Source organism: Peromyscus maniculatus, chromosome 1, assembly GCF_049852395.1.
Source record: "Peromyscus maniculatus bairdii isolate BWxNUB_F1_BW_parent chromosome 1, HU_Pman_BW_mat_3.1, whole genome shotgun sequence".
NCBI classification, from domain to species: Eukaryota; Metazoa; Chordata; class Mammalia; order Rodentia; family Cricetidae; genus Peromyscus; species Peromyscus maniculatus.
The window spans coordinates 80,041,812-80,113,900 of record NC_134852.1 but is presented as its reverse complement, the minus strand read 5'-3'; the positions used below and the strand labels follow the sequence as shown (position 1 = coordinate 80,113,900).

General features: G+C 41.3%; 1 protein-coding gene across 1 annotated transcript; it reads left to right on the top strand.

The window, feature by feature from the left end:
* Nucleotides 1–58,578: 58,578 nt before the first annotated feature.
* Nucleotides 58,579–71,297, top strand: Arrdc4 (arrestin domain containing 4). The gene is made up of 8 exons (XM_006984417.4): nt 58,579–59,023; nt 62,839–62,905; nt 63,132–63,279; nt 65,513–65,615; nt 66,333–66,589; nt 67,092–67,254; nt 68,199–68,353; nt 68,724–71,297. The coding sequence occupies exons 1-8, from the start codon at nt 58,726–58,728 to the stop codon at nt 68,787–68,789; spliced, it is 1,257 nt and encodes a 418-aa protein (XP_006984479.1). The 5' UTR covers nt 58,579–58,725; the 3' UTR covers nt 68,790–71,297.
* The last annotated feature ends 792 nt before the right edge of the window (nt 71,298–72,089 follow it).

Genomic DNA, 72,089 nt, shown 5'->3' with positions numbered 1-72,089 from the left:
CAGCGATGCCGCTGACGGTGTCACGTGCTTCTGCTTCTGGATTTTCAAACACTGACAAGATTTTTGTTCTTACTGGTTTCCCATCGGTATCAAACTCTAGCACTGACACAGCAGATAGACTTTATCTTTGGAGCCAATGCTGTCCATTTGACAATGGCCGCTTGGGGAGGAGGATCTAAAACAAACTGAGCCATCAGGGACAAAGGACTCTCTGGCCTATTAATGATGTAGGAGCATAGCAAGGGGGGACTAGTATGCCTCTTCTGATAGTCTCAGTCTGATCCAGCCTTGACTTGAAAAGGAAAGCACTGGTTCCACAAACCAGCAGCACGCTCACGATGCTGCATGCAGCTCTATCAGGAGTTAAAACACCTTCCGAGGATCCCTAATTTAGAGGGGACTAAGTTATTTTAAGAACAATAGATTCCCACTAAGATCACCTAGTGATGAACAGCAGACTCAAACTTGAAATAGAGTTCCTTCCATAGTAATAATATGTTCATTCACTTCTCTATGCAGCAATATTACTTGCCCAAAATATTAAAAAAAAAAAAAAGAATTAAATGGCTCTTGGGGCAGATTTTGTTGAATCTTTAATCTATTTTGGTTCCATATTTTGAAAACAGGAAGTACTTGGAGTGGTGATACACACCTGTAATCCCAACAGTCACAAACAGGAGGATCCTGAGCCTGGGGCCAAGCTAGGCTGTACAAGATCCAGCCTCAAAAACAGACCTCAAAACAATGAAGAGGGCAGGGCAATCATAAGGTGTCTGCCAGCAATTCTGCCGTACTGCACTAAGTCATATATGCTAATAAATTTCCCATGGTACACAGCAAGACCAGGGAAAGCACTACTTTCAAGAATCTAGAGTCCGCCGGGCGGTGGTGGCGCATGCCTTTAATCCTAGCACTTGGGAGGCAGAGCCAGGCTGATCTCTGTGAGTTCGAGGCCAGCCTGGGCTACCAAGTGAGCTCCAGGAAAGGCGCAAAGCTATGCAGAGAAACCCTGTCTCAAAAAACAAAAAACAAAAAAAAAAAAAAAAAGAAGAAGAATCTAGAGTCCAAATGACGACAGTAACTGGAAGGAAGCCCATTGAGAATTGGGCTGCAGATATAATGAAAACTTGCTTTTTAAGCTCACAAACATGTCCAAAACTAAATGAGTGGCCGTGTGCCAAGAGCTGTGATAGAAGCCACGAGAACCCACAGTGGCACAAAGGAGCCAGGCAATATCCTTTTCAGTGTGAGTGGGAAAGGAAAATACCAAAGACACTTCACAGGAGAGATAGACAGACAGACGTCAAAGGGAGGCTTTGTTATCCAGGCACAAACAAGGGAAAGCCAGCCAAGCAAAGGGCAACAGATAACCTGGACTAGGCACAGAGAAGAGACGATGAACTTAAAAGATGGTAGGCAGTGCATGCGTGCGTGCGTGCGTGCGTGCATGCGTGTCTGGAGCAGAGACTAATGGGGCCTCCCAAGGAAGTAGCCAGGAAGATGATGGGAGAGAAGAGTCTCACCTCTGAAGGGAGGAGCTGGAGGTTTTGGAATTCAGCCTGTAAATACTGTGGAGCCATTAAAAAACCATCAGGCAGACGTTTTGCCTCAGTGACAAAGCTTCTGAGGAAAACGGGGGAAGATTTATTTACTTTAACTTGAGGTGATAGAGGTTCTAGTCCAGCATGGGCCAGGGGTCAAGCAGATGAGTGAGCAGCTCACCTGGTAACAGTTGTGGAGAAGAAAGAATAGCAGAGAGGCATCTAGGACAAGATTCAGCCTCCCAAGATCCACCAGAGGTGACCTGCTTCCCCTGGTTAGGTCACACCACTGCAGCTTCTTAAATGAGTACCACAGGCTGAAGACAAGGATGTTTCTCCATGAGCCTTGGGACACTTCTTAACCCAGCAGGACCAAATCATCACACTGATTCTTTGAGTCTACTGTGGACTTTGGGCTGGAATTAGCAAGAAACAAGGAACACAGAAACTGCATTCTTCTCCTCCAAAGGCTCAGGGAACACGGAGAAGAATGAGGAGGAGGGGGAGGGGGAGGGGGAGCGGGAGGGGGGAGAGGGGGAGGGAGGGATGTAAGAGCCAAAAGATGGGGGTGTGACAATAAAGTGCTGTTCCCAGAACATGACATGGCTGCTGCACATGTGGTTACTTACACCTGACCCGCACAACGTCAAACCTGTTAAAATGTCCAGCATGGAGAGGAGAGGGGAGGGGAGGGGAGGCTCCATCAATAGCTGAAGAACTATTGACAGTTGTTGGCTGAGGAGGTACAGGCATATCACTTTTCCTTAGGAGTATGGCCACTGGGAAGTTCTTCATGCCCCGGTGGAGGGTTCTCACAGCCCAGTGGATGACCCCATGCCCATGCACATATGGACATCATTAACAGACTCAACAGACTCGGTGTGTTTAAAGTAATGGATTTATTTGAAAGGAAACACACGGAGTTCTTCCTCTGGGACCCACAAATGTTCGAGGATTTGTAGATGTGCTTGGGATTGGATGCCTCAAATATGGGAGTGAGCATATGTCTGCAGAAGAACGCTGTGGCTTTTCTAAGTTCTTACTGAAGCTCAAAACGTGTGTGTGTGTGTGTGTGTGTGTGTGTGTGTGTGTGTGTGTGTGTGTGTGTGTAATAAAGAGAGAAAGAGACCTAAGCCACTTGGGGAAAGAGAGGTGGAGAAATAAAGGTAGATGAAGAGGGAGAAGGAAGGGAGAAATTAGTTATTGTGTTGTATGTAAAAAATGCATATAATTGAAAATGGAGATATTTGTAGTTAATTAAAAATTAATGTATTAATAATAGGCCAACTATATTTGCCTCATGTTTCACACACAAAAAGTTAAGCAATCAGCTGGGCAGCAGGGGCATGCCTTTAATCCCAGCATTCGGGAGGCAGAGCCAGGCAGATCTCTCTGTGAGGTCAAGTCCAGCCTGGTCTACAGAGCAAGATCCAGAACAGGCACCAAAAACTACACGGAGATATCCTGGCTTGAACCCCCCCCCAAAAAAAAATGTTAAGAAATCTGTACGTATGCTAGTGCTTTGAACAGACATTCACATGTTGGGCTAAACTGCTCAGAGACTATGCCCCTGTATCATCCTGTTCTTTAAATGTGCTCTGATTTTCTGAACCAGTCATCTCAAAGTTTGCTTTGAAGAGTAGATTCCCTGTAACTTCAAGTCCCTGACCCAAGAGGACATTAATAGCTATTGAGAAGAGATCAGTCTCAAACTTCTAGCTATATAAAATCAAGCAGAAAGCAGAGCATTTTCCAGGTAGCAAGGCAAACTAAACATTTTAGATTCATTATGATTGAATGAGGGTGTGGAAGAAACCTTGAGAAGTTTCTGAGCCTAGAAACATCCTCAAAACCTAAATCCAATATCTGTACTTATGAAACTGTACAGAAAAATCTAATGTGTTCGTAGAACCATGGGAGACTAAGAACACTGACGCCCATCAATGCTAGTTTAAAAGTCCTCAATCTTGGGGATTGTTTCTCTCAATAAAAACTTTATCATATGCTTTCTAAGCTTTCTCCAGTAAGAGTGACAGCACCTTGCTTTCACTGGTCACATCGGTCTGCAACTGAGTTAGTCTTCCTGCAGGGATACTCCTCTATGGGCAGTAAAAAGGAAGAAGTTGAAAAGGAGGCATATCACAGTTGCCACTGAGTAGAACCACGGCCCAAAGGGCACACCAACTCCCAAGGATATTTACACACCTAGCCTAGGAAACATACCGTGTGGCTTCATCCCAAACAGCCCTCCCTCCGTGGTAGTACCTGGTCTGAAAACCAGCTATCTATGTGTATTATGTGGACAAACCCATATTCTTTAATGATTTTTCTACTACAGAGGTCAACCTATTCACTTAGAAATCACTTTAACTGTCTCTCCAAATAAGTCCAAACCCAGCAATGATCTTCTTTTCCTAATGCCTTAAGGAAAAGAAGAATGTGGGCAGAAACCGTAGCAGCACATTCTGCATGGCTCTGTCTCTCTCACATGCAGTTACTGCAAACCTTTGATTAGACCTCTAAAAATGACCACACATTCAGTAATCTGAAGCAAAAGGTTAATGGTGTTGTTACAACTATTATCCCTTTTAAAAATCATTATCTGCTTGTTTTTTATGGCAATATTACCTTCACCTTTCCGTGAACCCGCTCCACCAGCTGTTTCTCTCTCTCATAGTTTGCCGCACATCACCATAGGAATAGGATAAACGCCACGCTTTATCAATCAAGCCTAAGGGGACTGAAGGCTTCTTACAGCTACAACTGTAAAGGAGTTTATTGCAAGTTTCTGTTTTGATTTGTAAATTGTCCTTAAGTAAAAACACACCTGAAGCCAAAGTATTCAGAATGTTAAAATGCAAGACGGTGTCTCACAAAAATCCGAATCATAAAACGTGATAGCAAAAGAGAAAGCAAAGGATGATGGGAGAAAGTCTGCGGACCTGTTTCCTTGGTAAGCTACACCTTCGCATCTCCAGCCACACACCACCAAATCCCAAGACGCTCGGCTCGACACCACCTCACAACTCCTTGGTGCTTTAGAAAAAAATGTCAACACCATTCAAAAGTGGATAAAATAAAACCGTTACTGAATCACAATGCAATGAAATTAAAAGTTTACAATAAACGATCTCAAAACAGCTGCATACATCAGGCACTTAAAAATGCACTCCTACGCAGTGAGAGATTGTGAAACAGTTATATCTGAATGATAACAATTATTAAAGTGTCTAGGTTATAACCGAACTGGTACTTCCTAAAACTTTTGAAAGATTAAAAATAAATGAACCAAATGTTCAACCAAAGCAGACATATAAAAGTAAGAGAATAAATTCAAATAAGGATGTGGGGAAGAATAAGAATGAATTTTATTTTAGTGAAAAACTAGTGAACAACAAAACAAAAATCTGGATCCTTTAGAAGATGGGAGTTAAATATCAATCTCTAGAAAAACAGAGGAAGAAAAAAACCTAGGTGAGCCACAGCCAGCATAATTCAGAATGAAAAAGGAATGTGATCCTAAAGTAGTCACATATGATTATGCTAGATGCAATATCATCCCAATTTGTTTGAAAAGGAATGAAATGTAAATTTTTATTTATCATGGTGTGTGTGTGTGTGTGTGTGTGTGTGTGTGTGTGTGTGTGTGTACATATTTATATGAATGGAAATGCATGGATGTGTGTGGTGCCCGTAGAAGCCAGAGGACGTTAGCTATTCCCCAGACGTCGCTCACCTAGACTTGTGAGACAGTCTGTCAATTCCTGGGTGCTCACTACACACACTTGACTGGCTGGTGTGCAAGCCCAAGGATGCACCTTGTCTCTGCCTCCCCTGAGCTTGGATTTCAAGTATGTGGCACCACCATGCCCAGGTTTTCTACATGGGTTCTGGAGACTGAATTCAGATCATGCCATGCTTGCCCAAGGAGCATTTTACTGACTGAGTGACGGTCCTAGCCCTGAGATGTAAGTTTCTGAAAGAGCATTTTAATCACCAAACGTCTCAAAACAAGTCAGGAGTAGGTAGACAGTCACTAAAAAATTTCATCAGCTCTCAAAGTGACAAGCATTCACCAATCAAACGTGCACACGTGCGCAAACACACACACACACAAACACGCACAGAGGCCTTGTCACTCCAGGAGAGAGCAACAACTGCCCCCACTTGCACTGTTGTGCACTACCACACTAGACACCCTAGCCCATGCCATATGTAGAGAAAGGAAGGTGTTTAATGTACAGCTCCCAGAAGAGGATAATGAGTAACTTACATCAGATATTTGCAAAATGAGGCCTATAAATGAAATGGGACCAAATCCCCAAACACCCACTAATTTATATATTGTCTATTTCCTTCAATATCTGTGACAGAGGCTTTATAGACTTAAGTTTACTGTTTGTCTTCTCAAAAAAAAAGTTTGTGCATTTTTGTTCTACATAATGTCTAACAGAACTCACAAACAAGTAAAATATTCAGTACAATTTCCAAGCTTGAGATCAATGGACAGAAAATCAATACTAGTTTTATCTTAGCATAGACTATTAGAAAGCTATATTATGAAAGAGCTACTATTGAAGCCAATAGCAAGTATGCAAACAGTCTTTAAGGCACAACCAAAAATATTACATACCTTTACATGAAACTGTAATATAATTGAAGGACATGAAATTTAAAAAAAAATGAACAAATTGGATATACCATTTATCCAATGTGAAGTTACAATACTATGTAAAAATAGCAATAACAAAGGCCACACTTACTTGTGCTAGACTGACTTATTCTACAACAGAGGTAGATGATGGATAGATAGATAGATAGATAGATAGATAGATAGATAGATAGATAGATAGATAGATAGATAGATAGATGAGAGCAATTTAAAAAGGGTACTCTGGGTAAATGTTGCAGTATATTAAAAGGGTGCAGTGATTAAGACAATGTGGGCTTAGAATATCACAAAGAACTTGACAAAGGAAAGAGAATAGAGTACTCTCAGGCATACATACATGTACCATCTTCTATAAATATGATCAATATGACAGTAAAAATCAGTAAAAAAAAGCAAACTTTCAGGGGCAGTGACTATAGGGTAAATATTTTCATTTACAGTGATAGTATGTGTTATAACAAAATAGTGATAATTTATGTTTATCTGATGAGCTGGTTATCATGACTTAGCAAATACACCTATTCTTTTTGCCTGCATTGTGAGAAAGAATCTGGGCCTATTGAGTACTTTTCCTGTCACATGGCACAATGCTAAGCTTTCTCAATAAGCACACATAGCAGATTTTGCAAGAAGAAGGCAGTTTGCTTCGAGTTCCAGTGGGCCTTGGGTGGGAGGCTATGGCTCACCTTCTCCGAATCAGTGTTCCCACAGCTTCCTGATGCTCAGTCTCTTGAATTGTCTGGAAACAACTGCTTTTAAGCAAAGGAAATCAGTAATCAAACATTAACTCACACTTAAATGTTATAATATAGCAATGAAAATGTGATTAGACTGTCTGTAGGTGCGTCTACATGAATGACATAGTGTTTTAAAATAATATTGAAGAAATAAAATATAGAGATTATTTTATATATACTTCATGCAAATACATAGTTATAAGTATGATATGTGCACTTAAAGGACAGATAAAAATGTTTAATTGTCTCTCATTCATAACAACTAGAAGAAAATCCTCAGGCCTTACCTAAATTCCTGTACTCTCCACCAATGTGTGTAAAATTTTTGTGTGCACACGTCTACGTGCATGTACATATATGTGTGTCCATGTGTCTATGTGTTGTGTGTGTGTTTTCATGTGTGTCTGTATGTATGTGTAGTGCTGACAGCTTATCACATATGTCTACCATAATGTCAAAACATTGCACATGTCCATAGACACAATGATCCCTCATACTGCCCTTTAGAATGACACTAATTATATCCATCTCTCTCTTACATATCTCTTTCCATTTTCAACTTATACAATACTCAACTCCTCTGCATTTATAAAAATTTGCTATCTTCAAAAATGTTATATAAATGGCCGAGCAGTGGTGGCACATGCTTTTAATCTCAGTACTTGGGAAGCAGAGGCAGGTGGATCTCTGTGAGTTTGAGGCCAACCTGGTTTAAAAAGTGAGTTCCAGGGCAGCCAAGTCTACACAGATAAAACCCTGTCTTGAAAAACCAAATGAATAAATAAATAAAAATGTTATGTAAATGGAGCCATGCAATATGCAAACTTTGTGGTAGGCTTTTTGTTGTTACTTAAAATAATATCCCAATGATTCATCCAAGTTGTTATTAACATCAGTCATTTTGTTTTTAATAGGTAATGGTACTCCAAGTTACACAAGTACCAGGTTGTTAACTATTCACCTGCTTAAGGGCATTTCTAACTGTCCCCACATTTGTACTACTTACTATGATACAGCAACTGCTAAACAACATTCACACACAAGTTTTCATGTAGAAATAACTTGAACTTCTCTGGAATAAATATCCTTTATATGGTAATGCAAGATTTAATTTTTAAAAGCTGTTGTGGTTTGGATCTAAACATTCACCAAAGGACTGTATGCTCGGGGCTTGGCTTCTGGTCTCTGCTGCTGTTAGGAAACGTTGAAGAACTTAGGCCCCAGTGGGAAGAAGTTGTGTCTTGGAGAGAGACTAGGACTCCTGCCATGCACTCCCAACTATGACAAGCTTTGATACCACAGGCTCCAAAGACACAGAGTCAGCAGTTTGTGGACGGCAACTTCTCAGACCATGAAACAATAAGAAATCTGTCTTTGTAAGTTGGTTATCTTGGGAATCCAGCCACAATGGTGGAAATTAGCTTGCTAGCTGACATACTGTTTCCCAGAATTCATCTGCCCCTTTCCCTTCCAGCAGCAATGCAGGTAGCATTCCTGACCCCTCTTCCTTATAGACACTTGTTAATGACCTTAGGTCTGTAGTAATAGCTCATGGTGCTTGCTGAACTACTTTTCGTATGTGTAATGCCATCTCTCCGCTTCCTGCCAACACTTTTCTTCTCTTTGTTTATTTATTTATTTTGTTAGTTATTTGTTCACTTCATAACTGGACTTCTTCTGAGTTTAGGAACTCTTCATACATGAATACTCTAGGCTCTGATCCTTTCATAGGTGAAATGAACCACACACTTTTATCCCAATCTATTCCATGTTTAAGAGCATTCACAGTGCAATTGTTTTCCATTTTGGTGAAGTTCTATTGATCCACTTTTTTTCTCTTTCATAGGTCATAATTTTGATATCACATCTAAGATTTTTTTATCTAGTCTCAGATTTTGAATTCTTCATACTACTTTTTCTGAACATCCCATAGTTTTACATTTCATGTGAGTGTATATAATTCACTTTCAGTTAGCTTTTCAATAAAATATAAAATTTAAATGGCCATAAATATGGCTTAGCAGATCAAAGTGCTTGCTGCCAGGTCTGATGACCTCAGTTTCATCCCTGGGATTCACATGGTAGAAGGAAGGAATCGATTCCTGAAAGCTGTTCTCTGATCCCCACAAGAACACTGTGCCATGTGTACACACAAACACTCCATGAAAATAAATATAATTTTTTAAAATATTTAAGCCAAGATTTTTTGGACACCTGTGCATGTTCAATTGTTCCAGTACATTTTGTTTCAAGTTCTACACTTACTTCACTGAATTATTTATTTTTGCCAAAAAAGAAACTGACTGTATTGGTGTGGGTCTACTTCTAGATTCTCTAATATGTCCTAAGTATCCATCCATCTGCATAAAATATTTATGATAGCATTATCTCTAGCTTACCAGGAAAGGCTTGCCCTGTGGAGTCTAATAAAGGGACTTCAACTGTGTACATGATATTCTGTTTATTTTACAAATAAAACCATGTATCTCAGAGGAAAAAACATCACCAGTAGTTAGACCAATGCTGAGTACACCTTGGCTCTGCCATTGTTTTCTGCACTTGTTGAATGTTTCAGATGCACAGCAAAATTTAAAGGGATGAAAAGTAGTAAAACTAAAGAGAAGTTTATTTAGCAAGTATTGTCAGAGAGGCTGTTCTGAACTGGCACCATTATTGAAAGAAAGGAGACAAAAATCTCAAAATATGATATACATGTCCCCTTTTAAGTCTGTCGATTTCTGTGTTTGCTGAAGCTTAATTATTAAGTGCATTTAGGATTTTTATGTTCTTCCTAGGAAGTGACTCTTGTAATCCAGAATCGCCTCATTGTCTACAGAAAATCACTGCTTTGTGTCTTTATCAGAAGCCAATAAAGGCACCGTAGACTTCCTATTCTCCCTGGTCGTGTGGCACTGCTGCTATCTATGTACTTGGAGGTGTCAATGTCTTACATTTAAAGCATTCTTATTACAGAATATGTTACTGCTTCTCATTACTTTAATGAAATATGAAAAATGTCTTCCAATTTGAGTTTTTAGATCAGATAGATAGATAGATAGATAGATAGATAGATAGATAGATAGACAGACAGACAGACAGATAGATGATAGATGATAGATGATAGATAGATAGATAGATGATAGATAGATAGATAGATAGATAGATAGATAGATAGATAGATAGATAGATAGATAGATAGATAGATAGATAGATGATAGATAGAGACAGAGAGACAGAGAGACAGGTAGATGTTATTGTTGCTTGTTAGTCTTTGTTTTTAGTTATCAAGATAGAGTTTCTTTGCATATCTCTGGTTGTGGAACTCACTCTGTAGACCAGGCTTTCCACAAACTCTGAGATCCTCCTGCCTTTGTCTCCCCAAGTGAGTATTAAAGGCCAGCATCACCATGTCAGGCTTACGTCATATATTTAACAAGACCCTCAACATTTTAAAAATAAATGTTTCATTTTACTATCTTTTTCTTTAAGTTTTCTTTCTCCCCCCTGTGTTTTAAGACAGTGTTCCCAGTCCTTTAGTCACCATTGCTTTGGATGAAAAGTCATTTTTCAAGTTAATCTTTATTCTGTTCACAATATCATAGTCTCTGGATGCTAGACAGATCTTATGTTTGATTATAAGGGAGTTACCTTATGGATCTGTGATGAGTTGCTTCAGTTAAGTAGGTTTATAAGTTTTTTGTATTTTTTTTTACCAAATTGGGGTAGAATTGGATCATTATTTCTTCTAATTTTTCTACCTTTTCTCTCATATTCCTTCTCAAATTCCAAGGAGATGTCAGAACTCTGCACAGTTCCCTGTAAATCTCTGTAGATATTCTCTTGTCCCCTCTGAACTTTTCTTCCTTTGTTCTTTACGCTGAGCAACACTTGCTGACTTGTTTACAAGTCCACCAGCTGTCTCCTCTTGCCTTCTTCAAAATGCTTCTATTAACCCATTCAGTCAGTTTTGTGGACAGCGTATTTTCAATTCTAAACCTTCTGTGTTGCCTACTTTTATGTCAACTTGACAAAATGCCTCCATAAGACTGGCCTATAAACAAATGTGTTAGGTATGTTATTGACTGTTGTTGGATGTGGGAGGACCCAGCTCACTGTGTGTGGTCTCAACACTGGGCAAGTGGTGTTGAGTTGTATAAGAAATCAGGCTGAGCAAGTTGTGAGGAACAACCCAATAAGAAGCATCCCTCTATGGCCTGTGCTTCAGTTCCTGCCTCCAGGTCCTGCCTTGAGTTTCTGCCTTGGCATCCCCTAATGATGGACTATAACCTATAAAATAAACAAACCCTTTCTTCCATAGGTTGCTTTTGGTCATTGTGTTTCATCACAGCAATAGGAACTCAGACTAAGATAGCTTCTGTGGTTTATGCTATCTGCTGCTTTGCTTGTACTTACTATCTTTTCATTGACTATGAATAGTTATATATAATTATTCATTATATGCACATAATTGTAATACATGTCTTAAAATATCTATTAGTTTAAAGTATTTCACTGCTAATAGTGATAATGTGCATTATCTCCAGATCAGTAGCCATCTATTATCTTTTACTTGAATAGAACTCATATTTATTTGCATCTAGAAATACTATTAAGTAATTTTGTGAAATATCCAAGTATGAATGATGTAATCTAAAGAATGTGGGTTATAATGTTTATTTTCAAAGCACCATCACTGTTATTTTTGTTTCTCCATTTAGTCCTTACTCCTTTCTTACTAAATGAAGATGGTGTAGTAGGGAGCCTGACTCAGGTGTCCGTGTTTGGGAGCAACCTGGGCAACAAAGAAGACAGTCTCTAAGCAAACAAACACGTCATAGTCAAAGCTTTACATCTGATAAAGCAAACAACCAACTTAAAAATTACCCTTCCAAAAACAAAAGTAGGATGCCAAAGGAAAAAAGTAATAATAATAGTTAGTTGATAAAGGTATCAAAAAGCCATTTTTTTAAATGGCCATCCTACCAAAAAGCAACCTACAGATTCAATGTAATCTCCATCAGGGAAGACTTCTAACACAATTCTTCACAGAAATTGAAAAGACAATTTTCAGCTTCATGGGGAAACACAAAAATCCCATGATACTTAAAACAATCCTGACTAATAAAAAAATAATAGAGATATTAACATCCCAGATTTCAAATTGTACTACAGAGTTATAGTAATAAAAACAGCATGGTATTGGCACAAAAACAGACATGTTGATCAGTGGAATCAAATTGAACAAACAGATATAAGTTCACACACCTATGGATACCTTATTTTTGATAAAGAAACCAGAAATACACACTGGGAAAACAGCCATGTGGGAATCCCCTTCAGCCATGATCAGAGAAGCTTCCTTTTTAGTAGCTAGGAACAAATACAGAGGCCCACAACTGGAGAGTGTGCAGAGAATGAGAGAACATGGAATACTCTGTCCTTAATGGGATGTCTCTATCACATCCCTCCTCTCAGGGCTCAGGTAACAGCAGAAGAGGAGGCAGAAAGATTGTAAGGGCCAGAGAGGATAGAAGACATCAAAGAATCAAGGCCTTCTAGATGCCCCAGACTGATGCACATATGAGCTCAAAGAAACTGTGGACATGCATGGGACCTGCTCAGGTCTCAGCCTTGTGGAGTCTCAGCATTGAAAAGGGGAAATAAATCCAAGCCTTTGTTCATAACCCAGTTGTTGCTGGGGTTATCTCCTGGTCCTGCCTGGCCCACGGTCAAGACAAATCTCTCTCACCTGCCAATCCCACAGCTGCTCGGACCCAAATAAACACACAGATGCTTATGTTATTTATAAACTGTATGGCCATGTGGCTCAGAATTCTTGCTATCTAGTTCTTATATCTTAAATTAACCCATTTCTATAAATCTATACCTTGCCACGTGGCTCGTGGCTTATCAGTACTTTACATCCTGCTCTTCATGGCAGTGGCTGGCAGCGTCTCCTGACTCAGCCTTCCACTTCCCAGAATTCTCCTCTTTCTTTATCCCACCTACACTACACTTGCTGCCTGGCTACTGGCGACTCAGCATTTTATTTATCAATCAATCAGAGCAACACATTCACAGCATCCCCAGGACCCAGTAGCTATCTCCAATTGATAACCACTAGCAAAGGAAAAATTAATTTTCCTCAATGGAGTCTCACTGTGCATGCCCAGCAGTAGACAGCCAACACAAAATGAACTCATGGCAGTTTTGAAGTTTAGTTGTTGTTGTCACACAATGCTTTGTTTTGCATTTAAGTTTTTTTTAACCTTACATACCTTTGGCTTATATATTTCAGCTGTCAATTTTAGTTTTTTATGGTGTGTGTGTGTGTGTGTGTGTGTGTGTGTGTGTGTGTGTGTGTGAATGTATGTGTCTCAGCCTATGTGTTTCTTGTGCTTTTTCTTTGGATCTTGTTTTTCTGTCTGTTTTCTTTGTTCTATTCTGGTTTGTTCACTTTCATTCTTTACTATTATTATTAATTTATATTATTTTCTTAGATGCCTGTTTGTATTCTAATGGGAGAAAGAAAGGGAATGGATTTGGGTAGGTGGCATCTGGGAGAAGTTGGAGGAGGGGAAACCATAATCAGAGTATATTATATGAAAAGATATATTTTCGATAATAAATTAAAAGCCAAATCGTGCACTAGAAGATAAGAAACATCATAAACCATCTACAGGACAGAGAGCAGGTAGAACTAGACTAACGTTGAAAGCAAACCGAGCGGAACCAGACAAGCAAGACTGCAATTGAAGGAATGAGTAATCATTTTCTCAGGAAATCCTCTGAAGTCACCGAGTACAGAGTCAGCAGATTCAGGAAGCAGGGTAGGGTCACACTGTACTTCACACCAGTGCCAGCACCTGCAAAGGGACAGTACAGTCCCCAACAGCTTCAGGCCACCTCAGGGAGTGTGAGCTAATGCCGCTTAAGAGACAGAGGGCCATGATCTTCCACTCCATCTCCCACTAAGCCTCTAAAGACAGCCTTTCCCCTGACAATATGGGAGGGGTGGATGCAGCACCTGAGTAGCAGTGGTTCTCAACCTTCCTAATGCTGTGACCCTTTAATACAGTTCCTCATGTTGTGGTGACCCCCGACCATAAAATTATATTCATTGCTACTTCATAACTGTAAATTACTGTTATGAATCATAATGTAAATATCTGACTTGCAGACTATCTGACAGGAGACCCCTGTAAAAGGGTTGTTTGACCCACAAAGGGGTCAAGACCCACATTTCAGAATTGCTGCTCTTTATATATTTTGGAGATCAGCCCTCTGTTGGATGTGGGGTAAGTGAAGATCTTTTCCGATTCTGTAGGCTGCCATTTTGTCCTATTGACAATGTCCTTTGTCTCACAGAAGATTTTCAGCTTCAGGAGGTCTCAGTTATTAATTGTTGATATTAGTGTCTGTGCTACTGGTGTTCTACTCAGGAAGTCATTTCCTGTGCAAATGCATTCAAGACTATTCCCCACTTTCTCTTTTATCAGGTTCAGTGTCACTGGATTTATGTTGAGGTCTTTGATCCACTTGGACTTGAGTTTAGTGCAGAGCAATAGAAATGGATCTATTTGCATTTTTCTACATGCCAACATCCAGTTATTCCAGCACCATTTGTTGAAGATGCTTTGTTTTTCCATTGTATAATTTTGGTTTCTTTGTCAAAACTCAGGTGTCCATGAATATGTAGATTTACATCTTTGACTCTATTCATTGGTCTGCCTATCTGATTTTATGCCAATACCATGCTGCTGATCTCCAAATATATAAAGAACTCAAGAAATTGGACAACAAAAAACCAAATAATTCAATTTTTAAAATGAGTTACAGACCTAAGCAGAGAATTCTAAACAAAAGAATCTCAAATGGCCAAGAGACACTTAAATGTTCAGCATCCTTAGTCACCAGGGAAATGTAAATCAAAATGACTCTCAGATTCCATCTTACACCTCTCAGAATGGCTAATATTAAAAACACAAATGACAGCTTATGCTTGAGAGGATGTGGAGCAAGGGGAACTCTCCTCCATTGCTGGTAGGAGTACAACCTTGTATAGCCTCTTTGGATATCAGTACAACAGTGTCTCAGAAAATTGGGACTCAATCTACCTCAAGATTCAGCTACACTACTCTAGGGCATATACCTAAAGGATGTCAATCATACCACAAGGGCACTTGCTCAACTATATTCATAACAGCTTTACTTGTAATGGCCAGAACCTGGAAACAACTTAGATGCCCCTCAATGGAAGCATGGATAAAGAAATGTACATTTACACAATGCAGTATTACTCAGCTGTTAAAAATAATGACATCAGGAAATTTGAAGGCAAATGGATGGAACTAGAAAAAAAAATCATTCTGAATGAGGTAACCCAGACCCATAAAGACAAAACCTGGTAAATACTTACACATAAATGGTTATTAGCTGTAAAGTAAATGATAACCATCATACAATCCATGGACTCAGAGAGACTAGGCAACAAGAAGGGCCTAAGGGAGGACGCATGGAAATGCCCACGAATCTACAAGGATGACCCCAGCTAAGGCTGCTAACAAAAGTGGCTAGGTAGCCTGAACTGGCCATCTCCTGTGATCAGATTGGTGACTACTCCAATTGTCATCAAAAAGGCTTCATCCAGTAACTGATGGAAACAGATGCAAAGACCCACAGCCAAACATTAGGTAGAGGTCAGGGGATCCTGCTGAAGAGAGCAAGAAAGGATTGCAGGACAGGGATTGGGGGGCAAGTACATCACAAGAAAACCCACAGAAACAACTAACCTGGCTCTTAGGAACTCACAGAGTCTACACCAACAACCAGGGAACTGACCTAGGCCCTCTGCATCTATGGGACAGTTGTGTAACTTGGTCTTTTTGTGGGACTCCTAACAATGGGAGCAGGGGCTGTCCCTAAAGCTTTGACTGGCTCCTGGGAACCTATTCCTCCTACTGGATGGTCTTGTCCAGACTTAATACAAAGGGGCAGGTGGTGCTTAGTCCTACCACAACCTTTTATGCCATGCTTTGTTGATACCCCAAGGAGGCCTACCTACCTTTTTCTGAACAGAAAGAGAGAAAAAGTGGATGGATGAGGGGGTCGGGGGAGGTGGGGAGGAGAAATAGGAGGAGGAGAGGAGGGAGGGTAAATTGCTGTTGGTATGTCAAATAAACAAAAAGAACTGCTGCTCTGGACAGCAATGGCTATCTGATTGTGTAATATGTGCCATACATTATTAGTTTTGAAAGAGAGAACAGGGCTTGGCAAGATTGCTCAGTAGGCACAGCTCCTGCTGCAAAGTCTAGTGACTTGAGCTTAATCCCCAGGACCTCCACACCCCTATGTGGCACACAGCCCATGTTTACTGACATAGACACATGCACACACACATACACTAAATATAAACAAATAAATAAATAAATAGATAGATAAATAAATAAATAAATAAATATTCATTGATGAGAAATAACCTCAAATAAGCCAAACCCATGGTTCATCAAATAAATAACCATAATGTGAGGAAGACAAGAAAATATTGCCCCAAATCTGAGTATCACTTTGTAGTACTGAAGGTATGTGATTTCAAAGGTAAAACAAAAGGTTGATATGAGAATGGGAAGTTCTAGCTAAGAAGGGTCAGGGTTTGGGTAATCAGAAGTAACTAAACCCTAAAAAAAAAAAAACCACGAAGTTAATGACCACATATGTTACTATCATAGATGCTGCCTATCATCTCTGAATTCAAAGATTCATCATAAATAAAATAACAACTAAGCATTTTAAAATAACAGAGCAAGTTCATTAAGGAAGAAAGTCAAACACACCCATGCTGAGTTTGTTGCACAAAGACCCAAATGCTAGAAATCCAGCCTCAACTGTTCAGAGTAGATATATTTAGAAAGAAGAAAAATAACAAAAATCTTTTTTTAAAAAAAAGTATTCTAGAAACTCCAGAGCCAAAATGAAGAATATTATAAAATTATAGATATTGCCAAAACTTGAGTCTTAGAGAAGGATAAGTAAAAATGTTTCAAAAAGTTGGAAGATTTTTTTTTTCCTTTAGAGATTTCAGTTATTAATATGACAGAAAAGCACAGGGGGAAAGGCTTACCAAGCACGCATGGGGGTCCCTGCTTATGCCTACGGTGTGATGGGCCAGGAGGACTACTACAAGTTCAAGGCCAGCCCGGGCCACGTAGCTGGTCGATATCTGTGCGAAGGAAGGGACGAGAAAAGAGAACAGGGAAAACTGGTTACCAGAGTTCCGGTGTCCCACGCACTGAGAAGGGGTGCTGGAGAATGGCTGCCTTCTGGATTTCTGACAAGTCATGAGGCGAAACTCTTCACACCATATGTTTACTATGAGAGATTTCCATGAGAACTCTGTACTTCATGGATTTCTGGGGACCTCTCTATCACTCTGCTTCCTCCTATTCCCCTGGGGTCTTCATTCATCATGGTATCTCCTCCCCGTTCTCCCACTCTGCTCCTGATCCAGCTGGGACCACCTGCTCCCCTAAGCTATCTTTACCCTAGCCCTTGCCCTCCATTACCCACCCCGACCCCCAGTTTGCTCATGTAGATCTCATCCATTTCTCTGTTGTTGGGCGATCCCTGTATCTTTCTTAGAGTCCTCTTTATTAGATAGCCTCCCTGGAGTTGTGAGTTGCAGTCTGGTTATCCTTTGCTTTACATCTAGTATCCACTTATGAGTGAGTACATACCATGTTTGTCTTTCTGAGTCTGGGTTACCTCACTCAGGATGTTTGTTTGTTTGTTTTCTAGTTCCATCCATTTGCCTGCAAACCTCATGATGTCATTGTTTTTCTCTGCTGAGTAGTACTCACTTAAAAGATGTGAAAACTGAACTTAACGACCAAAAATAAAATTTGAAATACCAATTGTTGTAAGTAGAAGACAAAAGACAAACTGTTATGAACCCATCCAAACTGGAGTAAAAGACAGGACGCAACAGATAAGAGAAAGAACAACAGGTGTATACAATTGGAACATTATAGACTGGGATAACAGAAATGCAATCTCAATAAAGGCAAAGGGGTCAATTTTGACTTCCAAGAGAAAAAAAAGTCCTCTTTGGCTAAGAAAAAAAATATCAAAGCCCATCTATATTCTCTTTTAAAATAAACTATTTAAAACAAGGTGAGGCATAACTTTTGAAAATAAGAAATAAAGATAAGGATATGCGAATAAGTATTAACAAGAAAAATGTCAATATAGATACAGACTGGCAAAAAAAAGAATGTATTTTTCTCAGAGCCTCATGAGGAACACAGAAACCATTGCACATGGTTTGGGTAGAAGAGACTTAATGCCATCTACTCACAAGTTGGCAGGGAAAGTGAGACTATCCTCAGAAATGAGGAAAAGGAGGCTGCATGTGGTGCTCCGGGTTCCAGAGTTGCTGGGATGTCTGTAAGTGGTCAGTGATAGCAGGATTCATGAGGACACACAGCCCAGGCAGGCAGAGAAAGGGAAGAGGGATCAGCGTTGGGCCTTCTCCATTCCTTCTAGTCCATGATCTCTTTTCCAAACCTCTTACTGGCCCATCTGAAATCAGCTGACAAGGGAGCCTGAGGTCCTGACACTGTGCATGTCCATCCTCCTACAGTACTTGTGAAATCGTAGCTGGACTAGGAGAGTGTGGGGAACAACCAGGCCAAGGAAAATCAGTGAACAATGAAAATAAGTGCATTTTGGTATTTTAAAAATCAGAAACAAGCAAGATGAGACAGTAAGTATGAGTCTACATGAACTGAAGCATGGAGCTTGAAAATTATATACTGGGGGCTGGGATGTGTCATGATGGTAAAGTACTTGCTTACCATGAACAAGATAGGGTGGGGAGAGGGTGTGTTCAAAGACTGGGCCTGTGAGAAAGAACTTACCTTTGATACAAGCTTCCATTGTAAACTCTTTTTCTATCCCAACAAGGAAAGCTCAACAGTGTCCATCATACTTTTGTGTGACTCCTCTCTTTGAAGGGAAGTGCTAACCTTCACAGTGGGTTAAGACAGAAAGTATGTAGAAGCATACTATGAAACCACAGGACCCAAGAATAAAGGCATGTGGGTGAATCTGGGGAATCAAAATGCACCAAGAGAAATTGGGGGTTTCTCTAAACCATAGACTATGCAGACTACATCATGATGTGTGTGTGTGAGTGTGTGAGTACGTGCCTGTGTGTGTGTGTGTGTGTGTTTGCATGCATACATGATTGTAAAACCGTGGTATAAAATGTTGAAGGATTTAAAACAACCTGCTGACAGTGAAAAAACTGTATGAAGAATTAAGACAAATGGGTAATGCCATCTGATGCAGGAATGTAATAGTAATGCTCAAGAAGTCAAAATGAAAAACTGATGACTCTATATGAGATTGAAACTAGGTACCTGAAGTCAAAAAGAGGATTCTGAGTGATGAAAGAGGAACTTCAGGCAACAACTTAGAGAAGGGGCCTAGCGGGCTTCAGAGCTGAACATCTGAGGAGGTTCTCAACAGGAAGTGTGTTTGAGGGCATTCAAGTGGGTTCTGCTCTGTCTAGGAAAAAGCAGTCAACTATAGTCAGCATCACTGTGGAAGACTGAGGTCCAATAACCTCCCACCAGCCTTTTGTGCTGCCTCCAGCACTTAAAAAAGGCATGAGTCTAACATGAAAGCTCCAGGCAGAGGATCAGCATAGTTGATAGAGTCAGGGTTGACCTCACGGTAGCCCACTGGTTACAAATGGTAGACCCATGGGTACGTTACTCTTTGTTGAATGCAATGAGACTAAAACTAGTGTTGCCCAATATTATTACACAGATTCCCACTTGTTTCAGTCAGGAAAACCTTCTACGTTTTTGTGGATGCAATTGTTCTCTTGAGACAGCAGCATTATGACGTCAAGATACCCATTCCCTATGTAGCCCAGGCTGGCCTTGAACTTGTAACTTTAGCAGAATTTAACATGTAAAATATACACTGACTCTACACAGAGTGATTCAGATCAAATTAGTTTTAATTCTGCTTATTATTATAGAAATTAGTATACTTTTGGCATTTTGTCAGTCCTAATATAGAAATCACTAAAGTTTTCCTTTTTAATGTAATGTTACAGTTCAAAACAAAATTAATGATTAAAACAGTTTGAATTATAATTATATTCTAATATTACTGCTGGGAAGTTAAGTTTGCACTAATGAAGAATCTAACTTTGATTTTCAAAAGACACATGCTAATTATTTCAAAGGGAGACCTAAAAATAAGTCAATTTTGCACTTGTTGGTCACTGTAAATTTAATCTTTTCAATCAAGCATTTTAATTAGTTGCACATAAGGAAACTTTTTCAAATGACACAATCATTTTCAAGAAATAGAGGCCTCCAAGCAGCATCTTGGAACTTATTAGCATATAATACATTTGAATAAATTACAGTTTTCCAGAGAGTTCCTTGAGAAGGTGGTGTGAGATGAGCTATCACAGCACTGCTGCTCAGCCAGGCATGGTGACACATGCCTTAACTCCTAGCACTCGGGACACAGGGGCAGGTGGATCAGCAGACATCCCCAAGGTATCGTACCTACCACTTCCCTCTATACCCATTTCTCTCTACACGACCCAAGTAATCAGTCCTTTAAATTCAAGTTCATTATTCCTTTGTTTTCTGACATATCCTATGAATCCCCAACAAGAACTATTTGTGTTGTAAATGCCTTTGATATTGATATACACGTTATTGTGCTGTATGAGTCTGTCTGAGACCTCCACACTGAAGTATACATAGCTGTACTATCATCGCACAGGACTCTATTGTATGACTATATCACCGTCCACTCATTCTCCCACCAAAGGAGTTTTAGTTGTAAAACTCTACATCCAAAATGTGGCTACTGAGCCAGAGATGGTTCAGCAGGAAAAGCATTTGCCATGCAAGTGTGAAGATCAAAGGACTCTGCATACCCAGAACCCATATAAATGCCATAAAATAACAGCTGGAGGCAGAGACAGGCAATCCCCAGAGCGAGCTGGCTAGTGAGACTAGTCATTTCTGCCACTCTGATTTTGACAGACAGAGACCTGTCTCAATGACTAGAGTCGAGAGCCATCCAGGGAGATGCCAATGTCAGACCCAAGCCTCCACAAGCACATACACATGTGTGCTACACATATGAGAACACACACACACACACACACACACACACACGTATGTATGCACATCACTCATACACAGACACAAAAAAAGAGGAAATGTTGATCAGATCTCAGAGCACTGTGGGGTATGGGAATCTTTAATTTTAAAAATAATTACTCAAACAATGCAATGTGAGACAAAATATCTACAAAAACATCGTTCATAAAGTGTAGTCACTATATCCAGTGAGACTCCTTTGGAGAAAACTAATTTTTCTTTTGCAAGTACATCTCAACTGTTTTGTTTGGTCATTTTTTTTTGTCTTATGGGTCTTTAGTTTGTATATTTTGGTTTCAGTTGTGTGTGTGTGTGTGTGTGTGTGTGTGTGTGTGTGTGTGTGTGTGTGGTCTGCTTGCTGGGTTTTTTTGTTTGAGTTGGTAGTTTTCTGTTTGTTTGTTTTAAGTGAAAAAGAAAGGGTATGGAGTTGGGTGCATGGGGAGATGGAGAGCATCTGGAAGGAATTAGGGAAGGAAAAAGCATGATTGGAATATATTGTTTGAAAAAAATTGAATAAAATAATAAGAAAGGGAAGTTACCTTAGTAAGATCAGCTTTCCCCCAAATAATAAGATTAAAGAAATTCTAATAAAAAAAATTCCATGGTTGTTTGAGGTTTCTATAACATTCTGTCAAAAGTATTAATTTTCCATTTTCATATCATTTTTATTTTATTCACTGATTCTAGATGAATCTTCTAAAATATATTTTTAATATTGACCTATTGTAATATAAATGCTTTGAAATTACCTTCATTCATCCTTAAGCTCTATAATGGCTACGTGTGTGGCCCCAATGGCAAAGCACAGGCTCTGGATTTGAGCCCCAACACCATAAAATGAAATACATACATACATGCATGGATAAACCGTGTAATAAAAAGCATGATTTATTTTGATGTATTTGATTATATTCTACCTTATTTCCTGAGTTTTATTTAAGAAATCCTTTCCAGGAAGAAGATAATAGTATGCATGCTTATTTAAGTCTGTTTAAATATTTTCTGATCTTAAATTCATCCCTTATGGCTTAATAACATTAGCTTTGTAGAGTTCTATGTTTTTTATTTTATAGGACTTATATGAAATTATAACTCTTGGCTGCTTAAGAGAGCTCATCAGGAAATTTTAACTCTATATTTGATAGTTTAATTCCTGTGTTTTTACTTCTTGGTGCAGGTGATAGCTTTCTCATTCTTGCCGACTTAGCCCTATCTTCAATCCAAAGCTATCCAAAGGCTACATCGGCATAACACCCCCTCCCTGCAAACACTATCAGCCATTCTTATTTATAAATAGAGATTTTAAAATTATAAGAAACAGCAGAATAAAATGTAACAATTTCTTTAAAGTACACGTTGATTAATCAGGATGCATATAAAAATGCAACTTTAGTTCATCTTTAGGAAGTGTGTTAATGGAATCCTTTCTAGTAATGCACTTCGTGAAAAACAGCCCATGATACTCTGAACATATTCTTAAGGCATTTTTAAAGAGGTGTAGCACTTCCATTTTTTCCCAAAGGAAGACAAAACAAGGCATAGAAAAAATAATCTCCCCTTGATTGGGAATGGACAAGAAACAGGAAAAACTTCAGCTAATACCATAGTTGCTCATGAAACCTTAGGCACAATCCTACTGGAATCTTGAAAGAGACACACTGTGTTCTTTGGCCTCATACTCATCACTGGTCTTGTCCTAGTACTAAAATAACATAATGTGAGGGAGCTAAATATCAAATTCAGATTGGAAAATGCAAACATGTCTTTCCCTATAATTCTTTCTTTAGAAAATTCAAGACACACAAAAATTAAGTCACCAACAAAAGTCCCAAAGGATTTTTGAAAAAAAAAATACAGTGATTCATTTTCCAGAGAAGTTTTAGATCTATAAGAAACTGGACCTGTAGAATGTTCTTGCGTCTCTCCTCACTCTCCCACAGTGCCCCCTGAGTACTAGCACCTAGTATTAGAGTGGAACATCAACTAAGAGATTAATATGGCTATAATACTGTTAATTAAAGTCTACAGTTCTACTAGGGTTGACTCTGTGCTATACAGTGGTTTTATTTGTTTGCTTAGTTAGCTTGTAGAACTTTGGTCCTCACAAGTCTAAGTAGCCATGCACTCACCACTGTGGTGTTATGAAGAGTTGCTTCACTGCTCCGGCAACTAAGTGTGCCCAGCAAGAATTTTAAACACACTGGTTTTATTTCATATGTCTGAACGTTTACCTACAGGCATGCACCACATGGATGCCTGGTGCCCCCAGAGGCTGGAAGACTGTGTAGTATGCCTGGAACTAAAGTTACAGACATTTGTGAACTGCCACCTAGAACCAAGTACTTTTACCTCTGAGACAGATCTCCAGTCCTCAACAAATAATTTAAGATTAGAACTTGCAGTCTCAAGTTTTAACTCATTTGAAAGGGAAATGAAAGTCTGAAAACCAACGAAATATTTTGATAAGACAATAAGGGAAGTTTGCTTCATCAAATAACCCAAACATGGACTAATTAGAACAATTTGCACAACTGCATAAATAGGAGATTAGATTGATGGGCTATAAAACAAACTCTAAACCTAAGTGTGTATTTATGGAAGCAAAGGTAGGCACGTCATAGAATCAGACATGATGGTTCATACCTTTGACCCTAGGACATGAGAGGCGGTTACAAGATAATCAGGTGTCTGAGGCCAGCCTGAGGCATAAGATTCTTTCTAAAAAAAAAAAAGTAGTCATTTCAAATGTTATTGAGAATGTATCATGAATATAAAATTAGATTCCTACTTCATATTGTATTTAAAAATTTACCCACATACACTTAAATGTCTAAATTTAACAAAGTTATACATTTCATTATGAATATGATGAATATTCAATTAATATATACAACAGTATCTGTTATATCTGTTATTATTTTAATATATCTGTCAGAACTAATATATTGCAAACAGTTTCTTATACCGCCATGTTGAGAAGTGGAGCCTACTCCTGGGAGGTTTTTAGGAGTGACCCCTCAGGAACACACTTTGCTAAACATGCTCCAAGGGGTGGTTTTATTCTCCTGCTGTCTCATTTTCCTGCTTTCTACCATGCAGTAGCAAAATAATCAGTTCCTTGCTGGACTGGATGCCAGATGCCAGCACCTTGAACTCTTCAATCTCCAGAAATGTAAGCCAGTAAATTTCCACTCATTATAAGTTACCCAGGCTCAGGTATCTCAGTAAAGCAGCTGGAAATGAACTGAGACAAATACTTCCTAATTTTGTGGACAAGAAACCCAGTACATGTCTTTGAGGAGTTGATGAAAGTCAAAAGGAGATTAAATATGAGGTTTAAGATAAATTCCTCAGTATTATTTGAGTCATTACTAGAAGCACTACTTTTATAGTTAAATACTGAAAATATTAAAGACACAATGTGTTTTCTTTCATTATTGGTCTCTGATAAGGAAAACATACATGACTACTTTTTGTCATGTATGTTTTGTCATGTATGTAGCAAATTGTCAAATAGCTATAGTGTTGTTAAACTCTTAAATTTTACATTTAGTAAAGGAAATTTCCCATTTATTTGAAAGGTTATTGCATTTCAACATGAAGATATAAGAAAATGAAAACAAATATCCTGAGGAAAAGACCAAGGAAGCTTTTTATTTATTTACTAATTTTCAGTCTTTACTGGCCAAGAATCCACCAAAAGTCCTTTCCATGATTCTGCCTTTTTCCTCTGATTTGTTTGCAGTTCAACATTGATGACGTTTCTTTCATTGTTTTATTAGAGTGAAAGGCCAAGTCATTAACTAAAACAATATACTCCCCTTCTTTTCATCATAGCAGAGAACTAAAGTGACCATAAAATTCATTGTCTAAGCCAAGACTCCATGACTGTGAAAGGACTCCATGGACAATGCCAGAATAGCATGCTCAAACTAGACACTCCTGGAAACCAAGATGCATGATCCTCTGTACATAAAACATGGGCACCCTTTCTTGCCTTGTAGGATTATCCAACGTAAACTTGAAACCGTTCCTGCCCCTCAAAATTATGCATGTCTGAAACTGGTCCCTGATGTGGTGATGTAGAAGGGGAAGAAACCCTTAGGAGCTGGGAACTAATGGAGGATCCACAGGTCATCAGGTAACTGCCCTCAGAAGGGTGACAGTAGCTCTCTTAAGACCCCTAATGTCTCACAAATAAAAATGATCCTGAGTGCAAATCCAACCTCTCTGCTTTCTTGTTCTGTGATGTATTTACTCTTCCCAATGTTCATCATGAGGTGAAATAGCTGGAGGGGGCCTGTCTTGTGGCACAAATCCTAATTGGTGTTAATAATAAAAACCCAGAGCCAGATATCAGGGTAAATAAGTGTTGAAAGTACAGAGAGACAAAGGAACAAGCCACATCTACCTCTTACCTCACCAACTCCTCAATCTGAAAGGGCCAAGCTCCTGTCTCCTCCCACCTTACATTCTTCTCTCTGCCCAGCCATATCACTTCCTGTCTCCACCTCCCTAGTGCTGGGATTAAAGGCATGTGCCTCCCAAGTACTGGGATCAAAGGCATAAGATTCCAAGTCTGGGATTAAAGGTATGTGCCACCATGGCCTGGCCTCTGGTTAACTAGTGCCTAGCTCTAAACTCTGATCACCAAGCAAGCTTTATTTGTTAGAGCACAGACAAAATATCACCATGGTGTGTGCCAGCCTTTTTTGAACTTTGAGCCACTCAAACTGAGATATAAATAAACTACTTTTCAGTGTAAATATAGCTCAACTCAGATATTTCAGTACAGTAACAAAGTGGACTAACATTCAATGTCTCTTTTTTATGTATTTATAATCTATCAACAGCCCAGACCTTGAAGGCCTTTTGCTATTACAGTTATCTCCCTATTACAACTATTTATCATCTCCCTGATAGAACTACTAGTCCCTGGAAGAGAGGCATTTTGGTTGACCTTGCTTTGTGTAGGATAGCATCTTTACTGTCCTTTGGAGAGACATCCTTCCACTTCTGCAGTCTCAGGTCTGTCTATCAGTGTATAGCAAACAATGCTGAAATTTAATGGCTCAAACCTTAAATTAGCTGTGGAACAACAGAACTGGAAAATTCTGAGGATGCATGCTGGCTAGGCTGATCTTGATAGTGAGTCTATGCCTCTATAGTCAACTGGAGAATTAAGACTAGTTTTTGATGGAAAGGTTAAAATAAATCTGGAAATTCTTCTACATTATTTTAAAATTTACAGGGTGGACCATTATTGCCCTCTATCTTCTTAAATGTGGGCCAAGTGTATGACTGGTTTCTAAGAAGTGGAATGTGGTGGAATGCAAACCTGGGACTCTGAGGCACTTTCTACATGCTCCAGGTTGCTTTCTCAGTAGTGAAATGTCCTGACTTTAGAACACACACAGACAATGGAAGAGAGGTCCTCCTGGGAATAACTGAGAGCTATGGCCTATGAACAACTTGTTCCATGGAGGGAGCCATTTTGACATACTACAACTCCAGATACCTGCAGCACTGGCTAGTTCAATCAAATAACACTTTGGCTGAAGTTTAATGAGGCATCACAGCCAAAGCTTAGCCAGAGCTAAGACACAATTGCATTCTGGACCTTGAGGAACTGTGGAGTAAGAACTGTAGGTTATCCTTTCAAGCCACTAATTTGGGGGGGAGGATAATCTGAAACACTTTAATGGATAATGAGCACACTGACTTATTCATAGCTGGTGCTCTTCACTGCACATGTGACCTCTAGTCCTCTAGTCTGACATTGATGCCAAGACTTGTTTCTATGGGTTTATGTGTTGTGGAATATTTGTACTTTGTGTGAAAATGTGTTGCTGTGATAGTGAAATAAAATCTGAATGGCCAATAGCTAGGCAGGAGAGATAGGCGGGACTTCCTGGCAAAGAAAAGAAGAAGGCAGAGTCTCCAGCCATACATGGAAGAATCAGGATAGTACATGACAGGATACAGATTAATAGAAATAGGTTAATTTAAGTGATAAGAGATTGTTAAAAAAAAAGAAGCCTAAGCTAAGACCAAGCTTTCATAATTAATAACTCTCCATGTCATGATTCGGGAGCTGGCAGGCAGCCCAAGGAAAAATCCAACTATGTTTATGAGTATATTTGTCAGGTTCCTCCAGAGTCACAACCGACAGGATGTGTAAAGCTCCACCCAAAACCATATGTTAGAAATTCAGTCCCCTGTGCAACAGAGTTAGAAAGCAGAGTGGAGTGAGAGGCAATCAGACCATGAGAATAAACACACTCATGCTATAGTAACTAGAGGGGTTTTGTTATAAAAGGGGGAGTTTGGCATTCTCTCTCTCTCTCTCTCTCTCTCTCTCTCTCTCTCTCTCTCTCTCTCTCTCTCTCTCTCTCTCTCTCTCCCTCCCTCCTCTCTTCATATCTCTCTTCCTCTTTCCAACACAGGATGATACAAACATCCTTGCCAGGAGATCTGCCTCTTCCTAGCTTCCAGAACCACAAGCCAATTTCTGCCATTACAAGTTGCCTAGACACAGGCAATTCAGCTAGAGCATCACAAAATCTACTGAGACAGCCTATGAGAATGTGGGAAGAAAAAGACACATAGTTATAGAAATCACTTCATGAGTTTTGGAGGCCGAAACGTTCTACAATGTCTTGTCTGCAAGCTGAAAACTCGGGAGAACTGGTCATGGACATCAGTTTCAGTTCCAAGGCCTGAGAATCTGGGGAAATGGGTGGCAATATAATCCCACTGTTCGAAGACAACAGCTCAAAAAATTAACAAATAAACAAATAAGTAAAAGTGCGTTGACCCTTCTTCCACATTTTATTTTCTTTATTGGGACCTTCAATGGATCAGACAAGGTCCACTCTTACCAACTGAATTCAATCTTCTACACCCACTCTACCGACTCAAATACCCATCTCTCCCAAAACACCCTTGCAGACACACTCATAAAAATGTTTTCCAAGACAGTTAGGCATTCCTCAGCCCAGCCAAGTTACACACCACAACAAGGAAGAATGCGCTCGAGATGTCCCTTGAAACCTAAGTGTGTCAGTGGGATGCTGCCATTATAACTGGCTAAAGAATTACCCAGGCCAGCATAGGTTCAGTGCAAGGAAACAAATACCCAAATGCCATCTTCTCTGGAGGGAATAGCTACAAAGTTCCCTACTAAGGGATGCGGTTAACAGTGTAGCACCCGTGCTACCACCCATTTACCATGTCTGAGTGAGGGGCTGAGGATTAAAAACAGAGACAAGACAGCGAGTCATTCGCAAGACAACAAACAGCTACCAAAGGAATAGGTGGGGGGCAGGGCCCAATATAACAGGAAAGAAATATCGGTGAACATTTTTGTAATGCATCTACAATAGAATTGCCCTTCAAGGCGATGTTTCTCCTTTGGTCCTAATATTGAGCATGAAGCAAGGACAGTCAAATATTCCCCTCCATCCTGCCATTGATGTTAGGACTTTTGACCAGGGATGCCATGAAGGTAAAAATGCATGGTTTAGTCCTGATAATAAACAGTTTGAAAAACTGGTGTATATGTTCTTAAATTCTACATTTCCAGGCCTTTGCTATTTTAAATACTTCCTGGATTCTACTTTATGGTGGTGTTTCCTTATAAATCCATGATATCAGACAGTTCTAGGAGAAGGTATCAACTTCTTTTTCACATATTTAAGCTGTGAACAGTTATATCCACATAGAAAGAATGTCCATGAACTTTTGAGAACTCTGCTCATGCAGATTTGTTTGTTTGATGCTATATAATCAAGATATCCCAAAGACATTTAACCAATTAAATTCACCAGTCTATAAAATACTATCATTACAGCCTAGTATGGTGATATGTGCCTATAATCTCAGCACTTAGGAGGTGGGGGGTAACAGGATTAGGAGTTCAAGGATAGCCTCAGGTATACAGGGAGTTTGACACCATCCTGGACTATGTGAGACTATTTCAATTCCCCCAACCCCAAACACAAACACACACACACACACAAACACACACACACACACACACACACACACACACACACACACACATACACATCATTAGTGATTCTTTCTAGCATTATAGAAACAGCAAGGCATAGTTGTAGTTACTGTTTTGTTTTTTTTTTTAAAAAAAAAAAAAACTCTTTTTGGGGCCTGCCACCCAGCTCTTAAATAAATATATGGAGACTTGATTCTTACTTATGAATGCCTGGCCTTAGCTTGGCTTGTTTCTAGCCAGCCTTTCCTAACTTATCCCATCTACCGTTTGCCTCTGGGTTTTTATCTTTCTTTATTCTATATGTCTTTCTTTACTTCTTACTCCATGGCTTGCTGTGTAGCTGGGTAGCTGGCCCCTGATGACCTCCTTTTCTCACTCCTCTCTTCTTATTCTCTCTGCCTAGCAGCCCCACCATCCTTTCTCCTGCCTGGCTACTGCCCATTCAGCTCTTTATTAGACCATCATGTGTTTTAGGCAGACAAAGTAACACAGTTTCACAGAGTTAAACAAATGCAACATAAAAGAGAACAAGTATTTGCATCATTAAACAAATGTTCCACAGCATAAATGAATGTAACACATCTTAAAATAATATTCCACAACACATAGTGATTAAGGGCACATACTTTTAGCTCCAAAGCCATGAGTTCAAATCTTATTTCCATCTATTACTATTACTATCTCAGTCTTGGGCAAGTTTTCAAGCCTTTTCCAACTCATTTTCTCCACTGGAAAAAAATATAAGAAGCCCCTAATGGAAACTCTCTTGTGAGGTTTTTTTAAGAACTAAACATAAAATGTATCTATACAATCTAGTTAGTCCAGAACTCCAAACATAAGAATTGACCATATTTACTACTTTTATTGTTAAGGTCATTGGAGCTAATAGTGATGTTCCTTCCCAATGACAATTTAAGTTGTTAACACTCAGGACTTGACAATTGACTCACCAAATCTGGTCCATGTAGGACTGGCATCATCCTCTAAGTACAACAGTGCAAGAAGTCAGGACACAATGCAACTCAGAGAGGAAGCTAGCACTAGATGATGTGAACATCACTTCTCCATAATCCATCTGGGCTAGGCTAGGAGTGTCAGAAGCCAAGTCAGATTAAAGCTGGATTTCAACAAGAGAAACAACAGAAAACCTACAAACTCATGGAAACTGAACAACTCTTCACTGAATGACTACTGTGTCAAGGCAGAAATAAAGAAATTAAAGACTTACTAGAGTTCAGTGAAAATGAATGCACAATATACCCTAACTTCAGGAAAACTATGAAAGCAGTGCTGGGAGGAAAGTTCATTGCATTAAGTGCCTTCATAAATAAATTTCAAAGATCTCATACTAGCAATTCAACAGCACGCTTGAAAGCTCTACAACAAACAGAAACAAACACACCCAAGAGGAGTAGATGGCAAGAAATAATCAAACTGGGGGCTGATATCAATAAAATAGAAACAAAGAGAACAATACAAGGAATCAATGAATCAAAGAGTTGGTTCTTTGAGAAAATCAACAAGATAGACAAAACTTGATCTAAACTAACCAAAAAAAGCAGAGAGAGAATATCCAAATGAACAAAATCATAAAGGAAAAGGGGTTATAACACAGACACCAGGGAAACCCAGAAAATCATAAGGGCATATTTAAAAACCTGTACTCCACCAAATTGGAAAGTATAAAAGAAATGGATCATTTTCTCAATAGATACCACTTACCAAAGTTAAACAAAGAACAGATAAGCAATTTAAAAGGACCCAAAGACCCTAACTGAAATAGAAACAGTCATTAAAGGTTTCCCAACCAAAAACAACCCATGGCCAGATGGTTTTAGTGCAGAATTCTACCGGATTTTCAAAAAAGAGCTAACACCAATAATCGTCAAATTATTCCACAAAATATAAATAAAAGGAAAAATGTCCAATTCACTTTAAGAGGCCACAGTTACTCTGATATCCAAACCATAAAAAGATCCAAAAAAGGAAGAGAACTGCTGACCAATTTCCCTTATTAACATAGATGCAAAAATACTCACTAACTGAATCCAAGAACAAACCAAAAAGATCATCTACCATGATCAAGTAGACTTCCTCCCAGCAATGCAGGGATGATTGAGTATACAAAAATCAGTAAATATAATCCAATACATAAACAAACTGAAAGAAAAAATCCACATGATCTTCTCATTAGATGCAGAAAAGGCCTTTGAAAAATTTAACACCACTTCATAATAAAAGTCCTGGAGAGATTTGGGATACAAGGGACATATCTAAATATAATAAAGACAATTTACAGCAGACTTATCACCAACATCAAGTTAGAGAGAAACTCAAAGCAATTCCACTAAAATCAGGAACAAGGCAAAGTTGTCTACTCTCTACATATCTATTAAACATAGTACTTGAAGTTTAAGCTAAAACAATAAGACAACTAAAGGAAATAAAGGGGATACAAATTAGAAAGGAGGAAGTCAAAGCATTGTTATTTGAAGATGATATGATATACATAAATAACCCCCAAAATTCTACCAGGAAACTCCTTACAGCTGACAAACACCTTCAGCAAAGTGGCTGGATACAAGATTAACTTAAAAAAATCAGTAGCCCTCTTGAATACAAATGACTAACAGACTTTGAAAGAAACAGGGAAACAACACCTTTAACAATAATCTCAAACAATATAAAAACAACTTGGAGTAACTCTAACCAAGCAAGTGAAAGACTTGTATGATTGAAAACTTCAAGTCTTTGAAGAAAGAAATTGAAGAAGATATCAGAAGATGGAAAGATCTCCCATGCTCATGGACCAGTAGGTTAACATAGTAAAGGTGGCCATCTTACCAAAAACAATCTACAGATTCAATGCAATCCCCACCAAAATTCCAACACAAGTCTTTACAGACCTTGAAAGGACAATTCTCAACTTCATATGGGAAAACAAAACCTAGGATAGCTAAAACAATCCTGAACAATAAAAGAACTTCTGGATGTCTCATCACTCCTGACTTCAAGTTGTACTATGGCACTATAGTAATAAAAACTGCATGGCATTGGCATAAAAATAGACTTGTTGTTCAATGGAATCAAGCTGAAAACACATATATAAGTCCACACACATATAGAAAACTGATTTTTTTATAAAGAAGCCAAAAAATACACAGCAAAATGAAGACAGCATCTTCAACAAATGGTGCTGGTCTAACTGGATGTCTGCATGTAGAAGAATGTGAATAGATCAATATATTTCACCCTGCAGAAAACTCAAGTTAAAATGGATCAAAGATCTCAACACAAAACTAAATATACTGAACAGGATAGAAGGGGAAATGAGAATAGCCCATTGGCACAAGAGACAATTTTCTGAACAGAACACTAACAGCATAGGCACTAAGATCAACAATGAATAATTTGGACCTCATAAAACTGAAAAGCTTCTGTAAGCCAAAGGACACAGTCCATTAATCGAAATAGCAGCCTACAGAATGGGAAAAGATTTTTACCAAAACCACATGCAATTGAGGACTAATATCCAAAATATATAAAGAAGTCAAGAAACCAGGTATCAAAAAATCAATTGAAAATTGGGGTAGAGACCTAAACAGAGAATTCCCAGTAGAGGAAACATATATGGCTGCTAAATACTTAAATGTTCAACATCCTTAGCCATCAGGGAAATACAAATTAAAAATGCTTTGAGATTCCATCTTACATTGCACCTGTCAGAATGGCTAAGATCAATAATACAAGTGACAACTCATGCTGACAAGGATAAGGGGAACATTCCTCCACTGCTAGTGGAAGTGCAAGCTTGTACAGACACTATGGAAATCAATATCAATATGTCCATTCCTCAGAAAATGAGGAATCAATCTACCTCAAGATCCAGCTATACCATTCTTAGGTATATACCCAATGGAAACTCCATCCTACCACAAGGACACTTGCTCAACCATGTTCATTATAGTTTTATTCATAATAGCCAGAATTGGAACCAACCTTGATGTCCCTCAACTGAAAACTGGATAAAGAAAATGTGGTGCATTTACATAATGGAGTATTACTCTGCTGTAAAAAAAAAAATGACATCATGAACTTTGCAGACAAATGGATGGAACTAGAAAAAAAATCATCCTGAGTGAGGCAACCCAAACCCAGACAAATAGTTATGGCATGTATTCAATTATAAGTAGTTATTAGCCATTAAGTAAGTAATATAAATAATAACCAAGCTAAAATCTACAGACCTAGAAAGATTAGATAAAGACAAGGTATCTAGGGAGCAATGCATGGATTTCTCTGGGAGGAAGAAATAGAATGGATTTTATTTTAGTGGACTGGGAGTGCTTGGGGACAGGAGCAGTGATGGGGTGATCACGTGGGAGAAAATAAGGAGGAGGGACAGAGTATTGGTAGAGATGCTGGAACTGGGGGGCTTTTAGGGGATTGTGTGGAAACCTAGTGCAGTGGAAACTACCTGGAATCTATTAAGGTGATCCTAATGAGGGCTCCTAGAAATGAGGCATACAGTCTCTCAACTGGCCATCTCCTATTGCCAGGTAAGGATTCCAGTGGCAGGACCAGGTTGCAGTCAATTGAGTTGTTGGCCAGGAAGGCCCCATGGAAATCCCTGAACAACCCAGACTGTTGCTAAGATAAAATATTGCTCTCCACAGACTCACAGTAGGGCCCTATTGCCAAGGACAACACATAGTCCTCAACTCATTGAACATGGAGACTTGAAGCTGGGGCCTAAACAGAGCCTTCACCCCTATGTTTTAGTCTCTTTGGTGTGAGAAAATATTCTGCAGGCTGCTGAAAGAGAAGTATGGACACCAACCCAGTCACACAAACCTTTGACCTACAATCTGTCCTGCCTGAAAAACATTTTGGAATCATGGGAGAAGCTGACAAATGTCTGATTTGGCCTAAGATCTACTCTGTAAGAAGAATACTGCTAGGGTAACTAAGAACCAGAGACTAGGTAGCCCAGAGACTTAGGGTAAAACCAAACATTACTAATGATATTCTGCTATACTCACAGATCAGTGTCTTATCCAGTCATCACCAGAAAAGGTTCTTCCGGCAGCAGATGGAAACAGAAGAAACCCACAGCCAGGTATTATGCAGAGAAAGAGTCTAAATTGGAGGTCTCCATCAAATCCCTCCCCTCAGAGCCCAGGGAATCCTGTAGAGATTGTAAGAGCCAGAGGGAATGGAGGATACAAGGAGAAAAAAAACACTTGAATCAACTATGCAAGGTTCATACGGGCTCGCAGAGACTGATGTAACAAGTACAGGTCCTACATTGGTCTGCACCAGGTCCTCTGTGTATATATTACAGCTTTTAGCAAAGTATTTTTATGGGTCTTCTGACTGTGAGGATGAGTGGGTCTCTGACTCTTTTGCTTGCTCTTGGGACTCTTTTCCTCCTGTTGGGTTGTCATGTTCAACTCCTATATGATAGCTTTGCTTTATCTTATTATAATTTGTTTTGCCATGTTTGGTTGTTATCTCTTAGAAGACTATTGTTTTCAATGAGACAGAAAGGGAGTGGGTTAGAAGAGGAGGGGAGGTGGGGGATGGAACTGGGAGAAGTACACAGTGGGGAAGCTATAATCTGGATATATTGTATGAGAACAGAATCTATTTTCAGTAAAAGAAAAATAATTTTAAAAAAGAATCAGAAAAAAATAACCATTTGCTACAACGCGAAATTAGTTCTGTTCACCAGTCTGGTTTGAAAATGAGCAAGCACTGTGGATGTTCACAGCAGCAAACATTGAGGGTGTTCACAGCAGCAAAGAATTGAGGGTGCTCACAGCAGCACACACTGAGGATGCTCACAGCAGCACACACTGAGGAAGCTCACAGCAACACACACTGAGGGTGCTCACAGCAGCACACACTGAGGGTGCTCACAGCAGCAGACACTGAGTGTGCTCACAGCAGCACACACTGAGGGTGCTCACAGCAGCACACACTGAGGGTGCTCACAGCAGCACACACTGCTCACTGCAGCACACACTGAGGATGCTCACAGCAGCACACACTGAGGGTGCTCACAGCAGCACACACTGAGGGTGCTCACAGCAGCACACACTGAGGGTGCTCACAGCAGCACACACTGAGGGTGCTCACAGCAGCACACACTGAGGGTGCTCACAGCAGCACACACTGAGGATGCTCACAGCAGCACACACTGAGGGTGCTCACAGCAGCACACACTGAGGATGCTCACAGCAGCACACACTGAGGATGCTCACAGCAGCACATACTGAGGGTGCTCACAGCAGCACACACTGAGGGTGCTCACAGCTGCACACACTGAGGGTGCTCACAGCAGCACACACTGAGGGTGCTCACAGCAGCACACACTGAGGGTGCTCACAGCTGCACACACTGAGGATGCTCACAGCAGCACACACTGAGGATGCTCACAGCAGAAAGAAAGAATAGCAGATTCTCTCCATGGTTTGCTGGGAAGTTTTGGTTATTAAGAATATTCCTGTGTTGCTGAACTAAGAGCATCTTAGAAGGTGGAGGTAGTTAGTGGTGCTTGAAAGAGAAAGGCTGTTTGGAAAATGACAGATATTTGGGACGCGAGTACAGGAAAAAGACTCCACGTCTGAACCTCGACTCTCAGGACCAGTTTGTAACCACTTCCTTCTTTCATTGTTTGCTAATGTTCAGTATCACTTTTACTTCATTATTTGTGATTTAGAGACAAAAAGGCCAAGATTGAGGTCATACAGCTGTGCCAAAGTATAGAAGAAAGGATGATTTTTACAGGTTAAATGGTATGTAGAAGAAAAAATGGTGTCTGGGATTCCGGGATTGATGGCCTGGCCAAGTACAGAGCAAAGGGAAAAAGAGGGTGGGTGAGGAATTGAGGACCTGTGTATTTTTCCCCTTAATGAACGGGCATGACACTCATCGCTTATATTCAGTGGATAGTTCCATGCCAATGCCCACTCCAGTGGCCCTGATTTAACATAGTGGAGTCATAGTGCAGAAACAAAAAACAAAACCAGAAGATTAAAATGGCATGGGGATTGGGTGGGAAGAGAACATGAGAAGGTAAAGGGATGAGTGTGACCAGAATTTATTACACACCCGTATGAAACTGTTGAAGAATAAATAGATTTTTTTAATGAGCATGAATTTCATGATGATGGGTGCTCAGTCACTTGGCAGTTCTTGGGTATCTGCTGTCTGGTTCTCACTTATCATCTTCTGGAAAGGGTGAACTTTTACACCTCTCAGCCCATTATCTGGAAGTGGAGATACACATAGATCCAAAACTTGGTATACAATTTCAAGAGTTCAAGGAAACCCTATGGTCTAGTGGATCACAGGTCAAGTACAAACAACAGCCTTCTTTTATGTATTGTGATGTCTTTGTTGAAACTCCATCTTTGAATCCAGACCTTCCCATTGTTTCTAAAACAAATGGGGGAGTGAGTGCTTATCAGACTGTATTCAATGACTTGCTAAATCGTCTTTCAGATAGGGAGTGTCCGTAGCCATGTTCCTCACTTGTGGTGTATGTTGAGATTACCGACTGGAAAGGCCAACCATTTGTACTTCAAGTGTAACCCAGCTGATTCTACAATGGAATGCAGTTGGAACCCGACTGATATGGGTTCTTCCATCACAAGGGGGACCTGGTGTACAACGGCCAGTGTTCGGCCTGTCTTCCCTTCACTTTCCCCTCCCAGTGTACCTCTAAGAAGCTGGTATACGAAGTCTAGGAGACAGAGACACAGCAGATCTTTTGCTTGCACATTTTTTTCACTCAGTCAGTCCTGTCCTCATCACAAAACTCATGAAAACACAGCTATAACCCAAACTGAACTGGCACCTGTCAATAAGCTGTGGATTTCCCCTCTGGCCTTTCTTCACCAGGAACAAGTGTGTTTTCAAAACAGAGTGCTGGCCTCTCTAGCTTGCACGGGACCTGAGATGAGTCACCTGTTGTTAAGTAGATTGGGGTCAGTAGTACAGCTATGTATGGATAGCTTCACCTTTGATCTGCTCGTGCACATTTTCAGAGGACAGAATTTTCCAGGCAAGCCTTAAGCTGCTTCCTTTGTAAATCTCTGAACAATAGATTTAAAACTTTTAGACACAAACAGACAACGTGATAATGTTTGTAATAGGTAATCTTAAAGAAAAAAGGTTTATCAAATCTAAAGGCACACACACACACACACACACACACACACACACAACTTTTTACGGAATCCAGGAAGAATGGCAGTCTGCTGAAAAGTCAGGAAGTGAGTTCTGTTCAAGCAACACCCACCTGGCTGCAGACCTGAAAAGACAGAGAGCTGATGCTTTGGGAAGAGTGTCCTTGCAGCATGGTTACTTCCAGAACTCTCAGTTCTTAGACAGTAGTTCATTGTGTCCAATCTTAAAGAACATCTGGCTCAGATTCAAAAGAGTGATAATCAGTAAAATTGCCTTGTTAGGGAGATGCTTAAAGCACTTCTCTCTCGGCCTGAATTCAATGAATAACTGAAAAACATCATTTTATCATCCTAGAAAGAGAAGGGGGATATTGGACCCGAGGAAAGTGAAGTCATTCCTCCAAGAAACCCGCAATACCATTACCCAGGGCAAAAAAGCAAAAAGGAAGTGCGTCTGTCTCAAGTCTTTGAAAATAGTGTCCTGGAATATTTACCTGCAAGAGAGAAGTAGACATTTGATTTTGAGTGAATAAATTGCATGATTACCAGGATTCTTGTGAAATTTGTTAGGGAAGAACAGCCCGAGAATGTCTTTAACGAGAGAGAGAGAGACAGAGACAGAGAGACAGAGAGACAGAAACAGAGAGAGACAGAGGGAGGGAGGGAGGGAGGAAGAGAAGGAGGGAGGGAGATGGAGGGAAAGAGAGAGTAGGAGAGAGAGAGAGAGAGAGAGAGAGACTAAAAATGTAAGCTAACAAATACATTCCTTCTCTACACCTCAATGACAACATTTTTATTGCCCTGGAAAGAAGGAAGACTGCCAGATATGACACTCTTATCATCTAAAGATACATCGAACATCACAGTTCACAAGCAATCCTAAAGTGACCCATCAATCCAGCGCTGAGGAAAATGATGAAAGAAGCCCAGTCCTTTATCCCAGGTCATGCCATCAGGACACGGCACAGCCAACACTGAAACCAAGGGTGAAGTCCTAATGACTAAGACCTCACCGGGCACCAGACATCTTCCATGCCATATTCTACTGAAAGTGTTATCCGCACAGCAAAGAGGCACTAACACCCGCAGCCTGGTGAGTCATCCCCACCCCCACTGCGTATAGCAAGTCCTTGAATTAAGGTTTATATCTAGGAAATGGAGCTGTGGTTCTCATTACAGCAAAGGCCTTCTCTCCATATGCCTCTAAGCATCACACAGAAACCCCCGGTCAACGACGACACTGTATTTGACGTTAGAAATCCTGTCATCCCTCAGTGTCCTGGTATGTGTTATGGGAAGCTGGGAGGTTTCTCTTGCAATTTGATATTGTTACTTTGAAAACTCACATGATTCAAAGAACCATGAGGAAGTTAAACTTTAGAAGGTGTATATAGAAAATGTCATTTTAGTACTTTTATGTGTGTTTTTCCCATGGCTATGTGAACTATTTTAGCCTTGAAGGAAACCTAGGAAGCTCGATGTCCAAGCCCTAGTCTCAGAGTCCAAGCACAAACAACAAGCCTCCGTACAAAAGGGAATGGTCCTCTGCATAGGATCAACGCATCCGAAACTGACAAGGACTAAACCACTCCTAACCATCTCAAAATAGTGGGCAAAAGCTGTAATAAAATAAGCTCAGCCTAGAATGTCCAGGAAATGTGAAGGAGACAAAATGAAGAATGATACGCAAGTTCTTTGATATGAAAACTCAGTATCTAAACATACCCCCTCTCTGCAATCTAATGGATAAGCCTGAGATATTTCTCAGTGCTATTCCAACCAATCATGCAGGCTGGGTTTTTTTTTTTTGTTTGTTTTGTTTTGTTTTGTTTTTGTTTGTTTGTTTTTCTTTTTCTTTTCAATGAAAATCTGGCAAGTTAGTCCTCAAGTGTTTTTGGAAGGCAAAACATAAAAATACCCATAACTAGACATTTCAAGAATAAAAATGAGGTGGCAGTTGCCCTACTCGTCATCAAAATTAAAGAAAGATATGAGAAGAAAATACTGTCTTGAAGCAAGAATAGATACTATATCATTATAGAAGATAATAATTTAAAAATAGGATATTCAATTCAATATACAATTATTAATATTTTGTCTGGGAATAGTAGCTTATAGCTCTACTCCCACCACTGAAAAGTCTGAGGCAAGTGAATGGCCACAAGTTTGAGGCTAGCCTGGGGTACAGAGTGAGCTCCAGGCCAGCTTAGGCTACAATGTGAGAATCTATTTAAAATCAAATAAGTAAACAGTAATATTCCATTCAGTGCACAATATAGGGAACTATTCAATAAATCATATTGGAGAAATTAGCTGTTTTCTGGGAAAACAATTACCTTTTGACAAAATAATCAGATTTTTGAATAACATAGTTGAATAAAATACAGACATATTAAAAGAAATCATAGCTAAAGGATTTATAATTGAAGGAATTTTAAACGATGACACTATGTGAATGATTGATAAACCTGACTATATCCAATGAATTTCTACTTAATTCAATTTAAATTGAAAGCAAGTGTAAGATAAATAGCTAAACTGTGTAAGAGATAAATATTTGCAACATACCCAATCTCCTAGTTATGTTTTGTCAACTTGACATGAACTAGAGTTGTCTGGGAAGATGGCCTCTCAACTGAGTAAATACCTCCACCAGATTGCCTATAGGTAAGTCCATATGGCATTTTCTTGATTAATGACTGGTGTGGGAGGGTCTAGCTCACTGTGTAGAGTCTCCATTGTAAACTGACCTTCATTCTCACAACTGCACACAGCGGCCTACCAGGGGATCCTTGTAGGAGTCCAGCCCTGATACACAGGGTGTGGCTTCAGCAGCTTCTGGAACCCTGAGACCCTCTTACTCTTCCAGCTTTCCTACCTACAAAACCAGCACCATGTGGACAATGCAGCCAAATTCGAGTACCAGTTGGAGATGTAGCCTGGCCTCCATGGACTGCAGATCTTTCAGCCTCTAAGTGCTGGGGAGACACTATGCTAGGCAAGAGCAGGCAGGCTTTTCAGAGACATTTGGTTTAGGCTCTCTCTTTTCAATTGAATTTTCCTTTTATGAGATGAAGTCTTTGGTGGGTTAGATCTTCACTTAGATATGCATTCTCTGTTGTCCCAGTGCAGAGCACAGGGATTGTCTTCAAAGTGCTAATCTCTTCTTAACAATTACAGGTGCTTGCTCAGTATGCTCCTTGTCTGCAACTTTAAACTCCCTCCCTTGGCCACTAAGAAGCCCATTTTTCTTTCATCTTTCTGCTTCCCATAGTCCTCTCTCTCATTAGAGACCCAAGTAAGGACAGTATGTGGTAACACAAGGCAACAGAAACACTACTCTGCTGAGGGAGTTTGATGAGACGCTCCCCATAATCTTGGACATTTGAATACTTGGGATCCAGTTTGCGGCTGTTTGAGGAGGGTTAGGAGATGTGGCCTTGCAGGAGGAAGTATGACAATGGGGATGGACGTGAGGTTTCAAAAGCCGGGAGCCATATTGAGAGTGCTCCCTCTGCTTCCTGCTAGTAATTCAAGATGCGAACTGCCCCCCAGAATGTGGATTCTAGCCACCCAAAACTATAAGGCAAAAACAAACACTTCTTTCTATAAGTTATCTCCGTTATGGTGTTTATCACAGCAACATAAAATTAGCTAATGTACCTGTCTTGAAATTTCCCCAGCTAAAGCAAGTCATCCATTACTTTTCAAGTCACTAAGATGGCCATTCGTGGATGTCAACTGGACTATGTCTGGAATGAACTACCATTCAGAGAGAGATTATTTTTGCTTGGTTTTCAGTGGGTGAGGCAACTTCTAGCCCAGAACTTTCAAGCAGAAAGACACACACCTTTGATCCGGATCATGAGGTCGGAAGACATACCTCGAAGGCCACACCTTCTGCTGGATGTCTATATAAAGACATGGAAGATGGAAGCTTTTGGTCTTTGTCTGCTTGCTTTTGCCTTGCTAGCAAGTCCATTCCTTCACTGACATTAGAATCTACTCCTTCGGAATTTCAGTGTCTACTGAAGACCAGCTGAGACATCCAGCCTTGTGGACTGAGCATTTCTGGATTCTCAGACTTTCTGTTCATCTTCCTGTGATCCTAATAAACCTCATGTGTGTGTGTGTGTGTGTGTGTGTGTGTGTGTGTGTGTGTGTGTGTGTGTGTGTGTTAGATTCATTCTATAAGTTCTGAAACTCTAGAGAACTCTGACTAACAGAGTCAGCCTCACTCAACTTCTCAGGGCATAGGTGGAGTACAGCCAGTCTTTTTGGCCTAAATGGGCTCTACCCCAATTCTGATAAAGTCCTTGCTGCTCTTTGAAACTTCATGACGCATGCCTCCACTATTTGCAGTTATCTTGATATTCTGGACCTCTGAGACTGCATGGCTAACTAAGCTCTGCTTATAGCATGATAAGGCTTTTGGTCAAAATTAAAAACTCTACACAAGTCAGGTCCATATGCCCAAGAGCCATATGATGCTCAGATTTATCAGAGCATCACCACTTCCCAGGAAGAATCCTACATTTCCAGCACAGTAACCGCCCCACCCCCGGCGCCATTTTGTATTAGTGACTTGTCTCATGGTCAAGACCAAGCAACTGACAAGAGCATTTGAGGATCCATCTCATCATGGTGGAAAGGGCATGGCAGCAGGAATGTGAGGAAGCTGGTCATTGTGCCCACAGTCAGGAAGCAGAGAGAGATGAATGCTGGCATTCTGTTTGCTTTCTTCTTTTTAATAACTCCACATCCACGTGGTCATGGAATTGTGTCTCTGACATTTAGAATTGGTTTTCCCATTTCAATTAACCCAATCTAGAGCTCCCTCACAGACATTTCAAGAAGTTTGTCTCTAGATGATTCTACATGACAATCTTTATCAACCAGCTCATGTACCATATGAAAATAGGCTCGATTTCAATCATAGTTGCAAATATTTATTTAAAAATAAAATTTAAATCATAATGGAGCCACTTACACAGTCTTTCTAGGTGAGTTTGTACCATATCCCAAAGCTGGGGGTTGTATCTGCATTTGCTCTCTGGATGAATCAACCTAGACCCTTGCCTTGTATCCTAGAATGGCCATGCCTAGCTTGTAGTTGTACCCAAGAACATGCTCCCTGAGTGAGATATCCTAGATGCTTGCCCTGTGGCACCCCTCTATGCTAAGGCCCTACTAGGAGTCACATCAGCTTGTATGTTCTCTAAGAGACTCTGTTCAGGCCCTGAAGGCTCAGTCAGGAGTTGGGTGAGTCACCATAGTCTCTAGATGAGTCACCTCAGACCCTTATCCTGCTCTGTCCCTCCATGTCTAAGCCCCTCAGCTTGTGTCCCAAGTCCTGCAGTCCTAGCCAGGAGTCAATCATTCACATGCTTTCTGAATGATTATTCCCAGACCCTTACCCTGTTCCTCTCTGCTTGGGTTCAACTAAGAGTCATACCTACTTACTTCTTGTTTCAAGAAGTCTTCTCCTTTTCTAAACCTAGGCCAGCTGGGAGTCCCATTTGTACCCTTTCTTAGTGAGTCTACTTGGGCACCTCACTCTACACTGTCTTTCCACACCCAGGACCAGCCAGCAGTCACATTGGTGTGTGTCATCAATGTGTCTATTGGGGTTCCGCATCCCATCTCATCCTTTTCCACCTTCAGGTCCAACAACAAGCTGCAGTCAGGCATTTTTTAGGTGACACTGCCCAGTCTCTTGCCCTACACTGCTTTTCCATGATCCACCTTAGAACTACGCCAGAGAGCTCTCTTAGATCTCATCCAAACAATCTCCACAAACCCCTAAAACACAGGTTATCACTGAAATGGAATCACCCCATTCTCCCTAATTAAAATCAATACCCAGGATCTGAAGGACCGATTTACTAACTCTTTCTATCTGACCTGAAATCAATCAAGTTTGGGCAACAGGAAAATGAGGACCAATCTTCCACTCAATAGAGGCAGGTGGCATCCCATATCAGATACATAGCCAACTAGATAAACCCACATGCTCATTCTCACCACAAAAATACAAAATATATGAAAGGCTAAGGAAGTTAAGACACTGTGTCCTCTCCAAAGACCACTAGTCCTAGGAAAATGCTGTCCAATAGGAATTGCCTAGATGAAGCACAGGACACAGAATTTAAATGAACAACTGTAGACACAGTCAAAGAATTGGAGGGGTCCAAAAAGTATCAAGTACTATAATGAACTTAAAGAAGGTAGGAATAAATCCACGACTGAATGATAGAAAACACAAAAATATGGCTGAATGAAATAAGGAAGACAATTCAGGATTGAAAAGAGAATTCAATAGAGACAGAAATACTGAAGAAAATTGGAAATAAAGATAAACTAAAAATTCAATAACCCAATTAGAAGGGGGAAGCCTTATCAGCAGAATGGATCAAATAGAAGATGGTTTATTGGGACAAGAACATAAAGTAAAGAAACACAGTTAAAATGACCTAGATGCCCTTCAACTGAAGAATGGATAAATAAATTGTGGCACATATACACAATGGAATACTACTCAGCAGAGAAAAACAATGACATCATGAGGTTTGCAGGCAAATGGATGGATCTAGAAAAAATCATCCTGAGTGAGGTAACCCAGACTCAGAAAGACAAATATGTTATGTACTCACTCATAGGAGGATACTAGATGTGGAACAAGGATGACTGGACTGCTAGGCACATCACCAGGGAGGCTACCTGGAAAACAGGACACCAAGAAAGACACGCGGATCACCCAATGACGGAGAAATGGCTGAGATCTACATGAACAACCTGGACATGAGTGGGAGTAATGAAGGGCGAGGGTTGAGGGAAAGAGAGCCTGTGAGAGTGGGAGATCCCAGCTGGATCAAGAACAGAGAGGGAGAACAAGGAATAGGAGACCATGGTAAGTGAAGACCACATGAGAAAAGGAAGAAACAAAGTGCTAGAAAGGCCCACAGAAATCCACAAAGATACCCCCACAATAGACTGCTGGCAGTGGTCGAGAGACAGCCGGAACTGACCTACTCTGGTGATGGGATGGCCAAACACCCTAATAGTCGTGCCAGAAACCCCATCCAAGGACTGAGGGATCTGGATGCAGAGATCCACAACTAGGCCCGGGGTGGAGCTCCAAGAGTCTAATTAGTGAGAAAGAGGAGGGTTTATATGAGCGAGAATTGTTGAAATCAAGGTTGAATAAAGCACAGGGACAAATAGCCAAATGAATGGAAACACATGAACTATGAACCAAAGGCTGAGGGACCCCAAATGGATCAGACCCTCTGAATAGGTGAGACAGTTGATTGGCTTGATCTGTTTGGGAGGCATCTAGGCAGTGGTACCGAGTCCTGTGCTCATTGCATGAGTTGGCTGTTTGAAAACTGGGGCTTATGCAGGGTCACTTGGCTCAGTCTGGGAGGAGGGGACTGGACCTGCCTCGACTGAGTCTACCAGGTTGATCTCAGTCCTCAGGGGAGGCTTTGCCCTGGAGGAGGTGGAAATGGGAGGTTGGCTGGGGAGAAGGGGAGGGGGTGGGAGGGGGGAGAACAAGGGAATCCGTGGCTGATATGTAGAACTGAATGGTATTCTAAAATAAAATAATAGGAAAAAAATTTAAAACACAGGACATGATTGTGCAGGAATTTTGAAAAAGTTATAGACCTAACAGCATAGATCAACAGCATAGACCATATCTTTAACAGAATCATAGAAAAAAATTTTCTCCAAACTAAGGAACAACAAACCCAAACAGGTACAGGTACAAGAAGTACCCAGAGCACCAAATAGATAGCACCAGAAAAGAAATTGCCCATGGCACAATATAGTTAAAACCCTCAATACACATAGCAAAGACAGGGTATTAAAAACTGCAAGAGAAAAGCCACAAGTCACACACCAAACTCATCATAATAACAGCTAGCTTCTCAATGGAAACTTTAAAACCCAGAAGAAATTGGAGCAATGAACTATGAACTCTGAAATGGATGCCAACCTAGACTATTGTACCCAGACTAACTGCCACTATTGAAAGAGAAAGAAAAATGTTCCGTGATATAGATAGGCTAAAAAAATTTATATCCCCCAAACCAGCCCTCCAAAAAATACTAGAAGTAATATTTAGGATGGAAAAGAGAAGTAAGCGTAGCCAAGAGACCACAGAAAGAAAACAAATGAAATTCTAATTGCTTCAATAAAAAATACTACTAAGCACACAAACAGTAAATAAGCAAAACATGACAGCAAGCAACACACACCGCACAACAATCAATTCAAATATTAATGGCCTCAACTCTCCAGTCAAAAGACTGAGTTTAATTGACTGGATTAAGAAGCACGATCTACTAATTTTCTTGTCTATAAGTAATATATCTTACCCTTCAGGATAGACACCAGAGTGAATGGATGGACAAATCTATTCCAAGCAAATGGGACCAGGATAACTAACAGGTGTAAGTGTCCTAATATCTAACAAAATAGACTTGAAATCAAGATAAATCATAAGACATAAAGAAAGACACTTCATTCTGATCAAGAGAACAATTAGCCAAGAACACATTGCAATCCTAAACATACACATACCAAACTGGCACATTCAGTTTCATAAAAAGCATACTCATGGATATTGAGCCACAGATAAACACCAACTCAGTAACAGTGGGTGTTCTAGTCCATTTTCTGTTGCTTTTCTACACACCAAGGCAAAATCTACTTGGAAGAGGAAAGGGTTTACCTGAGTTATTAGCTACAGTCCATCATGGAGGAGGCCAGAGCAGAAGCTTAAAGCAGGAACCTGATGGCAGGAACTTTTGAATGAAATAAGGAAGACAATTTAAACAATTTAAACATTAAAAAGGCAGAGGCTTTTGAAGAATGATGCTTCCTGGCTTGCTCTGCCTGGCTTGCTCACCTTGGCATTTTTCACAACCGAGAACTACCTGCCCAGGGGTGGCATCACTCACAGTGAATTGAGCCATCCTACATTGATCATTAATCAAGAAACGTCCCTCACAGACTTGCTCATGGGCAAATCTTATAGAGGCAATCCCTCATTACTCATTTTTTTTCGCTGATTTCAAGGTGACTCTATTTGTGTTAAACTGACTAAAATTAACCAGCACAGAATGTAAAGTAATGAATTTGATCATGGCCTCTTCATATATATGTCTTTATACTTTTTCCTCATTTTCCCCTCCCCCACAAGAAGATGAATTCTTTTGAGGGCAGCATGAAAGTATTACTTATTTTTTGACTCAGGTGCCCAGCATTGAGTACACACACACACACACACACACACACACACACACACACACACGCACGCACGCACGCACGCACAGATAGAAAGGGACTTGAACAAGAGTGTCCAGCATACCTTTATTATTACTACTCATACCCCCCAAATTTAACATCATATTAATGCCTATTAGAGAAACTATGATCATATAAACAATTGGGCCATCACACAATAGAATCATATGTTATTCAGGAAAACTCTGAGACAGACTTCTGTGTACTGTTTTTTAAAGCGAAGAAAAGTAAGGTGTTGGGCACATAGGTACAGTATGATTTTTCTATAAATATTTTCAAAAACACATTTTTCAATATATTTTTCATTATATGGCAAATATTTAAAAGTACATAATAGAATTTTATGCAGCCTACAAAAATATATTCCTAAATACACACACATGTGTTTGAATATGTTTGAAATATTCTAAGCTTTGAACAGTGAACATTGCTTTAAAACAGGACGTGAAGAGCCTAAATGTGACCAAACCAAGGCATTGGTGTATCTAACCTACATGAAGGAGTCCATCCACTAGAACACAGGATCTTAACTCCTCGTCATTCATAAAATGACTGTTGAAAGCCGTTATAATCTCCACCATTCCCGTGATAACTTTATTCTTTAATCTAATTAGAATTATTTGGAGGCTACCCAATACGTTCAAAGAGGTGTTTTGTGAAACCAAGAGTAAAATCATTTACGACTTGGCAATTTTGATTGGAGCAGGCCAGGCTGGGGGGGAATGAATATTGAAGGGCAATCATGTGGAACAAATAAGGTTTGGTAAAGATGAACTTTTTCCATTGACTGCATTCAATGTTGATCTCATTATATTTTTGAGACCTTTACATGTTACTTACTGTGAGTGTCTTAATGTTGTATTTTCTTATTTGGTTTTAGTAGTGTCAATGGAATCTATCAGTTTATTCACGGAAATCTTTCCTCACTCTGATTTTCTCTGTAATTGTGATACAGCTGCATTATGTATGTGTGAACCATGAAATAAGAAGGCAAGGCCTTACCACTGCTCAGAATAAAGTATTTTTAGCAAAATGATCCTTTGCCCTTATGTTAACTCTCAACGCTCCATAAAAATGGGGAGATCAGAATAAAATTTTTCTTCAGAATTGTGGGGGTTTATGGGGCTGTATTGGTTGTTTCATTTCTTAATTAAGTTGCCACTTCCCTTACTCTCTCTGGATTCATACTCCCCATCCAGTAGGAAAGTTCATTTTTAGTTTTTCCTCCTTGCTTCCACAAGTCATCTTCAGGAGAGAATGGAGGGGAAACCTACCCACATGAATATGCGGGGTGCTCAACACAGTGCTGGCTATGATTAGTGCAGGGTTCCCAGGTTGAAGCAGCCCCAGGTCAGTAGTGAATATATCCAACCATGGTGGCTACAGGGAGCTTGGTGAGCATCACCTCATTCCACTTATGAAATTAAATTAATCTTCCTCATTCTTTTAAAAGATTTTATTTTATGTCTATGAGTGTTTTGTCCGCATAAGCATCTGGGCACCATGTGTGTGCAGTGCCAGAAGAAGTCATAAGGAGGGCATTGGCTCTTCTTGGACTGGAGTTACAGATCCCATTGTGAGCCAGCTTGTGGGTGCTGGGAATCAAATGTGGGTCTTCTGACAGAGTAGCCAGTGCTCTGAACAACCGAGCCTCTTCTCTGGGCCCCATCTTCCTTCTTTCGTTCTCTCCTTCCTTCTTCTTTCTCATTTAATCTCGAATAAAGCAGAGAGAAAAGAGGACATCACATTTTGGAGTTTTTGTCTTTGCCCCACCACTTCTTGGTTGTGAAAGAAAGGCATATGTTCCATCATGTTGAGCTTTTATAGACAATTTTGAATTTTGTTGCCAATATGCCCCTTCACAGAGTTTCTGTGGGTGCCACTGGGATGGTACATACGGAACATCTTGTCTGTGGTACAACGGGTATGTCATAAAGGTTAATTCTTGTTCTAAAGATAATTACTTAGATAAGATGCATCTTATTCCCAAATGTGAAATTACAAAACAAAAATTCACTTGTCATCTGTAATTTTTAAACATTAGCAAGTATGTAGAGAGAGTCCCATAAGAAAGAGCCACAGACATACACTAGTTGAATCAAGATGAATATTTTCACTGTCTAAAAATAGTAAGTACTGATACTTATGGAGGAATTTAGTTACCTGTGCAAGACCTGAAGGATCAGCAAAGATAAGTTGGGACTTCTGGTACAAGTAGTATGGAGTCAAAACATTGCAGCATATTTCTCCAAGACACTACAACTGATAGAAAGCAGGTGGTGTGAAGGAGGAGAGTAGATAGAGTGGGGGAGGGGACAGCTAAGTTGTGTGGGTAACTGAAGGGCAGAGTAGAAGAGTATTTGGAGGGATAATAAAACTAAAAATATCTGAAAATGAAGTATAAAAACCTACTGCTACAGAAACTTCCTAACACACACAGACACAGATACATGCACATACATATACAAAAACAGTTCAAATGGAATTCCCCTATAACAGGGAGTGAGGGACAATGCATCTCTCAGACATTATAGGCTATTAAATACAACACCCAGGGCCAGGCCCAGGGTAACAATTTTCATGAGTGAGTTCCCATGGAGCACCCAAAACATTACAGGATATTGCCATTCTGCTTGGTTACCGATGGTTAGACCTGATGGCTAAAAATCCAAATACTTGAGTTAATGGGCATGTAGAAATCAAGCTGCTGCTGATCTAGAAGCTTCATCCCTACTGGCCAGCTTTTACAGTGCTGTGCGTATTACCATGGTAAAAAGTATTCAGCAGTCTTTCCAAACGGTGAGTCCTCTGTGCTACAAGGACCAGCCTAGCAAGACAAGCCCGCTGGTGTAAGAATGGCATAAACATAATGAGAATAAGCAACCACTTTATGATTGGATTTAAGGGACACTCCACAAGACAAAACTCATACCTGGCAATGATAATTGGACCAAGAATTCAAAGCTGGCTAGGTCATAGGCCCTAGAGTATCCTGCTAAATGGACACATATTTTAAAGCCCCATAAGTGCATATCTTTATACCCACAGATTATTGTATCTTTCAGTACAATCAGAGTATCTTCTTTTGGTTTTTTTTTAACTGTAGATGGCAATTAATATAAAAACCACAACTGGTAAATGTGCAGAGAGTATAGAGTAATCAACCCTGAATGGGACATCTATATCTAATCCCTTCTTCCCAGTACTTAGAGATCATTGTGGGAAGAGGTACCCAAAACAGTCTTTTCCTGCACATCACTAGGCTGTGGCACACATGAACTTACTGTGTCTGTGGCTGAATGCACAAGGCTTGCACAAGATCGAGCTAGATAAAATTACATCATGGGCGAAGGAAAAAGCCACAAAAAATGATATAGTTTAGCAACTGTTGGAAGTTGATGGCTGCTGAGCAGAAGAGACATTTTTTTCTTCAGGGATGTGGCCCCTGAAAGACGACCCACGCTCCAGCAGATGGTCCTACACTCATACACACATTAGCAACACTAACTGGTCTCAATGGGTTTAAAATGAAAGAATAGATGAAGTTGAGTGGGGAGAGTGGTGGAGAGGATAAGGAAGAAGCTAAAAGGGAAGAAATTAAGAGGTGAATTTGGTCAAAACACATTGTATCCGTGCACGAGATTCTTACATAACAAAGGAACAATTATCTGAGTACTGGCGGTAATACTACATGGCTTGGAGCACCAAGAGAAAAAGATCTAAAGATTAGATATTTACATGAGTGATTTCTGTGGAGGATTTTTTTTCTTTCATCTCTTAACTTGTATCCAAAGATGTTCCCATCATGGGAATCTCAAAGCTCATGTGCAGAAAAAAAACCTCAGAGAGAAATCTTATTTCACCCTGATAAACAGGGAAACTGGTGTCTGGGGGGAAATGTATATAGGAGGCATGCTTGTTTGTTTCGGGGTTTTGTCTTTTCAACTTTTTCTGAGAAAAATAATTCACACACTATATTCTGATCATGCCCCTGCCCCAGTTCATCCCAGATAATTCCTACCTCCTTACTCATATAATTTTCTCACACATAGACAAAAGCAAAAACAAAAAAAAAAAAAGAAACGTACAAAGAAAAACACCATAAAACAAAAATCAAAATAAGCAAGCAAAAGACCAATAAGATAAAAAAATTATCAAATACAGCAAAATGAGACAAAATCTACAAAAATATCATTGAGTTTATTTTGTTAGACAGCTACTCTTGGGCATGGGGCCTGCCCTAAGGTGCAATAAACATACCCAGTGAGATTCCATTGGAGAAAACTGATTTTTCTTTTGTCAGCAGGTATCAATTATAGATTGCTTCTTAATTAGGGATGGGAGCTTATGTCTACACCCCCCTCTCAGGGAAGGGACCATGTCTGGCTCGAACCTGTGTAGGCCCTGTGCATGCTGCCATGGCCTCTGTGCATTCATGTGTGCATAAGCCTTGTGTCAGGAAGACATTATTTCCTTGTGTTTATCCATTGCCACTGGCCCTTAAAATCCTTTTACTTCCTCTTCCACATAGTTCCTTGAACTCTGAGGGGAAGACTTTGATGAAGACATTCCATTTAGGACTAGTACTCCAAAGTCTCACTCTCTTCACATTGTCCGGTTTCAAGTCTCTGTCAGTTCCTATCGACTTAAAAAAAAAAGCATCTCTGATGAGAGTTGAGTGAATCACTGGCCTGCAGAATAGCAGAATGTCATTCGGTGTCATTTCATTGCTGTGCTCCTTTAGCAGAACTGGGTTTCCCCCTAGGCTCATGACCTACGTGATCTCAGGTTCTTCGTCATTTTAGTAGTGTCCGGGATGGATCCATTTCATGAAGTGGTCCTTGAATCCAATTAGAAAGTGATTGGTTACTCCCATATCATATGTGCCACTATTCCGTCAGTATCTCTTGCAGCCGGGTCTCTGTTATAAGCTGCAAGGTTTCTAGCTGGGAGATGGTGACAAGTGCCTTTCTCCTCCAGAAGCCTGCAGCATACCTTCCAGTGTCAGGAACACTGGTCAGTAGAGGTGAAGCTTTAACATGAGACTTGGAGATGCAGAATCTGGAGTTTGCCCTGATGGCTTTCAGTCTTGCTTTGGTCTAGTATTTGTTCAATGTGCCTCTTTTCCTCCCCTCTGGAATGGTAATGTATATTCTGTGCCATTATATGTTGGAAGTATGTCATTTTCTTTTTGTTTTTGCTTTCACCTGAAATTACACTTAGGAGATTTCCTTGAGTCTCATAAGAGACTTGGACTTTGGATTTTGAAGCAGGCCTGAGACTATGAAAGACTACGAGGACTTTTGAATTGAGACTAAATGCCTTTTGCATTATTATATGGCTACAAGACTACAGAGGCCAGAGGGTGGAATGTGGTGGTGAGATAACTCTAAGTAAGCCCCTAATTCAATGACAGGTTTGTAAAAATCATCTTGGTCATTATGTCTCTTCACAGAAATGCAACAACAGTAACTAAGACAGAAATGAGATCAGCTTGGCCTGTGGGCATCCCTGGGAAGAAGAGTTTTTATTAATTGGGTTAATTGAGATAGGAAGATTCACCTTGAATGTGAGCAACACCGTTTTATGAGCTGGGCCATGAACTGTGTACAAGTAGAGGAAGTTACCTGAACACCAAGCACAGATGCAGTCATCTCTCTCCGCTCTTAATGGTCAGGATGATGTGACTAGCTGTTCGAGTTCCTGCTGACTTGAGGGTCCCACAATACAACATTGTAATTTGAAATTGTGAACTCAAATATACCCTTTCTCCATTGCGTTACTTTGTGTCTGGGTATTTTACCACAACGACAGAACTGAAACCAAAACAGACACAGAAACATTCAGAGGGAAAAAAATGAAGAAGGGGAACTCCAAATGCTGTGTGTGACCTGTATCTGACCCAGCGAAAATCCCAGACTCACTCTGAGCTGTTGTGTGGACAGACTCACAGGAGGAATTCAGAAGAGTTGAGAGCTGAGTTGACGTGGTCCCCTGACTACACAAGGTGAAACAGAATCTACAGTCTGAATATTTCTGCACTCTGTGTGTGTGAAAGCGAAAGCACTGACATTCTCTGGGAGATTTAAGAGGATCCTGAGTATCATAGTATTCAATATCACAGGAAAAAGCAATTATAAATCTACCTTCAAATATCTCTGATACAGAAATTATTTGAAACTATCAAAGGGTAATAACATTCTAGTATTAAACACCAAAAAGAGGAAGGAAGATTATAAAGCATTAAAAATAATTAAATGTATAATTGCAGAAGATAAAAATAAGACATAAACATCCATCACTAAGAATAAAAGTAGCCAGGCGGTGGTAGTGCACACCTTTAATCCCAGCACTTGGGAGGCAGAGGCAGGTGAATCTCTGTGAGTTCGAGGCCAGCCTGGTCTACATAGTAAGTTTCAGGACAGCCAGGGCTGCTACACAGAGAAACCCTGTCTTGAAAAACAATAAAATAATAATAATAATAATTCTTTATTAACTCCTTGGGAATTTCATAACATGCATCCTAATCCTGCTCACCTCCCAATCCGTCCATATCTGCCCCTCAACCCTGAAGTGTCCATCCACAAAAGAAAGCCCCCCCCCCAAATTAATTAAAAACAAAAAACTAACCTCATACCTCCGTCTTTCCCTCCCCTTAACCACCTCTTCATTTGTCCTGGTGGCATTGGGAGCTGCAGTGTATTACACAGTATACCCTTTTGTTCAATCAGCCCCGCCCGCAAATGTTCATTGCAGTGAGTCATTGGTCAAAGTCTGTGGCCTCTGATATAACATCAGTACTGGACCCTCAGGGAAACTCCTCTTAGCTATCCTGCTGTTCCCTGAGTAAGGGAGACCCTGCAGCTATTGTTCAGCAGGGACAGTCCCTTCAGGAGCTCCAGTAGGTCATAGATGGGTTAGGTGTTAGTGGGCCAACTCAAGACCAAGGTTGTGGGTCTGGGTGGTAGCTGAGCTGGTCAGTCTGATCCATTGGGACTGCCCACCTCAGGCGAGGACAGAGCCAGTTCTCCAATGCCCATGCCAACTTTCACATGCCCGTGATGAGGGGTGGGGTCATCTCTCCCTAGTGCAAGGGCAGGTCACAGCAATAACACATGAGGAAGAAAGAAAGGGATAAAACTTGGAAAAGAATGAGTCAAAGCTCTGTTTTCAGGTGATAGGAACCTGCCTTTAACAGACCTCAGATGACAAGCAGGAAACACTTAGATCTGATAAATGTTTTCAGAAATGTTTTCAGAGGAGAAAAAAATCTGCATACAAAAAAACCCAGTACTTCCTGTGTCTCAATAATGAACATGCCGAGAGAGAGAAATCAGGTAAACACCCACGGTAGCTTTCAAAAGACAATAAAATACAGAGGGCAAAAGCAACCAAGGAAGACAGAGACCTCAGGAAAAGATTAAATTATTCAAGAAAAAATCTGAAAAGGACACAAGAAGATGAAAAGACTTTTAACACAAAACCGATCAAAGATCTTAATATAAACCTGAAACTTGGATGCTACTAGAAGAAACTGTATGGGAAACTCTTCAAGACACAGAGATAAGCAACATCTTTCTGAATAGAATTCTGACAAATCAATGACAGTGAGAATCACATGCTGTTAAAAAGCTTCTGCACAAGGCACAATCACTCAAGCAAATAGACAGCCTATACAGTGGCCTTGGCTAGTTATTCTGCTGGCCAGGGATTAATATCCAGAATATATAAAGTACTGAAACAGCAGAGCACAAAAAATATAACCCGGTCAATAAAAGGACAAATGACTAGGATAGACACTTCTCAAAAGAAATATCAGTGACACACATATGCACTCACATGAGCACATGCACACAAGTGCAAAAACATCTTATGTTCCCAATTTAAAAGTATTTATTACACTGAGCTTGATGTAAAGTCTGTGAGGTTTTATAGATGTGTGTGTGTGTGTGTGTGTGTGTGTGTGTGTGTGTGTGTACATTACCCTGAACTTGATATAAAGTTATGCACACACATACACACATATAACTTAGGGTTTGTATTACTGTGAAGAGACACCACGACCATGACATTTCTTAAAAAGGTAAATATTTAACTAGAATGGCTTACAGTTCAGAGGTTTAGTCCATTATCATCATGGTGGGGCATGGCAGCATGCAGGCAGACCTGGTGCTGGAGATGTGGCTGAGAGTCCTACATCTTGCAGGTAACAGGAAGTGGTCTGACACTGGGAGTAGCTTGAGCATAAGAAACTTCAAATCCCACCCCTATAGTGACACATTTCCTCCAACAAGGCCACACCTACTCTAACAAGGCCAAACCTACTCCAACAAGGCCACACCTCTTCTTTCCAACCACCACATTCCACTCCCTGGTCCCCAAAGGCTTATAGCCACATTATAATGCAAAAATGCATTCAGTCCAACTTCAGAATTCCCCATAGTCCATAACAGTCTCAAACTTATTTAAAAATCTAAAGTCCAAAGTCTTTTCTGAGATTCATGCAATCTTTTAACTGTAATCACCTGCAAAACACACACACACACACACACACACACACACACACACACACACATTTATTTGTGTGTGAGTGTGTGTATGCCAAGGCACATATGTGGAATTCAGAGGACAATTTGTAGGACTAGTTCTCTCCTCTATCCTGTAGGTCCTATAGATCAAACTCAGATTGCCCCACTTTGTGGCAAGTGCTTTCATCTGCTGAGTCATCTCACCAGCCCAAGAAATGTATTTGTTAAGCTACTGTTGCTCACACATTCTGCTGCCTATAGTTTAAAATCATTACTGGCACAAGGGTGCGTGCTTATAAAAACCAGCACTTAGGAGACTGCTGTGGGATGTTCTGTATGTTAAATGTGTTGCTCTGATTGGTTAATAAATAAAACACTGATTGGCCAGTAGCCAGGCAGGAAATATAGGCAGGACAAGCAGACAAGAGAATTCTGGGAACAGGAAGACTGAGGCAGAGAGACGCTGTGAGCGGCCACCATGACAAGCAGATGTTCAGATACTGGTAAGCCACAAGCCATGTGGCAACTTATAGACTAATAGAAATGGGTTAATTTAAGATATAAGAACTAGCCAGGCATTGGTGGTGCATGCCTTTAATCCCAGCACTTGGGAGGCAGAGGCAGGCTGATCTCTGTGAGTTCGAGGCCAGTCTGGTCTCCAAAGCGAGTTCCAGGAAAGGCGCAAAGCTACACAGAGAAACCCTGTCTTGAAACCGCCCCCCCCCCCCCCCCGGCAAAAAAAAAAAGCTAAAACAACTAGATAGAAGGAAGCCTGCCAGGGCCATACAATTTGTAAGCAATATAAGTCTCTGTGTGTTTACTTGGTTGGGTCTGAGTGGCTGTGGGACTGGCGGGTGAGAGAGATTTGTCCTGACTGTGGGCCAGGCAGGAAAACTCTAGCTACAGGAGACAGAGACAGGAAGATCTGGACTTCTCGACTGCTCAGATCTACCTAGTGAAACCATGCCCCTAAACCCTAAAGTTTGGAGATGTAACTTAGTGAGAGAGGGCTTGCCTCCTTTGCAAAAGATCTCTGATGGGATGGCCAAAGCTAAACAAAACAAAGAAGCAAACTGACAGAGAGAGCCTGGTCTCTGGAGCACAGGATGCCCTGTCTGCAATTCTGTCTTGTATCACTCTGAGACTTCCCTTGCTCTTTCACCCATGCCTTAGACCCTTAGTTTTGAAGAGAACATCTTCCTGCAGCCTGTGTAAGAGGTGCAATCCTATCCCTCTATTGCAGAACCAGTGACACTACATGGATTGTGAGTCACTATTCAGTGTGTCAACACACATTTTATTGAACACATATGGCATGTTCCTGTGTTAGATACCAAAGGTTAAAAAACAGCGTATGAGAACAAAGTCTTTGTCCCTAGTTGAAGTGGTAAATAACATACAAATTCATGTTTAAGATGAAGGAAAGCAAGCCAGGATCATCATAAACACGGTTATCAGAAACCCAAGGGTATTTCCAGATGCTAAACAGGGATGGATTTGCCACCCTTTCCACTTTCTTTGAGAAAAGATAAATCTTTGAGCTCTGTCAGGCAGTGGTGACGCACGCCTTTAATCCCAGCACTCCGGAGGTAAAGGCAGGTGGATCTCTGTGAGTTCAAGGCCAGCCTGGTCTAGTGAACGAGTTCCAGGACATCCAGGGCTACACACAGAGAAACCTTGTCTTGAAAAACCAAAAGAGAGAGGGAGGGAGGGAGGCAGGGAGGGAGGGAGGGAGGGAGGAAGGGAGGGAGGGAGAGAGAGATCTTTGAACTCTCTAAAACCTTATTAAAGTCACAGTCTTCTAATGGTGTGGCTGCTGGTAGTCAGTCATGTTCCGGAGGATGGCCTGGCTTGTACATATGAGCAGCACAGACTGAACTCTATGAGATGCATAACAGCAAATAAAATTTTAAATTAAATTTAAAAAAATCTGAAAAGAAGACATGAAGTTAGAAAGAACGTGAAGGTGGGTATGGATTTGGAAGGAGTTAGGAGAGGAATGGGGGTAGAATATGAGCAAAATAAACTGCACACATGTCTGGACTTCTCCGAGAATTAATAAAAATATTATATGAATAAATAAATACAATTAAAAAGTTCCGTGTTGATAATCTAACCTCAAAAGAGGACAGTAGGACACCTCTAAAGTCTTTGAAAAATACACTTGGGAAAAAAAAATCCTTCAGTTTTAATTTTCCATTATCAATCCTTTATCACAGTTTACAAACTTAGAATTTTGACAAGGAGAGAATATAAAAGATTACAAAATGATGGCCAAATAATTACAGCTACCGAAACATGCTTGATAGCAAAGGAAATCTAGAACGGCGAGATCTGAAGAAACCAGCAAGAAGAGCTGCAATGCTTGAGGAACATGTCAGGGAGGCAGCTGGGCATGTTCGAGGACCATAATCCTGAGGTGACAAAATCCTCTTGGGTGGGGCACTTGTGTGTCAGGTGTATATCTCTTTCCAGACATAATATTTGTACATTTTACAGTGTACATAAAGTGTATTTGTACATTTTGTAGTGTATATAAGGTGATCATTAGATCAAACGGAGTATTATTCAGTCAGAAATGAAGTCCTGCTGTTTACATTAGCACCAGTGAGTGGCAGGTGCTGTTTTAAAACCACGACCTTATTTAAAGTGGGAAGAATCAGAGGCTGAGTCTGAAGGGACTTCAGCGACTGGGAACAGAACTCCTCAGGGCAAAGGCTTTTAGAACTACAGCATTCTTCCTAGACGTCTGCTCTCACCTAGTCCAGGAATTCCGAGACCCATAGAGGTCAGGCTCAGAATCAGGGAAGCTAGCAGATTCTAATCTCTGCTTTAAAGTTCCTAAGGCAAGACGGCTGCGCTCCATTTTCCAGGAAACCTTTCACTGGGCGTGTTGCAAAAGTCATCTTAAACAGAGTGCGGGCTGAGCCACAAGTTCACATTCTAGTACGAACTCAGAGACTTGTACTCCAGCCTCTCTTAGCTGGAAAGCCCGCCCCCCACTGTAACCATAGCAACGGCCGACACCAGAGCGCCGGGCAGCCCGGTTCCGCCCCCTCCCTGACAGAGATTGTTTCCCATCCTCTGTCCACATGGGCGCACTGCCTCACTATTGGTCCGTGGCCCAGGACTGTGCCTTGCCCCCGCCAATAAACTGCCTGTGCACGTGCACTCTGCTGTCCCCCGATTGGTGGAGCTGCCCTGATCACGCACCACCGTCCTGCTCAGCCCGGCGAGGGGCCGCCAATGAAATGACTCAGTGGTCATGCGCAACCAATGGGAAAGCAGCATGTCTCGCCGCGGGCCTATGGGCGCGCGCCGTGGGCGGGCGGGGCCGGCCCCTTTCCAGTCCCGGTGGGGTGTGTTAAAGGGACAGGGCCCCGGTGCGGGTGTTTCACCCGGCTGGGCTCCGCGGCCGTGGTGGCCCTGGGCTTGCGGCCGGCGCCCGTGACAGCAGCGTCGCGGAGCCGGCTACCCCAACCCGGGGCCGCTGCCGACCTCGCTGGCAGAGCCGCATCTCCTGGCGGGATGGGCGGCGATGCGGGAGCCGATGGTCCCCGGGGCCGCGTCAAGAGCCTGGGGCTGGTGTTCGAAGACGAGAGCAAGGGCTGCTACTCCAGCGGGGAGACAGTGGCTGGGCACGTGCTGCTGGAGGCTGCAGAGCCGGTGGCCCTGCGCGGGCTGCGTCTGGAGGCCCAGGGCCGTGCCACCTCTGCCTGGGGCCCGAGCGCGGGGGCCCGGGTCTGCATCGGTGGCGCCGCGCCAGCAGCCTCCTCGGAGGTGGAATACTTGAACCTGCGCTTGAGCCTGCTCGAGGCCCCAGCTGGTGAGCATGAGCATCTCCAAGGGAGGGGGCAGGAGGGGGCGCGCCTCTGGGTGGTGGGTGACGTTGAGGGAAGCTTCTGGAAGGGGGAATCATCTGTACTGTCACGGATGGAGGGCAGGAGGCCAAGCCTGTGCCCCTACCTGGCTTCTAGGAAGAGTCCAGACCCTTGGGGTGGTGTGCCTTTGCACCTGGCCTCCTAGGATCTTCTAGTGACCTGGAGGGGAGTGAGTCGTTGCCGTGGGAACCAGCGATTAGACTGTCTGGGTTCTAGGGTCCTTTCTGACCTGGAGGCAATAGACAGTGGAACCAGAACCTGTGAGGTTCCTTTATGTGGTGCCCAGAGTTTCATGGGCCTCCATGCCTCCGTTCAGGATGATTTGCAGAAAACTCGATCTTGGGGAGAGGGAAGTGGTACTTGGGTAGTTCAAGGGAGGCATTCCCTCTCTGGGGAACCTGTGTCTAAGAGCTGCCCCTTTCTGTACCTCCTCTTCCTCTTGCCTCTCTCCCCTTTCAGAAAGGCCTTTGGAGACAGTGCCATCTGGGGATTTCTGAATTACACCTTCCTGTTCACTCAGAGTTTTCCATAAGTGCCCATGCATATGTATGTTGGGCTAATGCTTGGGACATCAGCTGTTGTTGTTCATCTTGAAAATGCTAGTAACCGTGAGTCAGGCTTCTGACTGACAGTGGAAACTACTCTAAGCCTTTACCTGTGCCTCATCAGCTTGGACCTATCAAATGCGAGCTTAAAACTTAACTCTATCTTAGCCGCCCGTGGAGAAGTGCAATGTCCACAGTTAAGTCCTCAAATGTGTACCACTAACAGGAGCTGCCTTTTGGATAAAGGGGTGTGGCAGGTGGCAGCTCTTACCTTCCTCCGTGTCCTTTCCTCCTTGTGGATTCCAGGAGTCTTTTTCTCCCGGTAATAACGGCCAACTTGAATGTTAAAGATGGCTGACTGGAGGGAAGGCCATGGAAGAGACAGGTAAGCAGGTTTTTGTCCAAGATTCAGACTCTGAGCCCATAACTACTGAGGAAATGGAGACAAAATTCGAAGCATTGAACCTAGGGTGAGAAATGAGCATTACTTTGGTAAAATCTGGGGTAATAGGTTTTTGGATCACAAGTAAGATATTGTAGCTTTGTTCTAAGGAAATGGGATTTCTAACTCTAGACAGTTTCCAGTTTTCTTAGACTATATTAGCAATGGTTATAGTTTACTTAAAGTCAGTGTTTCTTTTAGTTAAGGGGGGAAACCATCACCCCACATGCCTCCCCTTTGGAAGAACGTAGCACCTTCACACATAGGTTCTCAGAGCCATTAACTCTATAAACAAGCTATCCTTCAATGGCCCGAGGAGATTTTTTTTTTTTTCTAAACGTTGACTCCTAGGAAATGTAATATTGAGATCTTTTTTTTTTTTTTTTTGGTTTTTCGAGACAGGGTCTCTCTGTGTAGCTTTGCGCCTTTCCTGGGACTCACTTGGTAGCCCAGGCTGGCCTCGAACTCACAGAGATCCGCCTGTCTCTGCCTCCCAAGTGCTGGGATTAAAGGCGTGCGCCACCACCGCCCGGCTTGAGATCTATTTTTAAAACTCTTTCCAGAATATTCTCTAAAATTAATATTCTTACTGAACTACTTACTGTCAGCATGGCTGAACTGCTTCGTGTCTTTAAGACCCGATTGTGATAAAGACCCAGGGACCGAAGTGGAGAGCTAGCTTCAGTTCACAGGCACCCACCAGAGTGTGACCGCATACCGGGCCCTCACTTGCCCGCTGCAACATCTCTAGACCCCAAGGCTTCTGAAACACTTCCTTTAGGAGCTCTGACGAGAAGCCCTCCAGTGAATGCAGCTGCTCCCTATGGCACTGAGTCCTCAGAGGACAAGGTAGAAGTAAGGAGCCAGAAAAGAGAAGCAGAAATGGCCGCACTGGACATCTTGTGAATGCTTTTAACTAAACATAAGGATTGAGAAGAGAAGGAAGCACATTTTTCCAGATCCTCCAGTGATTATCTACTTCCTCGAGTTGATTTTCTCCTGTGGAGTTCTGTCATTCCTGTGTGGACCTGTTTCCTGAGGAGCCCATTCGTGTCTCTTGTCACTTTGTGATATGCTGGGCAACTCTCTTCTCCACATACCTGTCCTGCCTCCTCGTGATGTTCCCTTTATTTAAACCCTCCACACTCATCTGTGCTGGGATCCTCAGACTCCAGGCCCAGTGTTGTTCGTGTGAGAAGTCGTGGGATTTTAGCACTCTCTAGTCTTCTTGAGTACAGATCTCGCATCTCCTTTCCCCCAGCTGGTCTTCTGAGGACTGAAGGGACCGGTCCTTCTATCACCTGAGCCTAAGTCCAGTAAACGTTGGATTCACATGCAATCCACATTTCTAAACAAGTGCATGTACTTTGCCGTGTATAACCTAGTGGTCACAAATCAGACCCCATCTCAGCTCTGTTCCCCTGAGCCTCTTGGAGAAGATGGGGTACAGGAGTGGCCCTTGATTGCAGTCCTGTTGCTCTTCTGGGACCCTCCTGATGCTTGTGTGACCACTCCTGCGTGTTGGGAACCTCTTGGGCTCACACTGTGTCACACTACTTTATGGACCCTGTGTCCTGACTTGTCCCTGTTCCTTTACTTTCAAGTCACCTACCTGCGATGTCTTTCTATGTGAAATGGATCCATGTTCCTTCTTTCCCCTTAATGTAGTACATACTGAAAACCAGAGATAGATTTAGGGCACTCATTGGACCAGGAATGTATTTTTATTTTCTAAAAGTGCAGGATTGAAATACCGAGTAATACAGGTAATTAAGTAAACCAAAGAAACCCACCTCATTAATGGTTTTGACCACATGAAGCAGAAATATCAAGTCAGGTAACAAACCAAATTCCACACCAAGTTGTCTACCATCCTTTTTCACCTTACTTCCTTCACCCACAATGTAGCCTCAAGTCTGAGATCAAAGGGAAAATCGGTCACGTGCCGTAGGGAGCCATTGACCAGAGTGGAAGCCACAGGATCCACTTTGGATCCACGTAAAACAGACTGACTATGGACATTCATCACAGGTGCTGGTGGTCCCTCTAGTCTCACACCATCCATCCCTGTACTTTGGCGTTTGCTCGTAACAAGCCTGTGCGTGGTTGACTGACGTTAACAAGAACGGGATGGGGCCACGCCATGCTTGGAAAATCCTGCTTTCACCACTGAGAAACCCTGTTAATCCCAGGAGAGCTAAAGGGTGAAGAGCTGACTCTGGCTGCTTTGGCTGTCTTCTGTGTAACTATTACTAATGCTGTCCCAGGTTTTCCATCTCAGTCTAAAGAATACACAGTATGATTATTTTAGTACAGACAAAGAAATGTAACTTGTCAATTAAATATTGTCAGTTAAATATTGATGTCTCATGTTAGCATAGAGTAACATCTAGGTGTGTGCATAGGTGTGTGCGTGCGTGTGTGTGTGTGTGTGTGTGTGTGTGTGTGTGTGTGTGTGTGTACACATATATGAATATGCACTACATGTGTGTTTATTTACATATACTGTATATGTATGTTGGAACTCTTGGCCCTAGGTAGCACTCTACGGTAATTATATAATTGATCATTTTGTGGGGTGTGTGTGTGTGTGTGTGTGTGTGTGTGTGTGTGTGTGTGTGTGTTTCTTCGTAAAAGACAAATTCAAATTTAGTTCTCTCCATCTGTTTTAAGAACTTGTGGAGTGTACTGCACAAAAAAATACATGGCTTAGATTGTGAAAACTCCTGATTTGAAGCTGATCTTCGTTAAAATCCACTGTGGTCTCTTTCAGGTGAAGGCCTCACTTTGTTGCAACCTGGAAAACACGAGTTTCCCTTTCGCTTTCAACTTCCATCTGAGTGAGTGGAGCCTTAAGTTGTCTGTTTCCCTCCCTTACCTTGTGTCCTGTATTCGAGCACCCAGTGTCCCCAACACTAAATGCCCTTGCTAACCCTGTGGGGCCCTCCCTGTACTCCCACGCTGACTCTTGGTTTTTCAACCTTCATCCACAGTTTCAAGCGTGCTTTTCCTGACTCTGTCTGGCTGAAAATAAGCTCATAAATCGATATCTTTGGTTTCTTTCAGACCGTTGGCAACGTCGTTTACTGGGAAGTATGGCAGTATTCAGTATTGTGTGAGGGCTGTTTTGGAACGACCCCAAGTACCAGACCAGAGTATAAGAAGAGAGCTCCAGGTTGTCAGTCACGTGGATGTCAACACTCCACCCTTATTGGTAAGCTCTCCCTTGCTCTGTCCCTCCTTCCTTTCAGTAGTGATGTCTGTATTTTGTCAGGGTAATGGTGAGCTACACTGTCGCTGTCTGCTGGTTCCGAAAACACAATGTAACCCATAGGCGTTCACTATAAAGATATGATTCTAGGTTGGGCAAATTACAAATTGTGTGTGGTAATACTATTGATTATGTCCCTGCTGTTCAGGGCTGCTCTTGCCAAAAAGTTACACAGGCTTGAAATGCATTAATAAGCCTTAATAACAATAATGCACAGCAGAGAAGGGTTACTTTTACCAGCCCGGCCACATTCGCAGGGCTGTGGCATTCTGAATTCGCCAATAATAGCAGGTTGAGGAACGGTAATTACGAAAGAGTATTAATCACACTCAGCCTGTTATTGAAGCCCAGGCCATTATGCTATGTATCCTTCCATTTTGCATGTCATTTTCTAGCATTAAGTAAGTGTGTGCAGCTGCCACCACCACGAGCCTTTCACTTATCATTTCCTTATGACAGATTTGGCCACATTAAGGCATTGAACTTCTAATAATCATCAGAAATACTGTAGGCTGGGAAGAAGGATCAGGCTATAAGGAACAACAGAATAGGCAAGATGGGAGCTAATGAGCTACATTCTTTTATCTGCACCCATATTATCAAAATAATATAAAATTATACCTTCGATTTTCATGAAAGCTGATAGGACCAAATGGGTCTTCATTTAAATATGAATGAATGGTGTTATTTTTTACTTCATAGATAATACAGAGATAATCTAAACTTCCCATCTTGACACTGATGTGGCAAAGATGTGTTTTTAGTATTGGATGCTTCTTTTTCTAGCTAATATTTTTAAAGACAAGGGGAAAGCCAGCAGCTAAAAGTTTTTTAGTTCTTATTCTCACAGGAAGTAGAATAAATGTTCCCCCTTGAGATAACAGATGACAGACACACCATGCTTGAACCGCACTGCCCTGGGGCACGCCCTCTTGAACAGCTCCTTAAGTTCCATTTGGAAAAGTGCATTAGTAGTGTGTATGTATGTGTGTGTATATATATATATATATATATATATATATATATATATATGTATATGTATATGTATATATATATATGTAGAATTTTAAAACTATTTCTAAAATTGCCATGGTCATGTGGGAAGTTGAGGTTTGTTTTTTGTCAAAAACAGACCCTTGACCCATTTACTATTAATTTCTAAAAGAGAGAGAAAAAAATGACCAGCAACAGTATCTTACAGGACGCTTTTGTTTTCATGCCTTGTAAACAGAGCATTTAAGCCTCAGCTGAGTGCTTTTCTTCCTTTGAAGACTAGAATCCTGTAGCGGGGTATAAGGTGTCTCATCACATTTTCAGGTCTGCTGACACAGGATAGGTGGACACACCATTAAAGCCCCCAGACTAGTCTAAGAACATTTGAAAGTTCTGTCTGATACGTGTTCTGAAGTAAACAAAAAGACTGTTTACTTATCCTGTGTGGTATATGCCAAGCAGTGTAACATTCCGATTGTTGATTTTTGTTTCGTTGCTTCTTTCTCCCGATCTTTACATTGTCTTAAAACATAATTCTGTCATACTAGTAAGATGGCTCGGGGGTAAGAGTGTCGCTGTGAAGGCAAGAAAGCCTGAGTTCCAATTGCCAGCACCCATGCACAGGCTGGGAGTGGCCACACATGACTACAGCCTCAGGAGATGGGGAAAGAGGCCGGTCCATCCCAGGGACTCACTGGCAGGCAACCAGCCTAGATTAAAATGTGAGCTTCAGATTCACTGAGAGACCATGTCTCAAACAAAAAAGAAAAATGGAGAGTGATAGGGGCAAGTTCTGGACATTTTCCCTTGCCTTGTGCATGCCCTGGCATGGGGGTGCACTCCCCCGCCACACACACTTGTACGTGTGCTATGCTATACCTACCACACACACAGTGATAGTTCTAGAATACTTAAAGTGTGAATATGACCCTTGATTGCTTTTCTAAAGGATGTTGTGTCATTTCCTAGAAACACAATAACCTCAGGGATAAAACAGGATGATGTCACACAAGTTTGAATCTCAGAACTAACTCACTACCGTTTTCCTAAGAGGGAAATAGGTTTCAGCACTTGGTGTCACATGAGAATAAGAAAGATTGATATTTCTTTATAATTATTCTCTAAAGGGCTATATGTTCTCTTGAGTGGTTTAACTAAAGTCCTTTTGTTTGCAACTTTCAAGACTCCTATGCTGAAAACGCGGGAGAAAATGGTCGGCTGCTGGCTCTTCACGTCCGGCCCTGTGTCACTGAGTGTGAAAATTGAAAGGAAGGGCTACTGTAATGGTAAGCGGCATGTTTGAAACAGTCCAAATGAAAGACGCATTGATTTCACTAGATGACTTAAGTGATTTAAAGCAGTAAGTTTTATAATCTATAAAGTACTTTGTATTTTAAAATATAGTTAACATTTGCATATTTTTAAGGGCATGTGTAACAGGCTTTAATAAAACTCCCATTTTTTTTCCTGACTCCAATCTTGTTGCTTTAGTAACAAAATAAAACTCGGGAGAGTGGGGAAATGTTGGCATTTTATTTTAATGTTGTGCAAGAAGATACAGAGCTGTTGGAGAATTAGGGTGTAGATGTGCAATGTTGTGAACTAACTTGCCTGCCCATCGTTGTTTGTACCTTCGCCTTATGAATTCCTGAGCCGCAAAGGCTCTGCTCGCTGTTGGGCAGGTTTTCATTCCTTGGGCTCTCATGAGGTTGTTAGTAAGCCTCCTACTGCATCATTTCTTTATGTACCTTATCTTAATTTATGCATATTGCTTATTTACATATCTTGAAGCTTGTTAATGTTACATTTTTACATTGGAAAAGTGAATAGTACAATTGGTATAAAAGTGCCTTCTGCACGAAATGTCCATTCCTCTCCCTAAGATTTCTCACAGAAGCTTCCAGCCAGGACTTCAGCAGTGTTGGGCTGTCACAATGTCCACTAATGCCTTGGGAATGCTCTGAAATGTCCCCAAGTCCATCTTGTTTCTCTTCTCTTTTCAGGAGAAGCTATTCCCATCTATGCAGAAATAGAGAATTGTTCATCTCGCCTGATTGTTCCTAAGGCAGCCATATTCCAAACCCAGACCTATCTGGCTAGTGGAAAGACAAAGACAGTCCGGCACATGGTTGCCAACGTTCGAGGAAACCACATTGGTTCTGGAAGTACAGACACGTGGAACGGGAAGATGCTGAAAATTCCACCTGTTACTCCCTCCATCCTGGATTGCTGCATTATCAGAGTGGACTATTCCTTAGCTGTAAGCAAAGCTTCTCGAACAATCAGAAATACATGAAAACAGATCAGGAAGCCATACAATTGCAAATATTATCTCTAATCATCTCTTTAATGCTTGGGAAAATGTTAGCACCTTTTGGTATATGAAGATGAGCCTTCTCTGTTACTAAAAATCAATCTCTACCTAGGGGAATTTGATGAAATAAACTTAAGGGAACTGAGGTGATGTGAGGAGTGTTTGTGACACTGAAGCACAGGTCGTTTTCCAGGGTTGTTACAAGCTCTGTCAACTTACAGGGAAACACGTGAAGGCCACAGTTCCCTATCACAAGGTTGTCCTGCAGTTAGTGTGTGTTCATTTTGTTTAGTTAGGACAATTTACATTTGTCCTGGGGTGGCGTGGTGGGAGACAAAGGCATTTGTTCCTATGAAAAGGAAGTTGAATCAGCTTAGTTCCCACGCGGTTTACCCTAACTCTGTGTTTTTCTTTCCCTCAACACATGCTTTTCTTTTGTACCTACCAGGTATACATCCACATTCCTGGTGCTAAAAAACTGATGCTGGAGCTACCCTTAGTTATTGGTACGATTCCATACAGTGGCTTTGGCCGCAGAAACAGCAGTATTACAAGCCAGTTCAGTGTGGACATGAGCTGGTTGGCACTGGCCCTGCCCGAGCAGCCCGAAGGTAAAGCATTTGTGTCTTCTAAAGTGACGTTTTAGATAGAGACCAGCTGCAAACAGAACATGACAGGAGCAGGTGTTGGCATGCCCGCTCCCCAACCCCCCCACCCCCACCCCCACATTAGTGTGTACACGGTCTTTTGGCAGTGACCAAATGCCAAGCAAGAAGACGCCCAGGGGAGGAAGGGTTCATTTGACTTCCGTTCTGAGGGTCCAGGGAAGGATGGCAGTGGGAAACGTTTGAGCTGTGGCTGCAGACTTGCGAGGCAGCTGGCCACAGTGCATCCACAGTCTGGAAGCAGAGCGGGATGGGTGCTGCTCAGTGCACCCTGTCTCTCTTACCTGAGTCTGAGGCCCTGGCCCATGGGACAAAGCTGCTCCCATCCAAGTGGTTCTGCCTTCTTCAGTCCAGGCTCTGGAAACTCCCTCACAGACATGGCCAGGGTCCTGTCCCCTGAGTGATTCTAAGTCCAGTCAGGTTGACTGTGAAGTTGAACCATCACCACTGCTCTGTTGTTTGATCCTACTAAATTATATAACATCCCCCCTGGAGAAGGAACCATGAGCGTCTGCTTTAGCCATGACACAAAGCCAGGGGCAAACCCAGGAATGAAGTGTACATCTCCTAAGACTAACTTACAATATGAAAACAATGAAAAATGGCTAAGATAGACGTATAGACTGTTACATATTTCCTATAACTATAGCTCAGAGATACTTGTTTACCTAGATAGTGACATGTAGATCAAAAAAAATAGAAATGTTCATTGAAAATAGAACGTAATCGACATTAGTAGCTGTGTATTAAGGGGACTGGAACTTTTCTTGTAATGGCCACCGAATCTTCAGTTTGGCTCAGTCTCTTGCTTTTGTAAGAGTTGAGAAGACACACCTTAATTAGGGCATGTTTGCATGGATTTCTGACCTCAAACTCCATTTCTATTTCAGCACCACCAAATTACGCCGATGTGGTAACCGAGGAAGAATTCTCCCGACACACTCCTCCGTACCCTCAGCCCCCTGACTGTGAGGGAGAAACCTGCTACTCTATGTTTGCCTGCATACAAGAATTCCGGTTTCAGCCTCCACCGCTTTATTCAGAGGTAAAGAAAATTAGACTCATTAAGCCGTCTGCAGACAATCGCTTGCTCCCCTCCATTCATTAACGTGCCTTTGCTGACTCATAATTGGCTGAGTATGCGCATAGACTTGTTCTTACCCAGTTGATAGATTATCACAGCCACTTAGCACATTTTGTGGTACTTAGCTTGTGATCTGTGGCGTGCATATGCAGTGTCATGCATTGCCTTGAAGATGTTTGATTTGGCCACAAAAGATAGAGCCCTCAGCAGACAGTGGAGGACTTGATCACAGGTGCTGAGCAACTTCCACTCACAGCTGTCATGCAATGAGAAGCAGGTAGGAGAACCAAGGCGCCTCAGCCATTAGCTCCCTCCCTTTCCTGTCTTGCAGGTTGATCCACATCCTGGGGATGCCGAAGAGACGCCGCCACCGCCGCCTGTTTCCTTCATTCTCTGAAGAGATCCCGGCATTCACTGTGTTGTTACCAACTTAGAATATCGGTTCTTTCGCCTGCCTTGGTGGAGGAGAAAGTGAACTTGAGAACATTTGCACTTCAAGTGTGAAGATAACAGAAATGAAAGAGCTTGAGAACTTTTTAATGGGGTGGTCACACAAGTTTGTAGGGTGGAGTCGGTTGTCCCCTTTCAAAGTGGATGAAAATATGAACTGAAAAACCGGAAGTCCTGGTGATGGGAGAGGAAGTGGAGGATTGTCTGCACTGTTGGAGAGAGGAGTCTTAAGGAATTGGAAGGTTGCAGGAGTGTGCTCTGACCAGGGTTCACACAGTTAGGAACTTACGGACTTGGTAGGAAGACTTGATGTGGGGGAACAAGACAGCTTGGAAGTAAGTGTGAATGAGGAAGTGGTCTACTTTCAGTGGAATTGAGGTCCCAGGTTTAGGGGTCCTCATGATTTCTTATGTTACCACAGCAAGGACCAAGGTCCTTCAAAGTATCCTTTCTGGAGTCCATGGTCATGGGAGATCCTGATGGAAGCGACAGTGGTTCCACTCTGCTGAGGAGGTTAAAATGTGCTTTGAAAATTGGCTCTACAGTACCGGGAAGCCTAGAAGGGATTCCTTAAAAGCTTGCCACATTGAAAGGAAAGAGGAGTTCTCATATGGAGTGTGTTGTGAAAGGCCACGCTTCCTCCCTCTGTAAGAACTTCTGCAGAGTGTATGTTCGATGTTCCCCATCCCTCCGTTACCTAGGGAATATTAGAAAAAGATGGGGTAGGCACGACATCTTTAGGATACCTGATACCCACACAAAACAAAGTGTTTCCTTATCCTACCTCTGGTGGCTTCCTCAGGCCTGCTCTCGGAACTCCAGGCCTGACTGACCTTTGGGGTTTCTGCTGTATGCAGTCGGCAGACTCCTTCCAGCCTGTCACTTGATCTGAAACAAGACCAAGGGAAAATTCCATGAGCTTAGCATTAAATAGAAATAAGTACAAACACCCAAGATCTTAAAAGAAATCCCATCTCAAAAGAGGATGGGAACGTGCCTGAGCTCTTCCTGCGATGTGGCTTCAGTGGGTGGATGGCAGTGGCCATGCTGTGCATTCTTAGTCCAGTTTGTTAGTAATTCCATTTAAACTGTGATTTTTTTTTTAATTGTTTTGGTGCAATATTTTGTTGTCATTGAGCCTCAGGATAATTCAGACCTACAGGACTGTGATGCTGCTGACAGGGTCAGCCATGTCTTTACCAGCCTCCTCCCCTCCTGTTCACGGTCACATGCTCAATTGTTTTGCCTCCAATCTGTTGGTCCCAGGAACTAAGAACATTGCTGACACCAGGTGGGAGGGAGATTCTCACAGTGAAGATCTGGACCAGCCAAATCCTAAGGGTTTGATCTAGAAACCCTGGTGCTTTCCAGGCAGAATGTTGTGCTGCGTTCATCAGAGCGATGGATTTATTTTTCAGTCACCCAGTTCACTTAAAGACATTCATCTAGGGTTAAATTTTACATTCAAACGTCAGTGGGCCATCTGTTTTTGTACCAATGTTAGATAAATTGTACTTGTCCCCTCTTGAGCATACCTCTCTCTTCTGTGGTCATGTTAACGTCAAACACATGTATTTTCATTGTAAGCCACTGTCTAAAATGCCAAACGGTATTGCCAGTAATTGTGGTGTGGGAATTACCACAAACCTTATTTCTCATGTTAGTTGTTAGAGATTTCTTTTGTCTTTTTGTTGTGTGCAAACAGTTGTGGGTGTTCAAATACTATCTAAACTGTTTTTGTTTTACGGTAGAAATGATGCGCTGTCTTTTGGCTTCCAGGCTGTAGTTTACATGCTTTGTCAAGACGTGGTCCATCTCCATGAAACCAAAACCAAGGGGGAGAAAGTGACGGTGTGGACAGAGAGAAAACAGAACAGGTTGGCTCCCTGTAGCAAAGCTACTGCAGTCAGTTTGCTTAGAGAAATCGAAGTGTGTGTCCCCCATCCCCCCCCCCCCCCCCAGAAATGAAGCCGAGCCAACAGTGGCATTCAAGAGAACCGCTCAGAGACACAACTTGATCTGCGTCTGCCTGGCCCGACGCTTGTAGTCAGGATAATGTGAATGTAGAAAACTACATTGGAAACCCTGCAAATGAAGATCAGACTTTAGCTGCTAATACTTGCCTGTTTAGTCCCCTCTTGCTCTCATTTAGGTTTGGAAGAATGAAAAGTGCCCTTAAGGTTTTCTTTTTGATGCCCAAAGTTTGAGATTAAAAGTGTGTATCTTCTGGTGCACATAGATCTTTCCTTCCCTGGGCAGAATTTTACTTTCTCTGTTTTGGTTTTGCACAATAAGAAACTCAGTAGGCAAGGGTTATGTTTTTGATAAGTTCACTAGCTTTTTAAAATTTTTATTAAAAATGTAATAACTTAACCAAGCGGAAAATAAAAATTGTATTTTGTACTCTTGTTTGAACCCCATGGGTTCCTTTTGTTAATAAAATGGTTATACCGAAGATCTGAGTGGCTAGTTTTGTTCCTGTGTTTACTTCAAAGACTGAGTTAAGTCATTATAGACTTCAGGAAAATCAATACCCACACAGAGAATGCTGTTATTAAGGTCATTTATTTATGCATGAGATCAAGAGTAAGGTTCAACCTGGAGGCTTCTGGTCCTGTGCACAGGGGACAGATTTCCAAAGGAACTCAGGTCCTAGCAATCCAAGAAGAAAAGTCACAGACTAAGAAAGTATAAACTACATGAGTCAAGGAGTGAATATTTTCTTTATTCCAAATGACATCAGGTCCAATTCACAATTTAGTGTTTGCTTGGCCCAAATCTCTGAGTTAGCAGGTCTGTGGACTGTCATGGACAACGCTAACCTAGCAAAGGTCTCCTTTTATGTGCATACACATGAATATAATCTTGATGTTACCAAGAAGATATAATGGTAATTCATCTCAAGAAACCTGCCAAGGCCTTCGTCTGAGAAGTTAACATTTGCTAAGCAGTAGTAGGCAGCCTGTTTGTTTATATTCACTTGGCTTTAACCTGTGAGATGACTGGTCCTCGGCATCTTTGCATCCATGTATGTCATCCTGGCAAATCGAAATACTTGTCATGTATAATAAGGAAAATCTTACAAGATTACCACTAAAGATTCTGTAGTTTGTATTTTGGAAATGGTGGCTTGTAAAGTTTAGGACGAAGCCAGACACTACTGGGAAACATGACACAGTCTCCAGTTACCAATGAGTTTACCAAAACCTAGAGAGGAGAACATTAGAGCCTGGCCCACATTGTGAGA

Coding starts and splice junctions, on each gene's coding strand:
- Arrdc4 (XM_006984417.4), top strand. CDS start 58,726: ATGGGCGGCGATGCGGGAGCCGATGGTCCCCGGGGCCGCGTCAAGAGC. Junction 65,616..66,332: donor AAGGAAGGGCTACTGTAATG/GTAAGCGGCATG, acceptor TTCTCTTTTCAG/GAGAAGCTATTCCCATCTAT. Junction 66,590..67,091: donor GAGTGGACTATTCCTTAGCT/GTAAGCAAAGCT, acceptor TGTACCTACCAG/GTATACATCCACATTCCTGG.